This window comes from Oryctolagus cuniculus, chromosome 13 (genome assembly GCF_964237555.1).
Source record: "Oryctolagus cuniculus chromosome 13, mOryCun1.1, whole genome shotgun sequence".
In the NCBI taxonomy this organism is placed as follows: domain Eukaryota; kingdom Metazoa; phylum Chordata; class Mammalia; order Lagomorpha; family Leporidae; genus Oryctolagus; species Oryctolagus cuniculus.
This window is the reverse complement of record NC_091444.1, coordinates 61941614-62013702: the sequence shown is the minus strand read 5'-3', so window position 1 is coordinate 62013702 and position 72089 is coordinate 61941614. Positions and strand designations below refer to the sequence as shown.

Genomic DNA, 72089 nt, shown 5'->3' with positions numbered 1-72089 from the left:
GCATGGGAGACCTAGATGAAGCTCCTGGCTCCAGCCTGGCCCAGCCCTTGCTGTCACAGGTATTTGGGGAGTGAACCAGTGGATGGAAGCTCTCTCTCTCTGTGCCTTTGCCTTTCCTCTGTAGTTCTGACTTTCAAATAAACAAATCCTTTTTTAAAGAAAGAAATTTTGAAATTCATATACAGTGTTTAATAATCTGCATTTCTTTGAACTTTTATGAAGACCCCTTGTACACGTAGGATTATAGGATTGGTTTTTTTTTTTTTTCTCTACAACTCTCCAGCATACAGAGGGAAGCAAGAAAGCAAGAAATGACTCTCTCATTCCTTTATTAGTGGTTGTTTATTTCCCCTGCTCTTGGTGCTGAAGGGCCCTGGAGGGACCATCTATCTGCGTCTCTGTCATGGTCACCTGCACCTGGAGGACCCTCCCATAGATGGACACTGCTTCCTTCCTCACTCATCTCTGCTCAGCAGCACTTCCTCATTCATCCTTGTCACTCTTTTCCTCAAGAGCCAATTTTCTTGTCTTAATGATACAGTCATATGCTACATATTAGCATTTTTGGCCATTGATTGGACTGCATAAATGTGATGGGCCCATCAGATTATCATGGAGCTGAAGAATTTCCATTTCCTAAAGCCATGTTAGTCATCTGAATGCTGCACAGCAAATAACTCAGAAGGACCAGAAAAAGTACCTGGAGCTCCCCTGATAGGACACTCGGCAACATGAAGTCAATAAATGAGCCTGAAGCTCTGGACACCTTTCTTTACAACTCTTGGAGACAAGACCCCAATCTTCACGTTTGTGATGCCCCATTATTTCTCCAGAAGGTCTCGATGATAGGATCATGTAAACCAAATACTCAATGAGGCTGAGAGCAGCTAGTGACCCTAGTTCAGCTGTGAGGAAACCCTATGTTTGGTTCTCCACTGTGCTAGGACAGTTTGGAATGTGAAGGGGGGAGAAAAGGGGTGACAGATGCAAGGAGCTGATTCCCTCCATGATGCAGGCCTGAAAACAGACACCCCATGCCTCACTGAGCCCAGCCATATCCTCTTGCGGTGACTCCCACTCAAAAGCTTCACTTCACCGTCTTGTCCTGTGAGCGGCTGTGATGTGCTCAGCATGCTTCCAGGTTCCCCAAGGGTCAAGAGAGGCAAAATCTTGGCCTTTACCCTTGAAGAGTTCAGCATTGCATTAGTTCTATGACAGCTGAATACGGCAATTACAGCCAATTCACATGGTGATGAGGGGGATAAGATGAATTCTTCAATACATGGCATTGGGAACGTAGCTTTGCAAGCATTTAGAAGCTGAGTCCTTATAATACCAAAATAGATTCCAAGTATATCAAGATTTAAATGTAAAATAAACAAGATCATAACAGATTTAACAAAACACAAAGCATAGGTAAAGCATTTTATAATCATGGAGTAGAACTGTTTTCTAAGCAGGATGTGAATTCCAGAAGCCATAAAGGATAAAACTGAAATCTTGATCTCATAAAAATTTTAAAGCTTATGTAGGAAAAGGCCAAAGAACATTTTTTAAAAGGCGAATTTTTGCAATGCTCATAAAAGACAATTTTCTTTAATAAACAAACACTCTTCCAAATCAATACAAAAATGATGAATGTTTTTCTACCCCCAAAGAAGCAGAATTCACCAAACACAAAGTACAAATTGCCAATAAACATTTGACAAGATGCTGGAAGACAAAAAGCATGCAGAATAAAACAGTATTGGGCAATTTTCCACCTCATAGACTGGCAAGTATTTTTAAAGATTTCTATTTCCAGCATAGATGGTGAAGTGGGAGACTTTGATGTGAGTGTAAGCCAAACAATTTTGTAGAGAGAAAGGCAGTGATATTCATCATTCTTTAATATATGCATATTCTTTACCCAGCACTTCCACTTCTAAAAACTTCTCCCATGGCAGTATCAATATAAACACCCAAATACAGACGAACAAAGTTGGCATTCATTATAAACACTATTATTATGAGTTGGAACTTACTACATGCCAGGTTCTACGTCTAACACTTTTGAATTTTAAAATGTATTTTATTTCATAGGTGGAGAGAGGAAGAGGGAGAGGGAGGGGGAGGGGGAATAAGAAGGGGGAGAGGGAAGAAGGAGAGGAAGAGGAAAAGGGGTCCCATTTGCTGCATCACTCCCCAAATGCTAGCAACAGATAGGTCTATGCTAGGCCAAAGTCAGGAATCAGGAACTCAGTCCAGATCTCCTACATGGGTGGCAGGCACCCAAGTATTTGAACCTCCCAGGTTTTGCATTAGCAGGAAGCTGGAACCAGGAGCAGAGCTGGGACTCAAACTCCAGCATCTGATGTGGATGCAGGAGTCCCAAGTAGCATCTTTTTTTTTTTTTTTTAAAGATTTATTTATTGCCGGCGCCGTGGCTCAATAGGCTAATCCTCTGTCTGTGGTGCCGGAACCCCGGGGTTCTAGTCTCGGTTGGGGCACCAGATTCTGTCCCAGTTGCTCCTCTTCCAGTCCAGCTCTCTGCTGTGGCCCGGGAGTGCAGTGGAGGATGGCCTAAGTCTTTGGGCCCTGCACCCTCATGGGAGACCAGGATAAGTACCTGGCTCCTGCCTTCGGATCAGCGCGGTGCGCTGGCCGCAGCACACCGGCTGCAGGGGCCATTGGAAGGTGAACCAATGGCAAAGGAAGACCTTTCTCTCTGACTCTCTCTCTCTCACTGTCCACTCTGCCTGTCAAAAAAAAAAAAAAGATTTATTTATTTATTTGAAAGGCAGAGTTAGAGAGGCAGAATCAGAGGGGGTGAGAGAGAGAGAGAGAGAGAGTTAGTTTTCCATCTGCCGGTTCACTCCACAAATGGCCACAACCGCTGAAGCTGGGCAGATCCGAAGCCAAGAGCCAGGTGCTTTCTCCGGGTCTCCCATGTGGGTACAGGGTCCCAAGCACTTGGGCCACCCTCTACTGTTTTCCAAGGCCATAGCAGAGAGCTGGATTGGAAGTAGAGTAGCTGGGAATCAAACCCTCGCCCCGCTAAGCCACAGCACTGCCCCCTCAGGTGGCATCTTAATTGTTAAGCCAAACATCTGTCCCATGTCTAATACCTTATCATCATCCAATCCTCACAACTACTAAATAAATATACTATTGCTAATGTTTATTTTACAAATGACAAAGCTAAAGCTTAAGACAGAAAAACATGTTCAAGGTCATTCCACCAGGGATGAGCAAATCCCAATCAGTGTTTACTCCTTGCACATGCTTGTGGTCCTGTCCCATGGAGCACAATTTGCAACAGCAGAAACTAAGCATTTCTAAGTTCATGAGCAAGAGATAAACAAAGTAAATTATGGTTCATCCAGACCAAGCAATAGCACTCAGTTGTAGAACAGAAGGGGATCAATTTGCATAAACTGGAAATATCAACAAGATACATAAAACAACTAAGATTTCAAAATAGTTACTCTAAAATTATATTTATTTAAAATTAGTAATAATTTAAGCCAAAAATGTAATTAGCTCTGAATGCCCCATGATTTTTTAAGAATTTTTTGTGGAAATAATTTAAAATTTTTTAAGATTTTTATTTTACTTATTTTGAAAGGCAGAGTTAGACAGAGACAGAGGTCTTCCATCCACTGGTTAGCAGCCCAAATGCCTTTCAAATAAATAAATAATTCTTAACGGTTAAAAAGAAATAATTGCCAAGCCCCTTCTGGTCCTGCTCCCACGCTATAAACCAGCACCTTCTGCTACCTCCTCTAACATACCAAGGAGGAGACATCTTCCCTCCTGTTCAAGAATAACCTTCACCTTTCCTCTTAATCAGATCCCACCTCTCACAGTGCTGGTCCACACCCCCTAGTTCAGCCATCTGCACCCCCCTGCTGTTACTTAACCTTCTCCCTCCTCTACTAATGTGGGCCTCTCAGCTTTAGGTCCCTCACGTCCTCAAAACTTCACCTCTAGCTATCCTCTTCCAAAAAGACCTTTAAAACAACCCACTATCACCCTCCCTAGCTCCGCCTCCTCCCCACTCCCTCCCTAAGCTCTGGTGTTTCTGACATTTCAAAAAATGAGAATCAACAAAATGCAAAGTCATGATTTGTGGCAGCTTCCTTGACACCCAGGGTTAAGTCTAAATGGAAAGCCCTTTCCTGCTGTCCACCCTTAGCTCTCTCTCTTTCTCTCTGCCCTCTCTTTTCTACCCTAGGACACAGTCTGCATCCCACTCCAGCCAAATTCTTCCCTTTCAGGTCACACTGCTGCTTTATGCTCCTCCCCCGTCCCTGTCATGCCCTCTACCAAGAATCCATCTCCAGACCCTTCATTCTCTGCAGTTACCTCCTCTGCTTGGAAGATCCTGCTCAAGCATCATGTTCTGCATGAAAACTCACCCACGTTTCTCATCAGCCTCCTGGTTACTCTCTCCTTTGAGTCCCTAGTGTTCCCTGTCAGGACTTCTTCTGTCTCTTGCTACCTAGAGCACCATTGAAGTTTTCCATTTATGCTGTGTCTCCCTGCCACCTGGATGCAAATAACTAGCATGGATACTGGAACTGAATCTTTTGCTAGAGTAGCCCCTGGTAGGTGCTTAGAAATATATCTCTTGGCCAGTGAATGAATGGACATAGTCAGTAAATAATCCAATAACAGGGGTGGGCATTTGGTGCAGTAGTTAGAATACTAATTGGGATATCAGAATCCCATATCAGAATGCTTGGTTTGAATCTAAGCTCCTGTGCCTCTGATCCACCTTCCTACTCATGTGTACCTTGGGAGACAGTGGGGCTAGTTCAAGTAGTTGAATCCCTGCCACCCACATGGGAAACTCAGATTGTGTTTCAAGCTTCTGGTTTCTGCCTGGCCCAGTCCTGGTTGTTGCCAGAGTTTGGAGAGTGAACCAGAAGTTGGAAAGTCTCTCAGTTTTTGTCTTTCTTTCTCCATCTCTCTCTTTCAAGTTAAAAAAAAAAAACAGAAATTTAATAAAAGTGTAAAAGAAACTACTCAGTAACAGCACATTTTGTTTCTGCTCGCACATTTTCTAGCTTGTTGGTCCACTTCCTCCTGGCCTTCATCCCCCGCTTTGCCTGTTGTTCACCCCTGCCAGGTCAGTCACAAGCATCAGCAGAGGATCAGACTGGCCATAGTGGGGCGCCTATCTCCCTCCCTCCCCACTTACTGTCTACTGGATTTTCACATTCCACGTCACTCCCACTGCCAGTACATTTGTGACTCTTCCAGCAAAAATTCGGACTACCCTGTCTAGTTTTGTAAGCCCTCCCTCAGACTCTATAGGTTAAAGAGGACCCAGAGGACCAATGATGTGGAGCTTAGACTGTGGGCAGTGATGGGGAGATACGAGGTAAAGGTTCTCATGCCCATCACACACAGTTCTACAAATGTGTGTGTCCCTGGCACCTAATTGGGTTCAACCAACAATGAGAGTCCCAAACTTGGTGCCCCTTCCCACTCAGCCTGTGCCTGCACACATCTTTTCTCAGATAGCTGCACTACATTTTCCAGTCAATAGCACACATACACTTATGAAAATGAAAAACTGACTCAGCTGGATTCCTGAGTGTGATAGGGTGATTTCCTGTATGGTCCTCCCAGGATGTCAGGGAAAACCAGGTGGCACCAGCAATATCATCTTCATGGCTCCCAGTCTGTGGTTGAGAGTCTCCTGGAGTTCCCTGGATGGAGGGGAAAGAGACTTAGGGCACAGAACACCATGGGGGCTTTTTAATCAAGGAAACATAGAATTCCCTGAATCAGCAGAGAGTTGCACACAGAGGTGAAGGGGAGAAAAGTCAGAAAACTTCAGTTTCTTATTTTAAGAGGAAGAAGTTGACTATTACCCTGAGGCTGGCTTTTCTTGGGCTAATCGCTTTCTAACACTCTGCTCTCTCTAAAGCTCAGATTGCTTCTTTGGAAAATGTGCATGGAATGAGAGAGAGGATTTAAATTTAAGAAAAAGTTGAATTGTCTAATGGAACTGTAGTGCTGAAATGTGTATGGACCATCACATAATGAAGTAGAGCACAAAGCCGCTTTGCCTCTGTGGTGGGACTTGGTCATTTCTAAGCTGTTATGAAAAATAGACAAGAGTGGCTGGCACCGCGGCTCAATAGGCTAATCCTCCACCTGCAGCGCTGGCACACCACGTTCTAGTCCCGGTCAGGGCGCCAGATTCTGTCCTGGTTGCCCCTCTTCCAGGCCAGCTCTCTGCTATGGCCCGGGAGTGCAGTGGAGGATGGCCCAGGTGCTTGGGCCCTGCACCCGTATGGGAGACTGGGAGAAGCACCTGGCTTTGGATCAGCGCGATGTGCCGGCTACAGCACGCCAGCTGCGGTGGCCATTGCAGGGTGAACCAACGGAAAAAGGAAGACCTTCCTCTCTGTCTCTCTCTCTCTCTCACTGTCCACTCTGCCTGTCAAAAAAAAAAAAAAAAAAAAAAACACAAAAACAAAAACAAAAAAACAGACAAGAGTTAAAAGTTATTTACTTGTTATAATTTTTTTAAAAATCACTGAAAAATGGTTGACCAGCTGTAAGAGAAACCCACGGTTTTACCCACTGGGCTCCTCTGACTCTAAATTTATGGGCATGATCTCTGATCTCTGATCATAATAACCTAGGTGTCATCTCCCACCTAGCAACATTATCTTCTAGAATAACACTTTGCTTTGACATGTCAGAACACTACATACTTTCAATTGTCTCACTGAAATCTTTAAAATAATTTAAACAAGGTACCCCTGATGTGTGCAAGCCACATCTTTTGTGAGACATCATCTATGTGAACAATTTAATGAAAAACTGTCAGACCATGGGTGAAAATCAGTGTTCAGGTTACATGGGAACTCAAGCCAAACACTGAATTTATCCTTTTCCTTGTGTCTGACTTGAGCAGCAGTCACTCTATATCAGGTGTCAACACCATCTGATAGCCCAATGTGGTCCAGTTTCACAAAAGAAACACCATAGCAGCCAATGGCAGTGTCTGTCTAATGAGCTCCCTGAACTAGGACCCAGCTAAGAGCGAGGTCATGGAAATCTCATAGGCACAGTATGGGAGCTTCCTGGATTTGGGGTCTACCTCTTGAGGGGTTGAGTAGCCAAAGGTTGGAGAGCACCTTAAGAAATTGATCAGTGTCTATGGCACCTTGCTGTGATGGCATTGCCAACTCTGGCTTGTTCCAGCCCTCAGAAGAGGTCTTAGGAAATTTCCAGAAAGCACAGGGCTTACCTGAGGTGCCAGGCTGACCCAAGCAAGCCTCATCTGAGTGCAGGCTCCACTGCATCAGTTTTTCTTTCCACTTAAAACTTGTTTCAGATTCAAAAACAAATGCTGGTGAGGATGTGGGGGAAAAGACACCCTAATCCACTGCTGGTGGGAATGTAAACATATAACCACTGTGGAAGACAGTATGGCAATACTTCAGAAATCTGAATATAGACTCACCAAGACCCAGCCATCCCACTTCTGGGAATTTACCCAAGGGAAATGAAATCAGCATACGAATGAGCTATCTGTTCCTCCATGTTTATTGTAGCTCAATTCACAATAGCTAAGATATAGAATCAACCCAAATATCCATCAGCTGAAGATTGGATAAAGAAATTATGGGATATGTACATTATGGAACACTATACAGCAATAAAAAAAATGAAATCTTGTCATTTGCAACAAAATGGATAAAATTGGAAAACACCGTACTTAGTGAAGTAAGCCAGTTCCAAAAGGACAAACACCATACCTTCTCCCTGATCTGTGATAGTGAATAGAGCACCTAAAAGGTAATCTATATAAATGAAATTGACACTTTGAGATGTGAAGACTCTGAATAGCCCTTGTCTCAACTGTTGAGGAATATTTTTTTCATACTATTTGTTGAGCCCTTTACTTAGAATTAATTGTATGTGTATAAAGTTAATTGAAAATAGATCTTAGTGAGAAATAAGAATGGGAATAGGAGAGGGAGGAGAATGAGGGGAGAGAGTGTGGGTGGGAAGAATCACTATGTTCCTAAAGTTGTATTCCTTAAATAAAAGGTTTCTGGGAAAAAAAAAAAAAAACTTGTTTCAGATTATAAAAATCAATGCCTGCATATACAGAATATTTTAAAATTACAAAACATTTCCTGGAATCTCACCATTTACTATTTTTTAAAGTTTTTTTTTTTAATTTATTTGGAAGACAGTTACAGAGAGAGGTAGAGACAGAAAGAGAGAGAGAGAGAGAGAGAGGGAAAGAGATCTTCCATCTGCTGGTTCACTCCCCAAATGGCCACAGTGGCCAGAGCTGAGCAGATCTGAAACCAAGAGTCATGAGCTTCTTCTGGGTCTCCCACATCGCCACTCACTATTAAGCATTCAGTTACTCATTCAGTTATTTAGTTAAGAGGCTACTCTATGCCAGGCACTGTGAACAGAATTGTACAAATTACAGACACAATCTCTAACTTCCATGAAGTTCATGCTCTAACAACTTTTTTTATTATCAGTTTAAATTTTTAAGTATAAAATTCATTCACATGGTTCAAATTCAATACATACAAAAAATAAACAATAAAAAACAATTCCTTGTCCAGGCCCATTTTCTCTTCCTGAAGGAAAACATGTAAGAAAAAAGTATGAATATTTTTTCTCTGCTCCTTTATTTAAAGCAAATAGTTGCATAGAAACTATAAACTATTTATTATACATGTATTTACAATTTTTCCCTTAAAATATACCTTGAGGTTATTCCATAAATTTATAAAGAATTTCCTCTTTTTGTCTATAGTTAGCTGACAATTAGTCAAATATCATACTTGTTTAACAAGTTCCTCCTGGTGGATGTTTTAACTTACTGTCAAAGTTTTTTCACATTATATTGAATTAATAATCTTACACACACATTTTATCTTACAAGTATGTAAATATATCATAGAAATACCCTGGGAGATGAAATTACTACATCAAATGGTATGCAAATTTGTAATTTTGATATTTATTATGAAATTGTTTTCAGTGGAGTTAATACCAAATAGCACTCCAGCCAACCATACAAGAGTCCCAATGGTTGGTGAGACTTTGGTATATTCCCTTCCAGGCTTATTCCCCTTTAACAATCTTGGAATCAGATGACACATACTAATTTTTTCCCTTGTAAAATTATCTTATTCTCCAAGTAGAAAAAAAAAGCAATCTCTTTCCATAGATATTGAAAACCAAATTAAAACCAACTAAGGATATAAAAAGCTGAGCTATGTTTTTTTTTATATTGCATTTCTAGGTGTTGAAACTTAGTAAGCCCAAATATTTATAACTAGGACTTCACTGAGTAGTCAATCATCATTTCTGTGCAAAGGCTTCAGGCCATGGCCACAGCCTGGCCATTTCTCCCTGCCTTAGACAGAGGCAAACAGAAGCTGTCTGGGGCAGAGCAACAACAAGAGAGAGAGAGATCTCTGCTGGCTGTGCTGGAAACATCATCTTCTGTCATTAGAATTATCTAGGGTGTTTAAAATGCTATGATAGCCGGCGCGGCGGCTCACTAGGCTCTGCTGTGGCCAGGGAGTGCAGTGGAGGATGGCTCAAGTGCTTGGGCCCTGCACCCCATGGGAGACCAGGAGAAGCACCTGGCTCCTGCTGTCGGATCAGCGCAGTGCGCCGGCCGTAGCGCGCTGGCCGCTGCGGCCATTGGAGGGTGAACCAACGGCAAAGGAAGACCTTTCTCTCTATCTCTCTCACTGTCTACTCTGCCTGTCAAAAAATTTTAAAAAATAAAAAATAAATGCTATGGTAGGCACCTTTTACTTATTCTTGCTCAAATCTACACACACACCTGCCCAGGAAAACAATGCTGCTTTCATTTGTATTTTTATCATTTTAAGATTTATTTATTTGAAAGGCAGAGCAACAGAGATAAAGAGGAGAAAGAGACAGGGAGAGGGACTCTGCCGCTCACTGGTCTACTCCTCAAATGGCTTCACTAGCCAGGGCTGGGCCCAGCTGAAGCCAGGACGCAGAAACTCTGTGTGTGTTTCCCATATGGGTGGCTGGGGTCCAAGTGCTTAGACCATCTTCCACTGCCTTCCCAGCATTCACAGGAAGGTGGATTAGAAGCAGAGCAGTGGGACTTAGGCACTTCTACATGGGATGCAGATGGCTTAACCCACTGTGCCACAATGGTAACCCTTGTCTGTAAATATGAAATATTCAGGAATATCACTTCTCCATAAATACTTCCCTGAATTTTTAAAAATAACACATTTGCGGGGCATGTGTTGTGGTATAGTGGGTTAAGCCACAACCTGTGATGCCAACATCCCATGTGATCACCAGTTCAAGTCCTAGCTGCTCCACTTCTAATCCAGCTCCCTGCTAATTCACCTGGGAAAGGAGCAGAAGATGGCTTGAGGGCTGAGCCCTTGCCACCCATGTGGGAAACCCAAATAGAATTCCAGGCTCTTGGCTTCAGGTTGGCCCAGCCATTGAGGCCATCTGGGGAGTAAGCCAGCAGATGAAAAATTTCTCTCTCTCTCTAGTTCTTTCAAATAAATAATAAATCTTTTTAAAAATTACATACTTTTTACAGGACTTTATTGTTGAGAGTGGTTTCAGTTTCACAGCAAAAAGTGAGTGGGATGGACGGAGATTTCCCATACTATCCTTTGCCCCACACATGCACAGCCTCCCCTAGTACATCATCCCTTACCAGAGGGGCACATTTGTTACAATTAATAAACTGACACTGACTCTTCATTGTCACTCAAAATCTATGGTCTACATTGGGGTGCACCCTTGTTGTTGTACACTAAGTGTTATTCACTTTTGGTTTGGTTTGAACAAATGTAGAATGACTTGAATAGTACATAGAATGTTTGTAACTTACCTTTTTTATTAAAGGGATCAAAGTAATTTTACTATGCCATTAAATAGTCTCCTTCAGTATTGTTTTTAATGGCAATAAAGTAATTTATTTATTTATTTATTTGTCTATTTAATTATTTATTTTTAAATAACACTATGTTTGATGAGTTTCTTTTTTTTTTTTAAGATTTATTTATTTGAAAGTCTGAGCAACACAGAGAGAGGAGAGATGGGGGGAGAGAGAGAGAGAGAGAGGTCTTCCATCTGATGGAAGATGGCTCACTCCCCAGTTGGCTGCAATGGCTGGAGCTGCACCAATCCGAAGCCAGGAGCCAGGAGCTTCTTCTGGGTCTCCCATGTGGGTGCAGGGGCCCAAGGACTTGGACTATCTTCTACTGTTTTCCCAGGCCATAGCAGAGAGCTGGGTTGGAAGTGGAACAGCCATGTCTCCAACCAGTGCCCATATGGGATGCCGGTGCTTCAGGCCAGGGCGTTTACTCACTGTGCCACAGCGCTGGCCCCGGTAATAATGTAATTTCATCATGTGGTTAACATATAAATTATTGAGCCAATCCTCCATTATTTTGGAGTTTTTAAAAAATTATTATGATTTTAGTGTGACATTAGTATATTACCCCCTTAGGTAAACCAAGCATTTTCCTGCTCACGCTCACAATGACCACCACATATGAAAATATTTTTAAGCTCCTTATTATTAGCAACGGACAGCTCTATATGTGATATGAGAAGAAAAGCTAAATTACCCACAACAGAAGTTGTATTCTGTTTAGAAACACAGGATATTTACAAATTTAAAGACATAATGAAAATACAAGGCACTATAGATCTGTCCCAATGAGTGATACAATCATTAAGAGGCAGGATTCAGAAGGAAAGATAGCTATGCCTCACTTTATCACAAAATACTTAAAAAAAAAAAAAAACTATGTTTTTTAATCCTACTGTACAGGCCCCACCCTAGAGATTCTGATTACATTGGTCTGGGTGGGGTTCACATGTTTGCATTTCTGTAGCTTCATGAAGTTTACTGATCTTGTGCTTGCATGAATCTTGAAGAACAGGTTGACTTCCCATAGGAAAAAAATAGAGTGCTGAGTATCATGGATGAGCCAGGGAGGCTGTGAAAGTTCGCATTTATAATGGGAAAAGATGGAAAATAGCCATGTAGAAATAGACTCTTGAAATTTTAGAACTGGAAGGAACATAAACACAATCTGATCTTTCTACTCACATCCTTCCCACTTGTTCTCTGTGATTGGCACTCGAGTTTACAGGAAATCTTTCCTATGGAATCTTATCTGACTTTCACACTGACTGCATGGAGCTGCTAGCAATGACTCACCCTTTGTTAGAGTTGAGGAAACACAGTTTCTTGGCCTACAACTGGTATACAAGTTTGCTAACACTTGATAGAACTGTGGAGGGAAAAGCAGAAAGATGACTAGGGAAGCTTCCATTTTTAAGTAATATAGTCTGTTATTTGGACCAAAATCCTATTAAAGACAACTTAAAATGGTGGAGTATGAGAAACTTAAACTTACATCAAAAAGATAGCTTTGGGAAGGGCATTGTGGTACAGCAGGTTAAGCTGCTACTTAAGATGCTGATGTCCCATATTGGAATGTTTGGTTCCAGTCCTGGCTGGTTTGCTTCTGATCCGGCTTCCTGTTAACACATCCTGGGAGGCAGCAGATGATGGCTCAAGTGCTTGGGACTCTTTCACTCACATGGGAAAACCTGGATTTCTGGGCTCCTTGCTTTGACCTGTCACACCCCCTGGCTGTTACAGGTATTTGGGAAGTGAATTAGCAGATGTAAAAACTCCTTGCCCAACCATTGCTCTGCCTTTCAAGTAAATGAAAACAAATAAGTATTTTTAAAGATTAAAATAAAAGATGGCTCATTTGAAGAAATAAGAGGGGGCTGATACACCACAGTTCATTCTTGTCCTTGAGGGTATTTGCAGATCTGACTGGAGGCAGTTGTATAACTGAGCTGAGGCTCCGAAGGGAAGCTGAACCAGAAGTATATCTGAACCTCTTCTCCTGATCCTTCTTGAATATGAAGAGTTTGATGTTGAGTGAGGAAAGAATCTTTCTCTGAACTGGGAAAAAAAAAAATGCTAACTTCAGTGAGCACTTGCAGGCCAAATTCACAATGTCAGGTATAAGAAACATGATTAAAAAATTTAGATGGTTACAAATTCTCAGTGCCCAGGTACTTGGCAATTGCAAAAGCAAAACCTCTCTGGTTGGAAGCATCTTCTTTCAAGGCCTCTGAAAAATCTCACAGACAAATTTCTAAATGAAAAAAGTCACCTTTAAATCAAAGACATATTAATACAACAAGGAATGCGGTGTAATGAATAACATGTAATAGAAAAATCAGGATATACTAGAACCCAAAGACTAAAATACTAGAATTATTAGAAACTAATTATTGCTAATGGTTATATCTAAAAAGTATGACGAGCTTAAAAATATCTTCAGGTACTTGGAAACTATGACAAATAAAACAACAGATTTGTAAAAGAATCAAATGAAACTTCCAACCATGAAAAAAAATGAAATAATCCAAGTTAATAATTTAATGCAATAGATTTAAAGAAAATGGAACACAGAAGAGAAAATAACAGAATTGGAAAATAAATTAGAAGATATTATACAGAATAGGACTAGAGAGAGAAGGAATGAATAAATAGGGAAGAGAGGGTAAGAGACTTGGAGGGCAGAATTAGATGTCCCAGAAGAGGAGAGAATGCTGGCAGAGGCAACAATTGAAAGTTTAATGTCAGAGTTATCCAGAAAGGATGAGCAACACTAATCCACAGATTCAAGAAGCACAATGGATGATAAACAAAATCATATCTAGAAATAATAAAACTGTGGATGATCAAAGAAAAACAATATTTTTTAAATATTCGGGGTATGGAGAGAAAGAGAAGAAAAAGGAGAGGGAGGGATAGGTGTGAGGAGAGAGTTTATCTTTGAAGTATCCATGGTGAGGCTGATAGAATGGGGAATGACCCATAAATTCACTGAAAGAATAATTGCAATAATTACAAACCCAAAATTATATACTGAGTAAAAATATCTTTAAACATGAAGGTAAATGAAAATACTTTCAGATTAAGAATAAAAGAATCCATCACCAGCATCAATAAAGCAAGTCAAGCATATATGGGTAACTGAATGAACTCAAATTTCATCAGGCAGTAAAGTTAGTGTCTACTGGGGCTTAAAAATACTTAAATACTATATGACAGCAAAACATACAGTGGACAGATAAAGGTCATTTACATTTCCCCCCACCCCTTCCTGTGCCCTTTCTTCTTTGTGTGGCTAAGAACTGAGGGGCTGGGATACTATATACTGTACACTTAAATTCCCTTGCCTCCTGGTGTCAGTCTCCTGGTCCCCTTTCAGCCACAGAGGGGCAAGGGAGGGAGGGAAAAAGGGGTGGGAGGACAGAAGCACTTTTAGCTGCATATACCTCCCTGTAGAACAAATGCAGTGGCAAGTGCTGGCTTGGTACCACAGTTCTCTCTTATATTTCCACTTTTTTTCTTTCTGATCACTGGGTATCCTTTTTTTTTTTTTTTTAAGATTTATTTATTTATTTGAAAATCAGAGTTACACAGAGAGAGAGAGAAGGAGGAAGAGGTCTTCCATCCGATGGTTCACTCCCCAATTGGCCACAACGGCCGGAGCTGCGCTGATCCAAAGCCAGGAGTCAGAAGCCTCTTCTGGGCCTCCCACGTGGGTGCAGGGGCCCAAAGACTTGGGCCATCTTCTACTGCTATCCCAGACCATAGCAGAGAGCTGGATTGGAAGTGGAGCAGCCAGGTCTCAAACAGGCGCCCATATGGGATGCCGGCACTGCAGGCCAGGGTGTTAACCCACTGTGCCGGCCTCAAGGTATCCTTTTAATCTTCTCCTATGTCCATTGTCTGTTTTGCTCTTCCAGCATTTCAACATCTGATCACAATTTCCTGCACTCAATACCTCTGCTTGTAATACCTGGAAGGGTTTCTATTTCCTCTCTGCCTCATGACTTTCTGTCTCTTTCATGGTTCTCTACATCTCTATGTCCTCAACCAATCTGCTTTTTCCAGCCCTGGACCCCATACCTCCATCCAGAGCATCTACCTCCCATCCTCACCCACCTGCTCTTCATCTCCAAACAGCCTGTGTAGTTCAGACAGGTGAGCCAGCTACCCTAAAAGGCTACCAGTGTGCTCCTCACACAGAGGGAGATCCAGGTCTTTGTGTACTGGAAAGATGTAAACAATGTCTCTGGTGATCTTCAGGCTCCCTTGAAGCAAACCTCCAATGGCTTTCCTTGTAGGCACCATGATCTTTCTTAAAAAGAAACCAGACCAAAGCACTCCAGGCCTCAGAAGCATTTACCATCCCTTCTAATCTTCTCAGGGTGAGGTTCTCTCTTCTTAACCGGCCCTCAAGGCCCTTGCCCCCACTCTAGCTTCCTATCTCACTCTTATTTGTTCCACTCCCTTCTCAAAGTTCTAACCACATCAAAGTGATATTAGTTCATCAAATATCTCATCCCAATTGCTGTGCCTACAATATTTTTCATGTCCTCTTTGTCAAGCTAATTCTTTCTCAGCAAATATTGGCTTAGACACCACTTCCTCTAGAAAATACTCCCTGGGGGGAAGAGGGAAATCATTGTGGCATAGTAGGCTACACTGTGGCTTCAGACATCCACATCCCTTAACAGTACTGGTTCAGATCCTAGCTACTCTGCTTCTGATCCAGCTTCCCGTTAATGTGCCTCAAAGACAGCCAATGATGGTCCAAGTGCTTGGGCCCCTGCCACCCATGTGGGAGACTCTGATGGAGTTCTAAACTCCCAACTTTGGCCAACCCAATGCTGACTGTTGCAGGCATGTGGGAAGTGAACCAGTAGCTGGAAGGTCTCAATCTCTCTCTCTCTCTCTCTCTCTCTCTCTCTCTCTCTCACTCTCATTGTTGCTCTGCCTTTCAAATGGATGCAAATACATAAACAATCATTAAGGAAATCATTCCCTTGGAATGCAGTCCTGGAGCCACCATATCAGCAGCCTGTCAGTCACTGTAGGATGAGAACCACATGCAGGCCTCCTGCCTACACACAGTGTTAAAAGCAAACTCCTCAAAGGCCTGCAGGCACCACCATGGATGACACTTACAATCCATCTCCACCTCAACACACCTCAACACTCATCACATCACACAAGCTGACCATTTCTTACTAAGAACAGTTACTGCTTGAAACATTTCCAAGAGCAGTGCAAACTTTTCTTACAAAGAAAAGGCATAAAAAAAAAAAAAACTAAGCAAGAAATGGCCCAAATAGCTTCAAAGGTATTTGAAGGGCAGAAACGCCCACTATCCTTATTATCCTGGAGCCCTTTAAAATCCTTTACAAACTTTCCTGGCAGAGGAGTCCCATCTGCCAGTGAGGATGTAGGGCCATATAGTCTCCAAGAGCTGCTGACCCCAAGAAACCAAACCTTTCTCGGGAGGCATAGGTCATGTAGATGAAGCCATCCTTCTCCTTGTAGCCCCTGTAGGTCTCTGCCATGGTCACGTGCATGCTGACCAAGTTCTTGTGTTCTCCAGCAAATATCAGCCTTCAGTGGCCCTCAGGACCACGAGGCTCCTGAGATGGAGAACAAAGGTAGAGACAAAAGCTCCCATCACATGAAGTACCCAATTTCCCAAACTCTAAGGCTGTGGACCTCAGACTCCAGTGCATAAGAATTCCCCAGAGGAGGATTTTTGAAAATGGAGATTCTTGGGTGCTACCCCCACAGGCTTTGATTCAATAGATCTTGGAAGCCACCCAGGAATCTGCATAATTGTGAAGCAGCTCAAGAAGCACAGATCCTTCTCCTGTCACCCCATCACTGCCTGACATCTTTCAAAGTCTCATTCATATCTTTTGTCCTGCCTACACACGTAACTGCAGAAACAGTAACACAGATTTATTTATTTTACTTGAAAGTCACAGTTACACACAGAGAGAAGGAGAGGCAGAGAGAGAGAGAGAGAGAGAGAGAGAGAGAGGTCTTCCATCTACTGGATCACTCCCCAGATGGCCGCAATGGCTGGACCTTGCCGATCCGAAGCCAGGAGCCAGGAGCCAGGAGCCAGGAGCTTCTTACAGGTCTCCTATGCCAGCGCAGGGGCCCAAGGACTTGGGCCATCTTCTACTGCTTTCCCAGGCCACAGCAAGAGAGCTGGATTGGAAGTGGAGCAGCCAGATCTCAAACTGGCACTCATATGGGATGCTGGCACTGTAGATGGCAGCTTTAACCCATTACACCACAGCATTGGCCATACTACTTAACTTTTTACAAAAAAAAAAAAAAAAAAAAAAAAACCTCAGTCCTAATCCTACTGATTCCTTATTTACAGATAGAGAAATCAAGGCACAGAAGTTGAAGGATCTTGTGGAAGCAATCCAAACGTCCATCAATAAGAATAGATAAAATGTAGTGTATACAAACAGTGGAATATTAGTTAACCTTTAAAAGGAAGGAAATTCTGACACATGCACAATATGTATGAACCTTGAGGACATTATGCTAAGTGAAATAAGATAATCACAATAGGACATATACTGTATAATTCCACTCATATGAGGGACTTAATCAAAATCAGAGACAGAAAGTAGGATAATGATTTGCAGGGGCTAGGGGAAGGGTAATGAGGAGTTAGTGTTGGTTGGGTACAGAGTTTTGACTGGAAAAAATGAAAACATTCTGGAGATGGATGGTGGTGATGGTGCATAGTAATGTGAAAGTACTTGGGGCTGGTGTTGTGGTTTGGCAGGTTAAGCCACCACCTGCAGCACTGGCATCCCCTGTGGGAACCAGCTGAGTCACAGCTGCTCCATTTCTGATCCTGCATCTGTTAATGTGCCTGAGAATATAATAGAGGATGGCCCAAGTGCTTGGGCACATACACCACATGGGAGACCTGGAAGAATCTCCTGGCTCCTGGCTCTAGATTGGCCCAGCTCAGACTATTGCAAACATTTGGGGAGTGAACGAACAGATGGAAGGCCCCTCTCTCTTTCTCCTCCTCTCTCTCTGTAACTGCCTTTCAAATAAATGGAATAAATCTTAAAAAAAAAAAAAAAAGAAAAAAGTACTTCATGCCACTGAGCTGCACATTTCAAAATAGTTAAGGTGATAAATTTTTTACTAGTTTTATCTTAATTAAACAATAACTCACATTAAAGTGCCTGAGTAACCCTCTACATCTGAGGCTATAAGATAGACATCAAAAACTGGCAAAAAGACTCCATACACTTTCCAGGAGATGTAGAAGAGCCCAGGATTCTCACCTGGGCTCAGAGTGCAAGGCCTTTCTACCATTAACTAGAAAAAACACTCACAACTCAAACATGTTAAGCAAATAGCCTCTGTTTGCTATGAATTCAAAGGATTTCTCAGGTGCTGCAAAAGAACTCATAAGGTGGTGTGTTCTGGCACAGCTTTAACATGACATTTGAGCAAGAATTGCTGTGTCAAATCTAAGATCCCTCTCTTTGGGCCAAAGAAAGATGAGTAGGGGCCAGTGCTGTGGCATAGCCAATAAAGCCGCCACCTGCAGTGCCCGCATCCCATATGGGCACTGGTTCTAATCCTGGTTACTCTACTTCCAATCCAGCTCTCTGCTATGGCCTGGGAAAGTAGTAGAAGATGGCCCAAGTGCTTGGGCCCCTGCACCCATGTAGGAGACCTGAAAGAAGCATCAGGTTCTTGGCTTTGGATCAGCTCAGCTCCAGCCATTGCGGCCATTTGGGGAGTGAACCAGGAGATGGAAGACCTGTCTTTCTCTGTCTCTGCCTCTCCCATAACTCTGCCTTTCAAATAAAATAGATAAATCTTTAAAAAAAAAAAAAAGATTAGTAGCCACATTTGGCTGGACTTTGTGAGGAATTGGAATCATTCTAATATCATGGCAAGTTAAGTCCGTTTATGATGGCAAATCCTCTCTTTAACCACCCTCCACCTAGACAACCAATCATACACTATCAGTGTCCTTTCGGGCATGCCCAGGGCACTCACAGTGCCAATTATAAGGGGCTGGAGGGGCCAAGCATACAAATAGGAAATAGTTTCAGGGCGTGGTTAAATCTCAGCTGGATAATACAAAGACAGCCCTGATCCTTACTCTGTTTCCCTGTGGAGCCAAGGTGTTTCTGCATGGGAAAGCAGGGGGTTGAAGATGGGCTGCGGCAACCGTGAAACATTGCAATAGGCTCTCATGTCCAGAGATTGCACCTTCACTTCCTTTCTTCTTCCACCTGGTTCTCATGTTATTAAGGCTGGCAAGTGCCCAAGAGTAAAAATGCTGTGAGTTGGAAGATGTTTATGCACATAGCCCAGCACAGTGCCTGATTATAATGGGTGCTTCATATATAAATTTCTAAATCAATTAATTAGAAATAACTATTGCTGGGGTTGGAGAATGGGGAGTGCTTGAAATTTGGAGACAAAGCCCTATAGGAAAAAGGGGCAAACTGTGTCAAAACTCACCTTTCGGAGGAGCCAGTTGAGTTCTTGCAGAATCCTGGAGTCTGTCAGGAATTGGGATCTAAGCCTGACTTTGGATTGTCATTAGTTGCCCCAAGTTTCTTCTGGATTAACCTAGCATTGTCAGGTCTGAGGAGAATGAAGGGCGTTCTTAAAGAGCTCATTGAAAATCCTGACAAATGCTCTGAAGAAGCTGTCTGCATCAGCCAAAACATTTGAGGGGTTGCTTCTAGCTCAGGGAGCACCATGAGCCAGGTTCATTTACTGAGCCCCCTTCAGCTATTTAGTTTAGTTTTATATCACTTTATATTGAATCCAGATGGCAGGTGAAATCTAACGCCTTAAGCTTTATTTGTAAAGTCAGAAGTATTTGCTTTAATTTGCCTTTCTTTTCCTTGTCCAGAGTGGGAGAAAACTGAATATTGGGAAGGCCTGGGTTCCTCTGCTCAGTGATTCCAGCAGGTGCACTGAGTATTTCCCTATTGAAAAATCCCTCCTGTTCACTCCCACCTCCTGCCATCAGGGAGAGAAATAACTACTTAAGGTCAAAAAGCTGTTATTGGGCTTTAAAAATCCCTGAAAACAGAGGGTTCTATAGATTAGTTTCCAAAGCTTCCTTTGGAAACTTGTTGGAGAAATTTGATAATTAAAATGTGATACTGGGCCAGGCATTTGGCCCAGGGGATAAGACACATATGGAACACCTATGTTCTATATCAGAGCATCTGGGTGTGGGTCATGGCTCTGCTTCTGGTTCCAGCTTCCTGCTGATGTTCCATGCTGGGATGCAGCAGATGATGAATCAAGTACTTGGGTCCCTGGCATCTCAGCTGTCATGGGCATTTGAACAGTGACTCAGCAGGTGAAAGAACTCTCTCTCTCTCTCTCTCTCTCTGTCTCTCTCTTTCTTTAATTACCTTTCAAATAAGTTGAAAATGAATAAATATTTTTTAAAGTGTAATACCAGTAAAATGTTGAAATAAAAGAGAAAACTGCTATTGAATCAACATTGGGAGTTCTCACTTTCTTTAGGGTTGCTAGTAAGATAATCACCACCTGTTCAAAACATTATTCATCATATCATCCTTTTTAAAGGCACAGTTAGAAAACGTGAAACAAATTCCCCCCCCTTATCCCTCTGAAAGGGCCCGTCCTTCCGAAAGGCCCAGGTACACACACACGTGCACACGGGGCTACCTACTGTATGATGCTGAGGAACTGGGTCATGGTCAGCTCCTGAGGAACCAGGAACTTGGTTTTGTCCAGCAGGGGCAGGAGCTTCTCTCTGGGGTAGCGCTCCACTCTCATCTGCCAAGAGTATCAGCATGGGTCTCTCCTGAGGCAGGTGCCTAAGAATGTGACTCAGAGCCCCCAGTATCTTAGGGACTTGGGAAAGAAAGGAGGAGGCCATTGTTTGATCTTTGTTTCTTCAAGAACAGATACAGGCCCCTCTGGGGAAGGACAGTGAGTCTTACCGGGATCTTGTTTGGGAACTTTTCCCGGATTCCAGCAACTTTCTCTTGTCTGGTTGCTGTAGAGAGTTCAGGTAGAAAAGAATAAGTGGACAGTTAGAGAAGACTGTAGCCTCTCCTGTCTCTTTCTCAAATTACCCAGAGAGCTACCCCAGAACTTTATGCTTTTCCTCTGAGCCTTGGGTTTTTCTGTAGAGGTGGCATTCACTCAACAGTAGTGTCTGTGTCTGTCTTTAAAAAGAAGGAAAAAAAAACCCAAACTCATTCCCCCAGCTTCTTCCAAGTTGATTGCAGGAGCCTAGAGGAGGCCCTTATGTAGGGCTGAATGATACCAGGCCTCATTTAACCCTCCCTTCTCCCCACTTCCCCTCCTTAAAGGCAGCAGGAGGACAGTGCTGAGGATAGAAATGCAATAGTCAGTCTGGTGCCATGACGCAATAGGTTAATCCTCCACCTGTGGTGCCAGCATCCCTTATGGGTGCCGATTCTAGTCCTAGTTGTTCCTCTTCCAGTCCAGCTCTCTGCTATGGCCTGGGAAAGCAGAAGATGGCCCAAGCACTTGGGCCTCTGCACCTGCATGGGAGGCCAGGAAGAAGCACCTGGCTCCTGACTTCAGATTGGCACAGCTCTGGTCATTGCAGCCATTTAGGGAGTGAACCAACAGAAGGAAGACCTTTCTCTCTGTCTCTCCCTCTCACTGTCTGTAACTCTACCTCTCAAATAAATAAATAAATATAATCTTTAAAAAAAAAAAAAAAGAAATGCAAGTTACCTGCTTGTTCATCAGAGAAAGGCATTTTGTTCATGACCAGTTCAGAATTTGTCTTTGCAAATGAAACTAAGGTTTACACCATAGTATATCAGTCTTCACTATAACATAGTTCCACAGGCCTTAGCTAAGAAGCTCATTGAGTTAGCCTAGAATAATGACATTTTAACAATAATGAAGCAGATAGAAGATTGAGTCTCCTTACCCTGAAACGTATTTCTATTTTCATAGTAAGAAATAAGTAAGAGCAGTTTGCCTAGATTAAAAAAAAAGGAGGGGGTTAAATTTTAAGTGTGTATCAAAGCAGTAGTTCACTCTGCTGTTTTTCAACATATTTTTTCAAAATAATGTAGTTTTAGGAATGTAGGCAAGACAGTTATTATTATAAGTAAGATTTTGCATTTAGTAGGTGATGCAACTTAGGTCCATAGAAATTAATGATTTGTATAGGATCAAAATAAGGATTAACCAGACCCAGCTCTTTTAATTCACAGATCAGCATATTCCATCCTATCATGCTATTTCTATGCATTACAGTTTTAATGACTCAGCTTCCCCATCTAGGAAACAATATTGTGAAATGTGGTGAATAATAAGCTGATCCCTTCCTCACCTCAGATGCAGGAACACAGTGGTCCCTGCCTATTGTTCAGACTTTCCCTATACTGAGATTAAAGAGAACCATTAACACCTTCACCATTGTTCCTTTGGGTTCCATGATCTTAAGAGGATGTTGCTCTAGAGTCTATGGGAAAAATCCATACTAAGACTTTTGATATCTGAAAAAGCTTCAGTCAAATGGGATGGTATAAAGGAAAATGACCAAATATCTCTAGGTTTGTTGAGGGACAAAGGAAAAGTAGTGGGTCCCTGGCTTTTATCCATTAGAAAGCTCCTTCAGTGTTCATTTATTGTTAATTTTGTCTTTCCTCCTGTCTGGGAAGCTGGGACAATGGTTTCTGAGCCCACTCAGACCTAGAATCCACAGGCAAGGCAGGGAACTTGGCCTCAGAAGACTTAGTAGGGTTTTTTTTTTTTTTTTTTTTGACAGGCAGAGTGGACAGTGTGAGAGAGAGAGACAGACAGAGAGAAAGGTCTTCCTTTACCGTTGGTTCACCCTCCAATGGCTGCTGCAGCCAGCGCACTGCACTGATCCGAAGCCAGGAGCCAGGTGCTTCTCCTGGTCTCCCATGTGGGTGCAGGGCCCAAGCACTTGGGCCATCCTCCACTGCACTCCTGGGCCACAGCAGAGAGCTAGACTGGAAGAGGGGCAACAGGGACAGAATCCGGCGCCCTGACCGGGACTAGAACCTAGTGTGCCGGTGCCGCAAGACGGAGGATTGAGCCGCGGCGCCAGCCTGACTTGGTAGGGTCTTTAATACAGGCCACTCCACCATAGACAGTATCTTCCCTGAACTATGCTGTGGCCCAGGGGAGCAAGTCAGAGCAGTGACTTGAGTTGTTTTATGAAGCTCTGTACCAGGCTTAGTCTGTGTAAATTGGATGCTGAAGTTCAGGAAGTTTCTACAATGACAAAATTGCCTTGGGATTCCTTTTCTTTCTGTTCTTGACCTTTTGGCTTCTTTCTCTACCCAGAATCATTATAATGAATCTCTTGAACTCTGGGGAATACCATAATATTTTTCTTATTGTCCAAGAATAATTCTTCTTTTTTAACATCAGCTTCATGAGACTTTCCTTCTATGGCTGAGTGAATTTTTATTTGAGAAAAGTTATTACAGGAATAGCTTTTAAGGACTATTAGGATAGGGTAAGTAGGCTTCAGTATGAAATACGTGCACCCCCAAATTCAATAGCCAAACATAAAAAGCTTTTTTCTCAACCATAATACAAATCAATGCATGTCAGGAGGCTCTCCTGTTTGTCCTTACTCTAGGGAAAATTAGGGTACAAAGCATGCAAACTTGCAATTCTGTCATCTCAGAGTACTTTGTTTCTAGAAATTCAGGTAATTTATATGAGAGAGCAGATGGAAACACTTCTCTCTTAACTGCCTCCGACTTCAAGTGCTTAGAGTGATACCTACTGAGCATCTACTCATCTTTCATTGGTGAACATGAATCATATGACCCTACCTATGTTAATGAGAACTAATTTTATCCACCACAATGATTGTTGTTTTCCTAGAAATTATGGCTCTATTTTACATTTTAATGTTCTACAAAAATAGAATGTGGGCTCTAGAGTTAAACTCCTTGGATTTGAACTCTAGCTCCTATCATCTACTGGCTGTGTGACCTTCGTCCAACTGATACATTCCTTTTTCTGCCCCTTTTTCTGGGAATGGGATAATATGGAAAATAATAATAATAACTGAATATTATGGAATACTAATGATGTATGGAATAATAATAATAAATTACCTCATGAGACTGTAAGCATAAGTTAGTTAACACATATAAAGGGTTGGGGGAGGGGTATTGGCAGAAAAAAAATACATGTAAAGAATGCTCAGAACACTGTCCAGTATACGACTCAGTAAGTGCACACTAGTGTTGTTGCCATTTTGCTGATGAAGACCCTGAAAATCAGAGGGGCTCCCCAGAGTCTGTGAACAAGGTAAAGTGGGACAACAAATTGGTTTTTCAATATCATCACTGTCTCCATCATCATCATTGTGTTTTTCATAGGAACAGGGAGGAGGCACACTTATTAAGCATGCTTGACACTGTGCTTATCATGACATACATTTTTCTTAATTATTTCTTCCGGGAATGAGAACTGAAAGTCAGAGAAGCTCTAGATTGCACAGCTGGTCAGATTTAACCATGTTCATTCCACTATAAAAGACTATGTTCTATTCCTGAATTTTAAATAAAAAACTTGCTTGTGGGAAATTGCAGAGTTTTTTCCTGAGACATCCATCTAGCAATCTCCTCACCCCAGCAGTTCTTAAATGGCCAGATTCCCTAGTCCTCCCAGTGAATGACTTTTCAAAATTCAGATCAAAATCGAGAATACACCTTCTAGCCTCTAAATGTGAAGATAATATCTTCCCTATTTCCCAAATGCTGTCACCAACAGTCTCTGTAGAAATCAAACCATGGCATCTTGAGGTGAAGGTGAGCAGGCTGCTTCCAGCTCTTTTGAGTGTCAAGGGAAATGACGTAAGACCCAACTTCAAGGCCCCCCAATCCACTCTTGTAACCTCCACCTCCTCTGATGAGTCAGTTTTATAGGTGTTTGTGTCTTTCCGTGGGAATTAAAAAATATTTCTTGGACAGAATCCCTTAGATACAGGAAAGTAGGAAGAGAAAGATAAGGCTGGAAAACAATTTAGAAACTGGGTTAGAGAAAGTAGCAGTCACGAAGGGAGTTCTAACTTTATTTTTTTCTAAGATCCTGAAAAATTTTTGCTTTATGCACCTCTTACAATTATTGCAATGCATTTCTAAAGATAGGTGGCCATTGGCCTTCTAGCCTCCTAATAAACCTCTACTTTTAGTCTTTATTTCAGCACCATTCAGCTTGGCCTGAAGGACTGTGCTATGGTATGGATTTGGTTGGATTAAGGGTGTTCTTCAAGGGTTCACATGTTGGGAACTTTGTCCCTAGTGTGGCAGTGCTGAGAGGAAGTGGGACTTTTAAAAACTGGAGCCTAGTGGTTCTTGGGTCAGTAAAGTAGCTACTCTTGTAAGGAATTAAGTTAGCTCTTATACAACCCATGAGATCTTGTGACAGCAAGTTGTTCCAACAAGGGCCCTTTTTGGAGCCAGCACTATGCTATTTGGATTTGCATCCTCCAAAACTATGAAATAAATAAGCTTCTTTTCTTAATAAACCTAGCCTACTTCAAGTATTACATCACAATAATGAAAAAGAAACATATAATCTGGAATATTGACAATTTTTTTAGCACGACCTCAGCCATATTACATTATTCAAAGAAGCTTGCATCTTAGTTTGAGAACATTAGTTATCTATTGCTGCATAACAAATTACCCCAAAGTGGCTTGAGGCAACAACAAATTTATAACCTCTCACTTTTTATGTGGGTCAAGATTTCAAGAGCAGCTTAGAAGAATGGTTCTGGCTTGGGGTCTCTCACAAGATTATATTGAAGCTGTTAGCCAGGGTTGTAGTCATCTAATTGATTGGTGGAGGCTGGAGCATCTACTTCCAGGATGGCTCACTCATTTGGTCAGAATGTTTATGCTGGCTGTTGGCAGGAGCCCTTATTTCTTTGCCATTTGGAGCTCTTCGTAAAGGTTGCTTAAATGTCCTCACAACATGGCAGCTGGATTCCCCTTCTGCAAATTGTCCTAGAGGGAGAACAAGGTGGAAGACACAAAGTCTTTTATGATCTGGTCTCAGATGTCACATGCTTTAATTTCTGTAATATTCTATTGTTTTGACAACTAAGCTGTACTTTAGAAATTTATATTCATTAAATAAAAGTTAAAAAAAAGTCAAAGGATGAGACTTCATAAAAAAGTAAAATGCCAACCAATTTGATAATAGGTAGGAGATTAGGATTGGGATATTAATCAGGAGACTTGAAATTGATCTGTGATTCTGGAATTTAAAAAATTGGAATATATTTGTGTTATATTTATATAATTAAAATAAAAATGAAATATTGTGTATGAAGGTGATTTCGTAACACAGGTGCTCACAATTTCTCTGAAGACATTAAACAGTGTGGAGGAGCTGCCCTCTTGTGGAACTTTTGGGGTAGTCTTTGCATGGTTATTCATAATCAAAGAATTGACTGGTTCATAGAAATTGGGAATGGCAATTTCAGAATTAGTAGTCAACCTCTTCATGTTTGTTCTCTGAGGAAAAAAAAAAGAAAAAAACAAAGGTTCAGTAGCTTAGCCAAGGTCATCTAGAGTTTTAGGCAAATCTTAATCACAGACCAAATTTTATGATTCCTATCTGGAATTAGAATTCTTTCAACTATTGGAATGGGAGAGGGAGTGGGAGATGGGAGGGTTGCAGGTGGGAGGGAAGTTATGGGGGGGAAAAGCCATTGTAATCCATAAAGTGTACTTTGGAAATTTTATTTATTAAAGTTTTTTTAACTTTTATTTAATGAATATAAATTTCCAAAGTACAGCTTATGGATTACAATGGCTTCCCCCCCATAACGTCCCTCCCACTTGCAACCCTCCCCTTTCCCACTTTCAACTATTTTTTCTGCTTCACATAAACCATGAATTCACAAATGTTAAATAATCATGAAGTGTGTTTAGAAAGTCTTTGGATGGTATTCAATATTCAGAACCAGATAGCTGGAAGTCATTGAATAATAAAAATGTGGAATGCTGGCCTTGTCACCAGAATCTTCTGGGAGTTTAAAAAACAAAGATGCATCATGGTTTTATTATGTAGAGAATTGTAAAATTTAATTGATATATTTAATAGCAGTACCTTCAAGGTTTCACTCAGTCATTATGCAATATCTTAATATAATAAATTAGGTATTGGGGTAGAATAGGGAGTGATGAGGATTTGCCTCTGGTCACAAGTGACTCACTTATGTGTTTCGTTTCAAGTATGATACTGCTATAGCCAACTAATTTTTCTGGTCATAAAAAGGCTTCATCCATAAGCTTCTATAGCCTGAGATGGTCAGAAAATAAATAGAAGGTGGAGAAACATTCTCTACAACCAGACAGAAACCAAAACTTTGGGGCTCCATTTCTGCTTAGGATGGAGAAAGCTGGAAAGAGATGCACTCTCACATTAGTCATGAGAAAAAAAAAAAAAACCTGAGAATCTACATAATTATAACTCTTCTTCAAATCATCAGAGAGTTACAATTGTACCGCAAAATAGCTTGAGCTGTAACGATAACGGGATGAGCCACTGTTCCAGTGGCTAATGTGGGACAGAGCATGGAAGGGAGATGGGACCTCCATACAAGGAAGGAAAAACTCAGCTAAAGTCTTTAGTGAATTGCTAAAGGATAAATCTGGATTATATTAAGGTACAGAACCCCTGGCGCTGCAGACGCAAGGGGAACCTGCACTGTGGACTGAAGAGTAGATGGTGACTGCAGAGAGCTAAGCCATCCAGGATTCTCTCTGTGCAGTGAAGACACGATGCAGGCAGGTTCAGCATGACTTCAGCAAACTGACCCTGGAAACATCTGCTGATCTTAAGAAGGCGTAATCTTTATGTCGTAGGGTCATTACAGGAAAAATGCCAAATAATCCCATTGATTGCTTCTCCCTGCACATACATAACATTGGAGTGTAGGAATATCATGTACTTCTTTAATCAATAATCAATTCTGTAACTATTACCAGGTATTCTTCTTTGATATTGAATGTGATTGATAACAACATAAACCTGTCTTATTTAAACTTAATTCAATGCACATACCTATCCTGTAAGAAAATGTATAAAACAGGTCACCAAACAAAAGCTTACAAATCAGTCAATTCAGACCGTTTCTGGGTTTAAATGCTTACTTTGATGATTAAATTCTAATTTTGATCTTCCAACCATATTATGATATTTCATTGACAGCTTCCACTTAACAACTTTTCCACACCCCTTCAGAGGATGTCCAAATGAAAGACTGAGGGCAGGGCAGAAGGCCAGAAATTGTTATTAATATATAAATCTAATAACATATAGAGAAATGATATTTCAAAGGGTTTTCTTGGTTTTTTTTCTTTGTTTCCTTTTGTTCTGTTTCAGTTTAGTTTGCATATTTTCCTTTGAAAATAACATTTGGAGTGTAAAATTGTATTCTATTTTTTCCTCAATTTGTGTTATGTCATAGTTTAAATTTATTTCATATTGAATAAAGTTATTTTCTCTTAAGAAAAAAAAATCTTATTATGAGGAGCAAACACACAAAACAAAAGGCTTGAACTTCTGAGGCAAGAACAGAAAATGAATGAACCCATCCTGAGTAAGGGGCAGGAAACTGCTCCAGACCCACAGCATTAGAAGTTTTCTACCACAGAGGAAGCAGAATCACTGAGAAAGCTCCACCACGGACTCAGGGATGTCTTCAGATGGACCCATGGATTCAGGGCCGTCCAAGACTGAGGCTGGGTAGCAACAGCAGAAGTATGATGGTCACGGGAACAACAAACTACCCAGTAGTGGAAGAGGCATTCTCATCCCAGGCATAAATGTTATTTTCTTTTTTTTTTCCTGATCTTACAGATATTTTAATTGTGTCTTTTTCTAGCCTGTAAAATATTTTCTTTTGTCACCACTGTTCTACTTCAACACATGTAGAACAAAAACTGTGTGATACAAAAACTGTTAAAAACATGACAAGGAAAAAGAAAACAGTCAAGACACAAAATACAGAACCATACTCAGAAATAACTCAGATTTTGGAAATATCAGATAAGGAATTTTAAGCAAACATGGTTAATATGTTAAATATATAGTATAAAAGGTGAACAATATGCATGAAAAAATGAACAGATGTAACTAGAGATGAAAAGCATAAGAAATAGTAGAATAGAAATGTAGAAAAAGAAAACCATAATGGAGATTAAAAAAAAAAGGCCTTTGACAATCTCATCACTAGACTCAACAGAGACAAGGAATCAATAAATTTGAAAATGAATCAACAGAAATGGCCCAAACTGGAAAACAGAGAAGAGTATAAAGTAAACCTACAGCACCCAACAGCTTTGGGACAAGGTTGAACAGTTCAGTATATGAGCAATTGTAATCCCAGAAAGGAGAGAGAATGGGAGCTCAATGGCAGATGGGATGGGAATAATACTGTTTAGTGTACTTTCATTTTATTCTTTCTTTTCAGCACAGAGCTTTATCTTTCCCTCAGCTGTGCTTCATGTCTTGTTAAAGAACAGAGGTGCCTGGTGTCGATTGTTCAGAGAGTAAACTTCAGGTCTTCAGGGCATGAGGACAGTTGCCTGATTTTGTGCTCAAGGGACAGGATCTGTAGTGTGTAATTAACACATTTCACCTATTACAAGGTAAAAACATTTTAGAAAATAGCATGTGTGTTACAGTTGATAGTGTGTCAGTATAATGGATTTGTTTTTCAACCAATGGTACATATAATAATGATGTATTTTGGAATCAATTACCTCTTCAATTTGATGAAATATTAGTAGTGTTTTTAAAAAATACTGTAAAATAGAAAATACGAAAAATCCCAGAAACCAGCTACATAGCTTAATGTATAAGGCTAACATTTTGTTTTATAATATGGCTCTAATAGCTTAAAAGCTATTATGTTATTATAAGGCAAACATTCCATAAACACCACCCAGGTCATAAAATCAGATTTTTTTTTTAACCAGTGAGCTCCAGAATTAGCCTCAGAACCTCTTCTTGTGCCTTGTCCTAACGAATATTAATGCCTTCCCTTCCCCACCCCAAAGTGAACCACTACTCCGACTTTTATAGTTATAACTTCCTTACATATCTTCATTATTTTATTATCAAAGTGAATAGTTAAATAATCTGGTTTAGGTTTGCACATTTTGTAATGTAGAACTTCCCTCCCTAGCCCTTTCCCTTTTTTTTTTTTAAGATTTATTTATTTATTGAAAGTCAGAGTTACACAAAGAGAAGGAGAAGCAAAGAGAGAGAGAGAGAGAGAGAGAGAGGTCTTCCATCCACTGGTTCACTCCCCAGATGGTCGAAATGGCTGGAGCTGCACTGACCTGAAGCCAGGAGCCAGGAGCTTCTTCTGGGTCTCCCACGCGGGTACAGGGGCCCACGGACTTGGGCCATCTTCTACCACTTTCCCAGGCCATAGCATAGAGCTGGATCGGAAGTGGAGCAGCCAGGACTCGAACCGGCGCCCATATGGGATGCCGGCACTGCAGGCAGCAGCTTTACCTGCTGTGCCACAGCACTGGCTGGCCCCATAGCCCTTTACTTAAAATTCATGAGTTGAAAAATCACAGGGCATTTAATATGTAGTTTCTTTGTCTAGATTTTGCTACATTTAACCTGTAGTTTCCCACTCATGCTTCAGTTCTACATATTCCTCTGTAACTGCTGAAATTCACCAGGCAGTTGGATCCATCAGATTCATCTCTAATCCCTTTGACAAAATCATTAGTGATGTAGAGTTTTCATTAGGTGGAATAAAATGTCTGGTTGTCACTTTTTTTGTGTGATGTTAAAGCAGTTAATGCCCAAAATGTAAATCCACTGATCCACAGGAGGGTACAAAATAGTACAAAATACCTTATCTCTTTTTCATTTTTAAAATATTAAAAGAGACATCCCTCTACCCTTCATTTGCTGTTAGGTAACCCAGTGGTACAGTTCATAAGGGGAAAGACAGAAAAATGCTTGGTTTTTCCCTTTATTTTCATTTTTAAGATAATGAATTAATGTTCCATTATCCTTCATAAACAATTATTTTTAAAATGTTTATGATGAGTCTCAGGAAATTGCAATGATCTTTTTATAAGATCAAATTTTTCAATGTTTGAACAGTGGGGGCCTCTTTAATTTCACTTCTAAATCTTTCTGAAATTCTCTATTAGCTTTTCATAATGTCTACCTGTTTTGACAAGATGTCCCAGGCTTATCTTCTACATTTCCTGAAAATGAAATGTAAAAGCTTTTTTAATGAAAAATGATACTTTAAAACCACAAGCTTATCTTCTGGAAATCTTGGTGGTTGGGAATTTGAATTGGACTTACCGGCATTAACTCATGAATGCATATTTATTATGTCTGTAATGTGTTATGCCATACACATATTCATGAGTCTGTACTTGTATGTCCAATTCAAATTAATAACTCAGTGTTTTAAAAATTTTTATCTGTTCTGTATTATATTTGCATTTCCTTTTCCCATGCTTAGAACCCTAGGTTTCCAAACTGAATTAAAATATAAACATATCTCATTTTATTGAACTTCATTTTATCATAGTTTGCAGATTCTGCATGTTTTCCCAAGAAAAGGTTTGTGGCACTCCTGTATTGAGCAAGTTAATCAACATAATTTTCTCAACATGTGTTCACTTTATGGCTCTGTGTCACATTTTAATAATTCTTCTAATATTTTACTTTTTCATTTTTGTATCTGTTATAATGACCTGTGAGCTTCTTAATTTTTTTTTTAGCAGCAAAGTAGCAAGGTTTATTGCAGACAAGACAACCATCAGAACAGAAGAGACAGAGAAAATGCCCAGTCACTCAAACTGGGGGAAAGTGCGGTTAATTGGTTAAATGGAGAGAGTACACCTGGCAGGTCAGGCAAGTGGTTCAGGAGAGCTGAGCACACTGTGTTTGTTGACTGCGCGTTTTTAAGGGAGTTGGTCTAATTCTTCCCCCCATTTCTCTTTACCTCCTCCCTCTTCTCCTTCTTAAAATTTTTTAGAGGTAGAGAGACACTGAGGGGAGGAGAAGATAGAGATCTCCCATCCACTGATTTACTCCCCAAATGACCACAATGACCTGGGTCTGAAGCTGGGAGCTGAGAATTCAATCCAGGCCTGCGACCTGGGCGACAGGGACCCAAACAACTGAGCCTACAAAACCCACATTAGTGGGAAACTGGAATCAAGAGTCAGAGCTGGGTGTCTATCACTGGGTGGCCAGTTGGTTAAGTCACAGCTTGTGGCACCAACATTCCATTATTAGAATGCTGGTTTGAGCTTTGGCTGCTCTGTCTTCCTATCCAGCTCCCTACTAATGCCCCTAGGAAAGCAGTGAAGGATGCCCCAAGTACTTGGGCCCTGCCACACACATGGGAGACCCAGATGGAGTTTTATGTCTTGGCTTTGTTCTGGCCCAGTGCTGGCTCTTGTGGCCATGTGGGGAGTGAACCAGTGGATGGAGGCTCACTCTCTTTCTCTTTCTGTCTATCCCTCTCTCTTATTCTGCCTTTCAAATAAATCAATATATTTTTTAAAGAGTCAGAGCTGAAACTTGAACCCAGGCGTTCTAATATGGGACACAGGCATTTTAACCACTAGGCCAAACATCATGCCTAGATGATCACTGATTCTTGGTGTTACTATTGTTAATTGTTTTTGGGTGCCACAAACTGCACTCACATAATATGGCAAATTTAAATGTGGTGAGTATTCAGATGGCTTCACTGACCAGCTTTTCCACACCTCTCTCCCTCTTCTCAAGCCTTCCTATTCTCCAAGATAAAATAATATTAAAATTAGGCCAAATAATAACCCTACTATGGCCTCTAGGTGTTCAATCAAAAGGAAGATTCCGTCATACATCTCCCACTTTAAGTAAAAAACTAGAAATGATTCATGAGGAAGATATGTCAATAGCTGAGACACACTGAAAGCTAGATCTCTTGTTCCAGTGAGCCAAGGTAAGAATGCAAAGGAAAAGTTCATGAAGAAAATTAAAAGTGCTACTCCAGTGAATACAAGAGTGACAAGAAAGCCTTTTGTTTATACAGAGAGTTTTAGTGGTCTGGAAAGGTCAACATAAGCTACAACATTCCCTTAACCCAAAGCCTTATCCAAAGCAAGGTCCTAACTCTCAATTCCATGAAGGCTGAGAAAGAAGAAGCTGCAGAAGTAGGTTTTGAAGTTAGCACATATTGGTTCAAAGGGTTTAAGGAAAGAATCTGTCTCCATAACACAAAAGTGCAAAGTGAAACAGCAAATATTGATAGAGAAGTGGCAGTAAGTTATCTGGAAGATGTAGCTAAGTAACTGATGAAGGTGCTGACATCAAACAATAGATTTTCAATGCAGACAAAAACAGCCTCCTAAAGGATACCAACTAGGGCTTTTAGCTAGAGCTAAGTCAATGATTTGATTCAAAGCTTCAAAGCACAGGATGATGCTCTTCAGGGGCTAATGTAGCCAGCAACTTGAAATTGAAGCCACTGCTCATTTACTATTCAGAAAATCTTATAGCCATTAAGAACTACATGAAAGTTACTCTGCCTTTGCTCCACAAATGGAACAAAGCTGGGATGACAGCATATCTGTTTCCATCACTGTTTACTGGATATTTTAAGTCCACTGTTGAGACCTAGTGCTCAGAAGATTCCTTTCAAAAATTACTGTTCACTGGGGCTGTTATTGTGGCATAGAGGGTAAAGCTGCCACTATGATACCGACATCTGATATGGGTGCATTTGAGTCCTGGCTGCTCCACTTTCCATCCAGCTCCCTATTAATGGCCTGGGAAAGGCAGCAGAAGATGGCCCAAGTGCTTGGGCCCCTAAAAACCACATGGGAGACCTGAATGAAGCTCCTGGCTCCTGGCTTCAGCCTGGCTCAACACCAGCCCTTGTAGCCCTCTGGGAAGTGAATTAGAGGATGTCTCTCTCTCTTGTTTCTCATCTTTATAACTCTTTCAAATACATTTTTAAAAAAATTACTGTTAATTGATACTACACATGGCCACCTAAGAGCTCTGATGGGGATGTATAAGATTAATATTTTCATGCCTACTAACACAATATTTCATTCTACATCTATGGATCAAGGAGAAATACATTACATAAGGCCATAGTCATAGATAATGATTTCTCCAATAGATCTGGATAAATTAAAAAGCTTCTGGAAAGGAATTACCATTCTAGATGCTGTCAAGAGCACTCACGATTCATGGGAGGTAAAAATACCAACATTAATAGGAGTTTGGAAGAAATTGATTCCAATCCTCGTAGATGACTTTGAGGTGTTCAAAACTCCACAGTGAGGGAAATAACTGCAGAAGTAGTGAAAATAGCCAGGAAACTAGAATCAGAAGGAGATTCTTATTTTTGGCTGACTTGTTTCAATCTCAGGGTAAAATTTAAGGAACAAGGAACTGCTTTTTATGGATTAGCATAGAAAACTGTCTTTTGAGTTGGAATCCACTCCTGGTGAAGATGCTGTGAACATGGCTGAAATGACGCTGAAGGATTTAGAATATTACCTAAACTGTAGCTAATGCAGTGGCAGACTTTCAAATAATTGATTCCAATTTGAAAGTTCTATTGTGGGTAACAAGCTATCAAACATTGAATGCCACAGAGAAATCTTTAAAAAAGGAAGAGTCAATGGGTGCCACAAATTTCAATGCTGTCTTATGAAATTGCCACACTACCCCAACCTTCAGCAAATACCATGCTTACTCCATCACCACTGAAGCAAAATTCTCCATCAGAACAAAGATGATTTATTCAAGACTCAGATGAGCCTTAGCGTGTTTACCAATATTTAATTAAGGTATGTGAAATTTAAGACATGTTATTGCCCACTTAATAGACTACAAAACAGTCTACTGAATATGAATTAAGAAGCCAAAATTTCCTGTGATTCACACTATAACAGTAGTCTAGAAATGAATCCCCATTATCTCTAAGGTGCACCTGTATACCATACTTTCTATCCCCCATATATAGACACAATGGTCCTCTAATAACTAAACTATCATCAGCTAAATGGAATGTTTCTGCGTATGATATTCTCTTCATTTTAACTGTCACTTAGTTTTAATTGTAGATGTTATCATCCTTAAAGCTTACCATTAGTCTCTATGTCACTCTTTCTCTAGTTATTCTTGGCTATCTGGAGCTCATTTTCTGGTACAATCCTGAGGCAGAGATTAAGGAAAGACTATTTTCCAAATTTTTTATGTTAGATAGGCTTGTCTTGCTACGTTTATACCTGAATGTCAATTTTGTTGGAGATAAATCTTAAGTCTCATTTTCCCTCAAGTAGTTTGAAGATGTTACTCCATTTTCTTCAGGCATGAAATGGTGAAAAGGTCTCATCACCAAGTAATTTTTCTTTCCTCTATCACTGTTTCTGCCTAGTCAAAGGATTTTTCCCCTTGTATTATTTATGCCTTGACTAACTATTCTAGGTTCATATTAGGTATGAGTGTGTTTTATTTAAATTTTTACTTCAAAGGCAGAGACAGAGATAGATGTCTCATTTGCTAAATGCCTATTAACACCTGGAACTGGGTCAGGCTAGGACAGGAAGTCCAGTGCTGAATTCAGGTCTCCGACATGGGTAGCAGGGACCCGAGTAGTGGAGCCATTACTTGCTGCCTCAGGGTACATATTAAGAAGCTAGAATTGGAAGCAGAGCCCAACTTGATCCCATACACTCAAACATGGTATGTGCAAGCAAGCATCCCAAGTGGTATCTTAACCACTACATCAACCACAAGAATGCAGTTTATTTTTTAAAGTTTGCTTATTTATTTGAAAGGCAGAGTGACAAATAGAGGGAGAGATCTATTTGCTCCCCAAATGCTTACAACTACTAGGGCAAGGGCAGACCAGGAATTTCAGACCTCCTGCATAGGCAGCAGGGAGTCATCATCTGCTGCCTCCCAGCTGCCATCTACAACTGGTTTGGCAGCAGAGATGGGACTTGATCTCAGGCACTTGGATATAGGATGTGGGCATTCCAAATAGTGCAGCTTAATCCATCACACCACAAATACCCATCCCCAAGACTGTACTTTAAAAGGTTCTCCTTAAATAACTAGTGAAGTTTTCTGGAATTTTCGACTTCATATGCTCTTTTCCTTATCTTCAATGTCACTTTCTAGTTTTAAAAAATATTTTCCATTCCTGAGTTTTACCTAGTTTAAGGCATCATCTGTAGTGTTTGTGTCCCTTCTAGTTTAGCCTTTACTTATTAAATGTCATATAAAATGCTTTCCTGAGCATTTTCCCAATTCTAAATTTCCTTTGTAATTTATATCCTTTGCAAATGAACTTTTGGTCTGCTTTGTGGGCCTACTTTTCTGGTAAACTTGCCTGTAAAGGTATTATTTCTGCTTGATTCTTCATTAAAACAACTTTAGCGATATAGCTAAGCTTTTCTGTGGTTCCTGTTGACATTAGTTTTACTGAACTTTGAGAGCATGATTCTTAGGAGCTTCTGTTACTTTTGTGTGTGTTCAAAAACAAGACATTCTGTTAAGATTGTTGACTGTTCCCTATTCCACCTCTACTTTAATCTTCACATCACTTCTCTTGCTCAATTTGGCTTCATCCCAAGAACTTATTCTGGAATGGAGCTTGTGAACCAGTTTCACGACTTTATAGTTCAGAGACTAGCTTGCCTCAGTCCTACAGACCTCACTCCAAGTGTCTTGCACTCACTCACTGGAAGGGCAATGCCTTTCCCAAATTCAAATGTTGTTCATAGTGTGGCCCACTGTGCATTATCAAGGGGTATTCTAACATCCTATCCTCAGGCCCAAAAATGGCCCTTCATCTGTCTACTTCACCTGAATAGATGCCAGTGTTTTGTGGTGTCCCAGCTGTTGGTAGCTTGTCTTCATTTGGATGTTATAGATGGTGTTCATGGGGTTTTGATTTTGCCATCCAATAGCTGTTATGTGGGGACTTGGGAAACTGAAAACTGGCACTGCAGCCATCTCCCCCTTGCCCTGTGTTTTAAAGATTTTCAAAACCAATCCTAATTTTAGCCTAACCCTGCACTGTTGGCTTCAGAAGAAACTGTATCTTCAACTACTAAGCCTATCTAGAATTTTACCTCTTGTTGGCTCATGCCATCATTCCAATTATCTTTTGTGTGAAATCACTTATCACCCATCCACTGGTTTCCTTGTCTGATGTCTCCTCTTCTATTACGTCAACGCTTATGGATTTATTTTATTCATTTTGTTGTTTAAGTGGCATTTTAAGTGATTGAGGAGAAAAATATTTATAGATGATGTTTGAATCACAGTCATAATTTGTTTTATATTAGGAAACATTCACAGGAAATTCAAATCTGCTTTTGTTCTTTGCATTAGATCTTTCCTGATTGGATCTTTTAAAATTTTCATGCAGGAATTTTTGGTTATTTTTTGTTTCACTCTGATACCTTTTTCCAAGAGTCCTCCACTAAGTTTTATTTAAAAGTGAGGATACTCTAGGTCCTTTTCCTGTATCCTTTTGCACTTTTATAATCCCTCTACTTCCTATCCCTTCAGATCTTCACTTGGGTAGTTGGTTCCTCCCAGGCATCTGCCTATTTCCCTGTAGTGTGCACACATAACAGACCTTGCAGCCTTAGTATATCCCACAGTATTTAGTGCACTACTTTGAAATACTCATACATGTTAAGGACCTTTTAGCCCACACTTTAAAAAAGATATATTAAGAAAAAGTGATGTTATTTTAAGCTAAGAATATTAATGATCAGGGCACTGTGGAGCACTGGGTTGAGCTGTGGCTTGGAATGGCCAAACTTCATAATGGAATGCATAGTTCAAGTCCTAGTTACTCTGATTCTGAAACAGCTTCCTGCTAATGGGTGTTCTGGTAGGCAACAGATGATGGCTCAAGTAGTCGAGTCCCTGCCACCTGCATATGCAACCAGATGGATGGAGCTCCAGGGTCCCAGGTTTGGCCTATCCCAACCTTGGCTATTTCAGGAATCTGGAGGGCGAAACAGTGGATAGAAGAGATCGCTCTCTCTCCCTTGGCCTTTCAAATAAAATAAAAATAATAAGCAAAGAATATTAATGAGAAAGAGGTAATTCCTCTCACATGCAGCTGAAAATAGTTGTCCTGGACTGTCAATCTGCAATCCAATCAAACTAGTCAAGAATACCAGAGTATCCTCCCATTTGTTTACTAAGCTTTAACCCTTTCAACTACACCTGCCATCTCAGTAGCTTTATTTTTAATTCAACCCTGAGGATTGATAGGAAAAGTAGGTGGGAAAAAGGGAACCCTGGAGAAATAGATTTCCTTTAAGAAAAAAAATATAGAATTGTAGCTTTATATTTAACATCTTCGTACTAGGCATTACAGAAATCTCCAGAATTGTATACACTCCAGGGGATTTTCCTAATTAATTAAAACTTCCAAAACCTGTCAAAGATAGAATTGTTCTTCTTATTAGCTTCTTGTGAAAATATAAAAAGCTGAGCAAAAGAATTACATAGTTAATATACAAAACAAACTCTATTTTTAAAATGGCATAGATTTAAGAACAAATCTTTCAAGCTGGTAATTGCCTTATTCTCAAATAAGGACTTCAAATTGATAAGATTCTCTTGCAAGCAACAGCCTCCTAGCAGTCTGCAATTGTTAAAATATTGCTCTCTGAACATGAGCACATTCAGGCTTGTTAAATATATCCTCTTCCATTTCTGGAGTTAGTTGGATGTTATCTTTGGAGACAGGGGCTTCTTACAAGAAGGAAGCTTTTCGGAATCTCTGCAAGATAAAATGTAATAAAATTAATTGTTTCTAAAGTATTGGTCATTAGTAAAAAAATAATCCGGACATAGGAAAGGGATATGAAGAAAATAAGACCTTTACTGTACATTTGCATTACATAACACATTCAGCTTCTTTTTTGAATACTCTCAATATATTTTGACTTCTGTTTCTTTTCTTTTTTTTTTTTTTTTTTTTTTGACAGGTAGAGTGGACAGTGAGAGAGAGACAGAGAGAAAGGTCTTCCTTTACTGTTGGTTCACCCTCCAACGGCCACCACGGCCGGCGTGCTGCGGCCTGGCGCACCGCGTTGATCCGAAGCCAGGAGCCAGGTGCTTCTCCTGGTCTCCTATGCGGGTGCAGGGCCCAAGCACTTGGGCCATCCTCCACTGCCTTCCCGGGCCACAGCAGAGAGCTGGCCTGGAAGAGGGGCAACCGGGACAGAATCCAGCGCCCCGACTGGGACTAGAACTCAGTGTGCCGGCGCCACAGGCGGAGGATTAGCCTATTGAGCTGTGGCGCCGGCCCAACTTCTGCTTCTTAATCTCCATCCTATTTTCAAAATTACCTTTTAATGTAGGTGGCAGGCTATTACTAGATATATTTGCTAAGGCAGAATGATTCCAGTAAAGAGATTTTAAATGCTTTTCTTCTTAGTGCCATTCTCAAATCTGGCTAAGAACTAATCTAAGTGAAGAATGAACAGATGGTTAAGAACTATCTTGTAAACCCCATATCTTTTTTTTTTCTTTTTTCACTAGAAGAAGGCTTTATAGCCATACAAATTAATCACATTATCAAGATAGCACAAGTAATTCAATCTTCTATCAACAAAAATTAAAAACCAGTAAGTCCTATTTTCTAAAAAGCATTTAACAATACTGCTGTACTCTTAATTTCCCTCTAGCAGCAGTTCTCAAAGTATGTTCCATGAAACACTGGAGATTTCTCTTAGGGGGAGTGTTGTAACTATTTTCATAACATTTAGGCTTCATTTCCTTTTTTCTACCATACTGACATTTGTAATGATGATACTAAAGCAGAACTGCATATAACTGTTGGTAAATGAGCATGAATGAAGATAGTGACACAGAACTGTATAAGTAATATTGATAGTGTTTGTATTCTCCATCTCTGCATTTGCAGCTAAAAAACAATCGTAAGAGTCTTGGGGCTGGTGCTACAGTGCAGAGGATTAAAGCCTCAGGCCTGCAGTGCCAGCATCCCATATGGGCACCAGTTCTAGTCCTGGTTGCTCCACTTCCGATCCAGCTCCCTACTAATGTGCCTGGGAAAGCAGCAGAAGATAGCCTACGTACTTGGGCCCCTGCACCCATGTGGGAGACCTGGAAGAAGCTTCTGGCTCCTTGCTTCGGATCAGCTCAGCTCTGGCCTTTTCAGTCATCTGGGGAGTCAAACAGCAGATGGAAGACCCCCCCACCCCGTAACTCTTTGAAATAAAGTAAATCTTAAAAAAAAAAAAAAAGACAATCTCAAGAACATTCTTGACGAGCCAGTAAAAACTGTTAATTTTATTAAATCTCAACCTTTGGTACATTTCTTAATAGTCTGTGTCAAAATGGGAAATCAAGTATATATAATTGAGTACATATAATGTACTTTTGTGGCATACCAAAGTATGATGGTTACCTCAACTAAAAGTACATATGACACTACGATCATTCAAATTTAGGTTCTTGGCTTTTGTAAAATGAAGAGAGCCTATTACTTCAAATAAAATAACCAACAGTGCTTCTTGCAAATAATAAAATTTGAAAGCTAGAAAATTAGAATTTTGGAAAACCTGTATCTGCCATTTGACAACTTCCCAATACTTAAGATTTCTCTGTGAATTTTTTTCCTTCTACTGAATAATGAAATATGTCAATATTTGAGAGAGATGTGTAACTCAATGAACTGTATTTTCAAAATGACTACTGCATGAGTCTACAAAATCATGCACAAGTAAATAATATATTAAAATTGTGCTAGCAGGGTATTACAGGTTAGGTTACTGTTTGGTATACCCACATACCACATGAGAGTTTGAGTTCTGGCTACTCCATTTCTGATCCAGATTCTGACAATAAGCCCGAGAAGGAAGTGGATGGTAGCCCAAGTACCTGTGTCCCTGCTACCTATGAGGGAGATCTAGATGGAATTCCTGCCTCCTGCTTTCACCTGGCCCAGTCCTGCCTTTTGTAGACAACTGGGGAGTGAACCAGTGAATGACAGATTTCTGTCTCTTGCTCTGTCTTCATCACTCTGACTTTCAAATAAGTAAATGATTTAATCCTATACTTTACACAATGTAAAAAGAGCAGCAATTCTCTGTGGCCCAAGAGGGCAGTGGAGGATGGCCCAAGGGCTTGGGCTCCTGCACCCGCAAAGGAAACTGGAAAGAAGCATCTGGCTCCTGGCTTTGGGCCGGCATAGTGCCGGCCGTAGCAGCCATTTGGGGAGTGAATCAACGGAAGGAAGACCTTTCTCTCTGTCTCTCTCTCTCACTTTCTATAACTCTACCTGTCAAAATAAAAATAAATAAATAAATAAATAAATAAGCAGCAATTCTCCAGCACTTATTTATTTACAGTGTTTCAACTTCTATCTCATTTGAGACAATATTTCCATTATGTAAGGTTTAATCTACCACCCCTCTTTTTGATGATGAGACTTAGCGTATTTAAGGAAAAGAACAAGAAAATCAAGTATAAATTGATGCTATTCTGTGGGAAATTATGCAGCCTCACAGAAAGTTCTGGGGTTAAAAGATTATAGCTGTATGGAGAATCAAATCTTTCAAAACTGCACTTGCCATATAAATTAGAAATCTGGCAAATTCATCATATAAACTCAATGATTCACCCTATTTTAGATGTGAGAATTTAGGAAGTGTGTATAGCATTACCCCTAAGTCCCCATCTCAAACTTTACTCTCATTACAATTGTGAGATAAGAATCAAAGAAAGCTGAGATACTTGGGCTTGGATAAGTAATTTGTTTAACATCAGAGAGACTCCAAAGGCAGACTGAAAACAGGTTTCTGTTTGCCATTGTTTCAGTAAAAGAATGTGTAGAAATTAAAATGAATATGTAGAAATTAAAATGAAATATAAAGAGTCAGGTAAAGGCAACAGGGAAAATAATTTTTTCATAATGAGAGAAACAGAAATTGATTCATTTAAAATTAAAAACAGTTGAGAGGAAGGGATGGAAATTATGGAAAACAGCTTATCCTGTTTTAGAATAAATTACAAAACAACTCACTTTTTAAAGCCAAAATTTTTCCACAGCTCATTGATTTTTATCTGCAATCCTGGCGTGTTCTCAGCATTATGGTGATTTCTCCTCTGGATGCTGGCTGACTTCTTGCTCGGCCCACTGGCTCTGGCAGGCACCAGAGGTTTGATCTTGGTAGAAAGGGAGTCTGCAGAACTGGATTTATACAGCCCAGGAACCTAATGAATAAACAACCATTTTAATACTCTACCTTTAGTTAATTACAAACTATTCTTTACGTAAAAATATGCTATTTATAAATGTCTTCTTTAGAAAGTATCATAATTATTTTAACCAGTAATACATTCACCCACTTAGTACTATATCTGGAGAATTTTCCTTTTTGCATATAGAACTTAATTTTATTTGGAATAGGCTACCTGTTTTTCCACTGTATAAATGTGATATAATTTACTTAAATTTCTTTTGACATTTAGGTTGTTTCCATTGAAGTGTTGGTTTTCACCCTGTGCACAGCATGGAGCCACTGAAGTTTTGTTGTTGTTTCTTAGCATAGTAAGAGTGAAGTACATAAAACAAGATTTTAAATTAATTAATCTGACAGAGGGTGTATAAAGAATGAAATATTTATATATATTGACTTAAAAACTAGTTTATCACAGGCACAGTTTTTAGAAGGTCTTTTGGCAATGTATTTTAAAGCTGTAAACTGTAGGCCCTGGGATCAATAATTTCACTCCATAAAATTCAAACATGCCAACTGACCATGTACATGTACTTAAGTATTTACCCATAAGATGTTGGTTGTGGCGCTGTTTGCTCTAGCAAAAAATTTTTCACAGTAAATGACAAAAATGAAGGGTTAGATAAACACAAACAATGGCATATTAAATATTCATTATAAGTAATGATTATGCAAGTTCATGGAAAAAGACCTTTAATGTATATGCTACAAAGGAAAAACAGGTTTACAATTTAAACATCTATAATCAAGCATAAACATGTTATTAGAAAGTATGAAAGTAGACTTTTTTTCTGGTAATAAGCATGGACTGTTTCTGAAATTTAATTTTAAAATAAATTTTTTACCTTATTCTTCAGTAGTGTGCTTTTTGCTGAGAAATGAGATAAATGCAGCTTATAGTTCTGATTATCTTGATTATCAAGTGATTTAATACTGCAATCAGATTCCTAGATCCCCCAAATAAAAAAAAAATTGTTACTATTAAATTTTTATTACAACTAACCAATATTCAACAAAATGTAAAATAAGTAAAAGGAGAAAATCAGTGTAAATAAAATGTAATTTTCACAAAAAAAGATAAAAAACCCAGAATAGAATAAATCAAACAAAATGAATCTAATATGAAAAGGATAAAGTTTTACTTTAGAAACCATAAGATGTTTTAGTTTGAGATGTAATTTGTACAAAATATTTTTTTAAAGATTTATTTATTTTACTTGAAAGTCAGAATTACACAGAGAGAGAGAGAGAGAGACAGAGAGGTCTTCCATCTGCTGGTTCACTCCCCAAGTTGCTGCAATGGCGGGAGCTGCACCAATCCAAAGCCAGGAGCCAGGAGCTTCCTCTGGGTCTCCCATGCAGGTGCAGGGGCCCAAGGACTTGGGCCATCTTCTACTGCTTTCCCAGGCCATAGCATAGAGCGGGATTGGAAGCAAAGCAGCCGGGTCTCGAACCGGCGCCCATATGGGATGCCGGCACTGCAGGCAGCAGCTTTACCCTTTATGCCACAGCACTGACCTTGTACAAATTTTTTTTTTTTTTTTTTTTTTTTGACAGACAGAGTGGACAGCGAGAGAGAGAGTCAGAGAGAAAGGTCTTCCTTTGCCATTGGTTCACCCTCCAATGGCTGCCACGGGCGGTGCGCTGTGGCCGGTGTACCGCGCTGATCCGAAGGCAGGAGCCAGGTGCTTCTCCTGGTCTCCCATGGGGTGCAGGGCCCAAGCACTTGGGCCATCTTCCACTGCACTCCTGGGCCATAGTAGAGAGCTGGCCTGGAAGAATCCGGCTCCCCGACCGGGACTAGAACCCGGTGTGCCGGCGCCACTAAGTGGAGGATTAGCCTGTTGAGCCGTGGCGCCGGCCACAAAATATTTTTTAAAACTGAAGATTTTTACAAACCATTTCAGGAGCCTGTCAAAATGCTGAATGAAATAAAACAACTCTCCTACTAGGGCTGGCACTCTGGCATACTTTGGCATATGGGTGCTGGTCCGACTCCTGGCTGCTCCACTTCCAATGCTGTTCTCTGCTTTGGGCTGGGAAAGCAGTAGAAGATGGCACAAGTCCTTGGGTCCCTGCACCCACATGGGAGACCTGGAGGGAGTTCCTGGCTCCAGAGCAGCGCAGCTCCAGCCATTGCAGCCAGCTGGGGAGTGAACCTCCAGAAAGAAGAACCCCCCACCCCAACTCTCTCTTTCTCTCTCTTGCCTCTCTTTCTCTCCTCTCTCTGTGTAACTCTGACTTTCAAATAAATAATCTTCAAAAATAAATACATCTTTTAAAAAATCCTCTCCTACTATAATATTATTGCTTATCTCAAGCTTAGCCAATAGTTCCATAAATGAGTAGCTATAAAAATTTAAAGCAGCTGCACTTCTTCTCTAATTGAATTTGAGTATATTAATGACTTAAATAGCATCTTTATGATAAATTTTCATTTCATAGATACCATTCTTCTTGAGTTGTAATTGTGCCACTACATTGGAGACAACTGTCAATGGAAGGGACCACAAAGGGATTCAGAAAGCAGATTTAGATGAAATACACAGAAGCTGGAAATATGAGACAAGTCCTTTCCACACAATAGGATTTAAATGAAAAATTAAGATTGTCACTTATTTTCAAACTTTAAGCAAAATTTCCTCAATCACCTGATGAACACTCTTTCTCCTATGTACAAATTTGAAAATCTTCATGATTTGACTTACCTCTGAATCAGAATCTTTACTGGAAGGCTGAGACAGTTTTGATGTATTTAAACTGTGTGGTGATGATAATTCCACACTTTCCTGAGACTGTGAAGAACAGCCTTCTTCATGGAAGGGATGAAGTTCATCAACTGACGCATCGGTCTTTAACTGAGATGCATCACACGCCTTCCCATGTTCAGGCACAGAGGTGGGGGAACTGCTCCTTCTCTGGAACTGCTGCAGTGCTGTGCTTGTAGGGGGGCTCAGACTTCTTGAAAACTCTTTAAGACTCCCAGACCAACTAAAACAACTTCTTAATGTCCCCAAAGTGGATGGTGAAATGGTCCGTGTGAATTTGCTGGTCTTCAGAGTCTGAGGCTCTTCATCAATAAACACAGTGACATCTTCTGGAATCTGATCATCTGAATTACAGGCTTCCAGTTTTTTGCCTTCTAGGTTTGGACAATCGGATTGACTTGGAGTGTTCTCCTTTTCTGTGACAGCTGTCTCATTGAGACCCTGGTTGCTCTCTTCCTTTGACACGCAATCAGCAGAATCCAGAGAACTACAAAAAAACCTAATGGAAAAAGCAATAGAAATGATGGACAGTAATTTAGAGTCTACTCACAAATACATAATTTCATAAATAAAGCAATACACATCTTGAATTTTATTCAAAAATTGAATTTTGATTACAGCAAAATTCCATATTTTCTAAATGTATACATTTTCTAAATTGTATACATTTTCTAAACGTATATAATGAATTTTTAGATGGTATTTTCCTTTAAAAGCAGTCATCTACACACACACACACACACACACACATGTATTTAGAACTTCCATGTTTTTATCAATACCCAATCATTATATTGGTATTCTTTCCCCTAACCTTAAGTCCCAAACAGAAGATAAGCTCTTTAAGGGCAGGTACGGTCCATGACTTTGTATCCTTTACAGTACCTAGGACAGTGGCTAACAAACACATGGCTGGTAACCAAACATATGAACAAATAGGGAAATATGCAGCAGAAGGACATTTTCATATTTTGTAAGAAGCAAAAGGGGAGAAATTAGCCATTTATTTCTTATCTTAGCTTCATTCCTAGTATCAAATCATCAGGTAACTTGGAATAGCACACTCACCCACCGATCTATATTCCTGAACAGGTATTACTTAATCAGTGTAGCAGCTTTAAAAAGACGACCTAAATACACTCCAATAAAAATGAATAGCAGTGTCACAAAATTTTTTTTTAGTATCATTATTGAAGAGGATTTATTCAAGAAGGTTTCAGGTTTATAAGGAAAATCTCAAGATATGTGATCTGGTAAACATGAAACTTAAAGAGAATTTACCTTTTTAATAAACATTAATCTAAACCCAATGTGATAAAAAGAATATTTACTAAAGACTAGAGAGAAAAAATTCTTTGTATCCTTTCATCAAGTCCCTAGATAAGTGACATAGGTAGGTACAGGACAGGAAGGAAAGCTCTTATTAGGCTTATGTACCTGTATCTGATCACAAATTAATTTTTAGATAAAGAGTAATGCCCATGCTACTTAATTATTTTTCCATATATTGTCTCACAGGTAAAAAGAAGTTATAGCAACAGTGCCCAGAGTTACAGAATTAATCAGCTGGGGAATAAAATTAAAACTCACGAGTCCTCCTGGTTCATGGTTGCTTCTTCTCAATTAGCCTATGGTGTCACCTTTCTAATATTGTATTTCTGTATCTCAAAAATTAACATGCAGGGCTGGCCCTGTGCGTAGCAGGTTAAGCCGCTGCCTGCAGTGCCGACATCCCATATAGGGACTAGTTCAAGTCCTGGCTGTTCCACTGCTGATCTAGCTCCCTATTAATGGCCTAGGAAAACAGTGAAGGATACCCAAGTGTTTGGGTCCCTGCACCCATGTGGGAGATCCAAATGAAGCTCCTGGCTCCTGTTTTTGGCCTGGCCCAGTTCTGGCCTCTGCAGTCATTTGGGGAGTGAACCAGTGGATGGAAGATCTCTCTGTCTCTCCCTCTATCTCTCTTTAACTCTGCCTTTCAAGTAAATAAATAAATCTTTAAAAAAATTAACATGCAGGTTTCTAGGAAAAGTATCTAAATAATAAAGATAATTAAGATTCCAAAAAGCAGACAGGTTCCAGATGACTTTTTGCATACTTGAGACCTCTGTTTAGTTGCATGATATTAAAAAAAAAAAAAAAAAGATGGTCATGAATGCTTGTGTATGTATTAATCCCTAAGCACTGTGCCAGGTGCTTGATCCACAAAGCTGTTATTAACCTTCCCAACAGCATTATCTACGTGATCATCCATATTTTATAAAGAAAGAGGCTTCAGGAACTTAGATGGTGACTGAAACCTTGCTCAGTGCTGCTTTTAATCCATCACACTCTGTCTAGAAATTCCTATATAGTAGCTAGAACCAACTCTATGTCTTTTATCCTCAAACAGTTAAAACAACATCAATCCTGTAATTATCTCATAATCTCTCATGAAGAAGAAAACCTTGAAAATTGACAGGGAGATGTCCTTAAGCTTCTACAATGACCAAGTAGGGAAGTCCTGTAAAGACACATGAATTCTATTCTTCTTATTCTTCTCCAAAGAAGAGTTCAACTCCAAACGATTCTCACCCAATTGTAGAAATGAAATCAAGCTCAAAAATTTCTTTACATGTAAAAAGTCAACTTTCTGAAAATTTTTCAACATACATCAACTAAAACTCTGTTGCCCATCTTTTACAGAACGACTAGCAACAGAAGAATCAAAATGATCATTGAATTGTATTGTAGGTGACTGGAGAAGACCCCAGAGGAGAAAGGTTTGAAACAATCAGTTACAGTGAGGCTCAGGTGGGGCAGGCATTTGGTGCAGAGCAAGACATCACTTCAGATGCTTGCATCTCACACTGGACTGAGGTTCTTACAACTGTTAGCCCCGTCTTTTAGGGAAAAAAAGTGAAACACCAAGCTGTAACTTGCTAAGTCAAGACTTCCTAAATCAGAGTGACCTGATTCCAGCATTTAAATTCTTAATCTACAAATCACACTATTGAAAAACCTCACCATCATTCACAGGGACTATGACAACAGCCTCACTGATCTTTGAGCACCTCTTTTGATCCTCTACAATCTATCTTCACAGGACAGGGTGCTCACCGTAGTTTCTCTAGAACAGGGATAGACTCACCCTTCACCTGACTGAGACTTAGTCTGGCACAAAGTCTTCCATAATCAGGCCTCCTGACTATTTCCGCTCCCCCTTCGCCAACCTTTTCCCCAACTTGCATTCTAGCAGTGGCAACAGCAGCCTTCAACAGAACCTGGTGTCCCAAGCTGTTCCCCACCTTTCATCAAGATGTTTGATGCTATTGAGAAAGTACCTGCTGCAGTCTGTCTGATTCATCCCGCTAATCATTCAAACCTCAGTAGTGACACCTAACATTTACCCCTTCCTTCTCAATGCTTCCAACCATTAATCCAGCAAGAGCTCCCTTTAATGCTTTCAAAACAGCTTACACCTGTATCTTTCACTGTATTTACACACTTCATAGACAGATTTTGCTTATACACCTTTTCTCCCAACTGTGCCACTAACTTTTCTAGAACGAAAACTACTGTCTCATTTTTGTAATCACAGCATCTAGCATGACATCAGCATTTCAAGTAATACTGCAACTCTAGAGTCATCTACATTTTAACATATTTCTGAAAATACTTGGCAAAATTGTGTTAATTTCTAAAGCAAACTAAAAAAAATAGGGATAAAGAAAGTGGAGAGGGAATGGCCAAAATAATGGGAGTTTCTGTAGTGCAACACATAACTTCTGGAATCTGCATGGAAAGGTACTAAAGTAACAGAAGTTGAAGGAACAACAATGCTTTTAGGTGACAATAAGACAACACCTGATAAAATTATAATCAGATTGAAGCGGGTCCTACATCTACCCCTGCCAGATTCACAACAAAATACATATCAATTCGGCACATAATACAACAAATAATATTCTGAAGACTATACCTGCTTCTGGTTCCGGGAACCGCAACACCATTACTTTCTGCATTTTTTCTCTGCAAAAATGTTGCAAACTTATGTTGCAAAACTCCTCGGTGGGGTACTCAAGCTTTTTTCACTAGTACTTCCATCTTCCAGGTCAGGCACAAACATTTCAGAAGAGTTCTTTTTTTTTTTTTTTTTTTTTTTTTTGAGGCAGAGAGGACAGTGAGAGAGAGACAGAGAGAAAGGTCTTCCTTTTTCTGTTGGTTCTTATTATCTTCACAGCTATTTTTTGTTCTTTGTAAATGAAAGGGAATACTGACTCAATAGATCATCTTCTGACAGCTCTGCCAAATAAAAACAAAATTATTATAAATCTTTGTTTCACTTGTGGTTAGAGATTTGGCCTTAACTTCAAAGTCTATATCCTAGTGTCCTAAGGATAAAGTCCTTTATTTTTTTATTTTTTTATTTTTATTTTTTATTTTGACAGGCAGAGTGGACAGTGAGAGAGAGAGACAGAGAGAAAGGTCTTCCTTTGCCGTTGGATCACCCTCCAATGGCCGCTGCGGCCAGCGCGCTGCGGCCGGCGCACCACGCTGATCCGATGGCAGGAGCCAGGAGCCAGGTGCTTTTCCTGGTCTCCCATGGGGTGCAGGGCCCAAGCACCTGGGCCATCCTCCACTGCACTCCCGGGCCACAGCAGAGAGCTGGCCTGGAAGAGGGCCAACCGGGACAGAATCCGGCACCCCGATCGGGACTAGAACCCGGTGTGCCGGCGCCGCTAGGCGGAGGATTAGCCTAGTGAGCCACGGCGCCGGCCCAGTCCTTTTTTTTTTTAAAACAATGCCTCACAAACAGCCCTTAGCTGTTTTTACAAAATTACTTAACATTTAATGTCAATTATCTGTATAATTTCATGTTAAATAATCCTAATCAAATCAAATAGTTATGGCTAAATAATCATTATACTAAGGGCCTGGATTTGAATGTAAAAAAAATTTTAGAGCAACTTAAATGTAAATATATGATTAATGACTGATTTTTAAAATTTTCCAGTGAAACTAGAACTATTTATATATACCACCTTTGTGCTATAGTTTTTTAAGTATGTGACTGTCATGCAGTCAAAAGTAATTTGTGTTCTGGCTCTGATCATCGTTGCCTAGCAAAGAGTCCCACAGAGACTTATGTGTGAAATGTATTCTGTGGTATTAAAATAAATCATTAAGACTAAGTAATACAAAAGGTTAAAGTCTGAGCTAGGCAAGGACATAGAAACAGAACTAAGATGTTTTACATTAGTTCAAGTGATACTCAGGATCAAAATAGCTTTCATTCCATATAGGTATAAGAGCACAAGATTAGGGATATCAAAATACCAGAGACAAAATGATGGCTCAAATTCTTAAAAGGCATAGCTTTTTAGCAAAGCTACAGATCATTAAACTTGATCTTCATCCTTGGCAAAACAAAAATCTGTTTATTACAGAGGAAACAGTTCTTACAGAACAAAAAAATAAGTAATTTGAGATCCTCAGCAAGGCTTATCCATGAAAAAGCTACATCAGACTAATTTTCTTTCTGTGATAAGGTCACTAGCCCAGCTCTGTGTGTGTGGGAGTGGAGGGACTGGTTCTGTAGACGCAGCAAATCTTGAATTTACCAAGACAATTCAGTGTCTCTCAAATTATCCTAATGAAAATATAAAGCTATATCTATTATATGTTATTTATGTGGATTTGCAGCAATTTGTACAGCCCTAAGACAAGTGGTAGGGAAGGCATTTGGCCTAGCAGTTAAGATGCAGCTCATTAAGCCCATATTCTATATTAGAGTGCCTAGGTTTGGTTTGCGGCTCTACTCTGTATCCCAGCTTCTTGCTAATGCATACCCTGAGAGGCATTAAGTACATGAACTGATGCCCAGATGGGGGCAGCACCGCAGGCAGAGGCCTGCTACACTACAGCACCGGCCCCAAAGGACAACTTTTTAACAGATGGTTCTAGAACAACTGGACTGCCAGAGGAGATAAGAAACTTTGATCCTTACCTCATAGTTTATAAAAAAGTTAACTCAAGATACATCATAGGCCAAATGTAAGAGATAAAACTATAAAGCTTCTAGAAGAAAACAGGAGAAAAATCATAGTGACTTTTGGTTTGGTAAAGAATTCTTAAATGTAACAAACACTCACTAGTATTTCATAAACCTGAAACACTTCTTTGTCTTTTCAAAATGGATAACTTCCTTGGAAGATTCAATCCTTTGGTACTAATAGTTTATTCAATGCCAACAGTACTTGGATTCTCCTTCAATCATGTAACATCTGAAACAATTTCTGACTCAATTCTAGGGCAATAATTCCTACGCCAAATGCTATTAACATTAAATGTCTTTTGACAGGCTTTGTCATTCCAACTATGACTTCTCGTTTGGGCAGGCGAAAAAATAAAAGGAAAAAGTTTACTTGAAGAGAATTAATCAATTAATGTCCCTGTGCAGCAACATAAATTATAATAAGGGGGCTGGTGTTGTAGCACAGTGTGTTAAATCTCTGCTGCTGATGTTGGCATCCCATATTAGAGTGCAGGTTCAAATCCTGGCAACTCCACTTCTGACCGTTTCCTGTAAATGTGCACGGAAAAGCAGCAGGAGATGGGCTAAGTACTAGAGTCCCTGCCATCCAAGTGGGAGACGTGGTGGAATTCCTGGCTCCTGGATTTACTGTGACCCTCACCTAACTGTTGGGGCCATTTGGGGAATAAACAAGCAGATAAAAGATTAATGAGAGTCAAGTGATCTTGTTAGTCCCTTTCTAAGAAACAAAAAATAAACTTTCTTAAGATCAGCAGTGCAAGAAATGAGATTGCCACTGAAGAAAAGTGGCCAGAACAAAAGATCTTTAAAATTTAAGTACTGGGGCCAGTGATGTGGCACAGCAGGTAAATCCGCTGCCTAACTGTTGAAATCTTTACTTAGTATATACTAAGTTGATCTTCCTTATATAAAGATAATTGAAAATGAATCTTGATGAAGAATGGGATGGGAGAGGGAGTCGAAGATGGGATGGTTGCGGGTGGGAGGGAGGTTATGGGGGAAAAGCCGCTATAATCCAAAAATTGTACTTTGGAAATTTATATCTATTAAATAAAAGAAAAAAAAATCCGCTGCCTGGAGCACTGGCATCTCAATCCTACATGGTCACTGGTTCAAGTCCCAACTGCTCCACTTCCTATCCAGCTCTCTGCTAATATGCCTGGGAAAGCAGTGAAAGATGGCCCAAGTGCTTGGGCCCCTGCCACCTACGTGGGAGACCTGGAAGAAGCTCCTGGCTCCTGGCTCCAGTTTGGCTCCGCTACAGCTGTTACAACCATATGGCAAGTGAACCAGTGGATGAATTATCTCTGTCTCTCTCTCTCTGTAACTCTGCCTTTCAAGTAAAATAAATCTTTTAAAAATTTCAAGAATTATTTCAATACTTGAAATTATTGAAGGCTGGTGCTGTGGCATAGTGGTAAGGCTGCTGCCTGTAGCTCCAGCATCCTATATGGGTGCCAGTTTGAGTCCAGGCTGACGTGCCTGTGAAGGCAGCAGAAGATGGCCCAAGTATCTGGGCACCTGCACCCACGTGGGAGATATGAAAGAAACTCCTGGCTCCTGTCTGGCTCAGCCCTGGCTGTTGGGGTCATTTGGAGAGTGAATCATCAGATGGAAGATCTCTCTCTCTTTCTCTCCCTCACTGTCTTTGTAACTCTATCTTTCAAATAAATATGCCTCTAAATGATCATTTATGTATCCTTTAAAATGAACCTTAGATTTAAAACCATATAATTCTATTCTTAAGGTAACCAATTACCCCATCTCTAGAAATTAGTTGAGTTCAAACCAAAACAAAGTGATCTATGTCACAAATACTGGCTTTTATAAAATAGACTCACACCTGTTATCTTTATTGGACATCACAGAGAACCAGAAAGCTGCTTTGGTCTATACTGATTCTTGCATAAGACTCTGGGAGAAAGGGCTTAATGCCAGTGAGTAGCCCTAAGCAATCTTTTTTATGCTAATGTAAGTTATTCACAATTACAGCACATTTGAGAACTCAGTGAGCTGCTGAGGAGATTTCAATATAAGAGAGGTCAAAGGAGAAAAAGTTAAATTACAAAAAGTGTAATTAGAATCCCACCTGACAAAAACCCCACAGAAACTTGGAATCTAAGTCCTTCATTAAAAGAAAGGGTAAAAATAAAATAAATAAAGCAAGGATATTCTTTGAGAATTAACAAGGAAAATAATGCAATTGAGAAAGAGTATAAAAGACAATTTTCACAGTATGGTTCATAGCATTAGAGTCCACTGATGGTTTTACTGAAAAAAAAAAAAAAAACAGAAAAAAGCAAGTTGAAAAATCACACTGGGAAGAGCACATCACAAACAAAAATCATTACTTAATGGTTCTTTCAGAAATACCTCTATGAATAAAGGAAAGACCTTGACAAGGATTTGGGTTTGTGAATGTTAGTGATCCATAACATTCACATTCATAATTTAATACATTCAATACAACCAACTATTTCTGAGTTCCTGAGACAAAAAACAAGATCAAGGATCACTCCTGATGAAATTATAATAACAGGAATTCAAATGAGTAGATAGCAAACACTTTTCAGTCACTCTCTTTCAGCAGTAACCCCTCGAAACAATAAAAACAAGAATTCCATTAGAAATAAAATTATGACTTCCAAACCACAATGAAGACTGTATGTAGACATAACAATTTTAAGGTTTATTTATTTATTTGAAAGTCAGAGTTACACAGAGAGAGGAGAGGCAGAGGAAGAGGCAGAGAGAGGTCTTCTATCCACTGGTTCACTCCCCAGTTGGCTGCAATGGCCAGAGCTATGCCCATTTGAAGCCAGGAACCAGGAGCTTCTTCCGGTTCTCCCACAGAAGTGCAGAAGCCCAAAGACTTGGGTCATCTTCTACTGCTTTCCCATGCCATAGCAGAGAGCTGGATTGGAAGTGGAGCAGCTGGGTCTCGAACCAGTGCCCCCATATGGGATGCTGGCACTCCACGCAGCGGCTTTACCCGCTATGCCACAGCACAGGCCTGACCTAACAATTTAAAAGCTCAGTAGAACAGAGAACAAACCTGTCTGAAGAGGCCAGTGAGAAGCCAACTTCACCCATAAAAACTGGAAAGGGGAAGTGCCATGGTGTACCAGGTAAAGCTGCCGCCTGCAGTGCCAGCGCCCTATATGGACGCCGGTTCAAGTCCCAGCTGCTCCACTTTCGAACCAGCTCTTTGCTAAGGCCTGGGAAAGTAGTAGATGGCTCAAGTGCTGGGCCCCTGCACTCACTCACATGGAAGACCTGGAAGCTCCTGACTTCAGATCTGCATTTTGAGTCAGTTAGGGAAAATGAGTTGGGTAATGTGAATCCATTTATGTTTAGCTTTTCATTTAATCTTTGTTTTCAGACAAATGGGTCTCTCCATCTTTTGAAACACCTCTTTCTATGCTGTTTGTAGGTTCCAGATGGTTCTGAAAGTGAGTGGATGTTAGCTGACGGTATGTTCAGGTTAGATCTAGGAACTCAGGGACCAAGTTAAGTCCCTTCTTTTCACCTTTTTTCAGCTGTTCCCGCCATAGTACCTGGTACCTTAAATTCCTGAGCCTTTCTCCAGGTTTGTTTGTTTGTTTTTTTTTAATCTACTTTTTTATCTTATTTGAAAGGTGGCGTTACAGAGGCAGAGAGAGAAGAGGAGAGGGAGAAAGGTGGAGTTACAGAGATAGAGAGAAGAAGTCTTCCATTCACTGGTTCACTCCCCAAATGGCTGCAGCAGCGACAAGCTTCTTCCAGGTCTCCCACGTGGGTGCAGGGAACCAAGGACTCGGGCCATCCTGTGCTGCTTTCCCAGAAAAATTAGCAGGGAGCTGGATAAGAAGTGGAGTGCCAGCACCCATAGAGGATGCTGGCACTCCAGGATGGGGCTTTAACCCACTGGAAGATCTCCTTTTAGAGAAAACATCCCGACATTGGAGAATTCACAAAAAACAAAGCCAGCCTGTTACCAAACAGACCACCTAAGATGAAGCCCAAGATAAACCTCACTTGTCACACAAAGCTTCCAATGAGCTTTTCAGTGCCTCTTGTATATGAACGAATGGAAAAAAAGGCCCCAACATGAAAAAGGAAGCACCAAAACAAACAGAAAGCAATAATAAAAAATTCAGAGAAGAGATAATGTCAAAAGCAGAAGAAAAGATTATAGTAAGAGATTACAACCATGAAACAGGATCTTCCAAAAAGGGACAATTAAAGGACTGTTGTGGGTGATCCTGTGAGACTTCCTGCCTAGCCCATGCAGGTTAGCCTGACTGCTGGTAGGCAGCAGGACCCCAGGCACATTCCCCCACCCCCACCCCACCTTCTGTTTAAGGCTATTCAGGTAAACTGCTCCCAGGTGTGGCCCAAGCCCACCTGGGAAGCTACTAGGCTACTTAACCTTCAAGCTGATTGGAGAAGCATAGTGGTGCCAATATCAAATTCATCCTATAGAATTAGTATTGCCCTGAATTAGCTACGCCCCTTCTGCCTGCCCTTTAAAGGGTGTGCTTGACTGTTAATAAAATGGACATGTTCACTGAAACTTGTTTCCAGTGCTTCTTGTCAAGAACACCCTCGCGTCGCCCCACCATCTCACACCGCATGGGCCTTGAAGGTATGAGCCCACAGAGTATGTGTATGTGGGGGAGGGGGAGGGGGAGGGGGAGGGGAGGGGGAGGGGGAGGGGGAGGGGGAGGGGGAAGGGGAGTCTCATGGCAGATTTGTGCTCTTGGTAGACTAAACTTATTTCAGCTGACAGTAATGATTAACTTTCAATGCTCAGTGGTACCTTTCCCAGGCTCACTTCTTTTTCTTTCTCAAGGAGCTCTGGGTTCCTTGCCATGGTAAACACTTAGGACTAAATTCTTAGTCCAACCATAATGAACTTAAGTGTTTTTTTTTTTTTTTTTTTTTTTTTTTTGGACAGGCAGAGTGGACAGTGAGAGAGAGATACAGAGAGAAAGGTCCTCCTTTTCTGTTGGTTCACCCCCCACAGTGGCCACTGCTGCTGGCGTGCTGTGGCTGGTGCACTGCGCCGGATCCGAAGCCAGGAGCCAGGTGCTTCTCCTGGTCTCCCATGCAGGCGCAGGGCCCAAGCACCTGGGCCATCCTCCACTGCACTCCCAGGCCACAGCAGAGAGCTGGACAGGAAGAGGAGACCAGGACAGAATCCAGCACCCCTACCAGGACTAGAACCAGGGGTACCGGTGCCGCAGGCAGAGGATCAGCCTATTGAGCTGCAGCGCCAGCCCTTAAGTGTTCTTTTAACATGTTACCACATGTGATTTTCTTCAGCCCAGCATACCCATCCATCATGAAAACTACTAATCCCTGCAAACTGAGAAGACAATGCACATTCCACTTTGAGAAGAGAGCAGAGAGCTTGGCTTGGCATCATAGATCCCACGTTTATTAAATATGTAATATGGGAAAGTTACCAAACCTTGTAATTGTTTCCTCATCCATTAACAGATTAATAGTATTGACCTCAGAGGCTTGCTAGAGAGTAAATGAGTTACTATGTGTAAATTTCTTAGAATACTTACAACACAGTAAATGTGCAAAAAAGTTTGCTATTATTATTATGAACCATTCTTAGGTGGAACTAAATGCACGTACTTGATTCCATAGAGCCCAGGATATATATTACAGTATTTGCCACATTTCTCTCTATATGAGGACATCTCCTTCCTCAAGACAAGAAACACCTTACAGACAAGGATACTATTTTATTTTCCTTTACATTCTAGAACCCTAGTTAACCCAACCATATTAGTTACAGTACTTAAAAATGCTTAATGAAGTACTGAATTAGTAAGCAAGAATTTAAAAAAAAAATTGGATTAGACTGAAAGCTACCAGAAGGAAATATCAACCAGAAAGACAACAAAGACAGTAGTCAAAAAGGAAGCCATGGTTTATTTCCCAGTGTTTTAGTCCGAGAGGATGAAAGAGGTATGTAAAGAGGTAAATATGCTAAATAAAACACAGCACTGAGGATCACAAAGTCCTGCCTTTATGAAAACTACATTCTACTAGGAAGAATCAGAAGATAAGCAAAATAGATACAATGTTATATAGCAGCAAGTAATAAAAACAAGAATATTAAGGAAAGGTGAGAAACAATTAAGAATTTGTTTTGACTTATGGATAATGAGATCACGTTCATACAGATGTCTAAAAGATATGGAAAACTATGTGGTTGATGCACGGATGAGAAATTGTGCAGATGCGGGAGGATAAAGATCTAGACATGTGAGTTCTCTGTATAAAGTCCCAAGAGCTTAGGAAGGGAATAAACAGGAACTGAAAAAAGCAGAGTATGAACAGAAATATGAAGAGAAAGAAGAGAACAGTAGGGGACAATCATATGGTATATACACAATCAACAAACAGTAGAAGGAAGCAGAAAAGGGCTCAAAGATACTTAGCAGGAGTGCTCACTAAATATTTGCTAAATTATCATTGAATAAAAAAAAAAGCTTTTACTTCCAAGGGGAGTGTTAAGTTTGAGTCATCAACAATATCAAATGCCAGATGAATAAAAAAGCACCAAATAATTTTCTTTTAAATGCAATTTTAATACTAGTATATAATGTAGCTACTTATTAATTGGAAAAAAATTAATAATCATACGTTCTAAGAAGGATAATTTCTTTAGGATCAAGTTGTTTTCAATGTACTTCTGTATAGTACCTGGATATATAAATGTTTCAAGTATGTTTAGTAAATGAAGATTTGCACTCCTGAAACATGACTAAGGTGTAATTTCATGTAGTCCTTAAAGTGTTACCATGGCAGTTCTGGATTGCAGTCATCAATCTGCTCCAAAGTATTGATATCCTTATTGCCAAGTGCTATCTGAAGAGCTATAGCATCATCAACATACCTAGGTGAAGAAGGTTAAGGAAAAATGCCTTTATTAGCAATCAATAATCCAGAAAATGTTTTCTATTGTTACAGAAAACCTTCATGTTTAGGACTCAAATGGGTCCTACTTATTTCTGTACCAATTACTGCAACCATAAACAGTTTGCTAGTCTTTTTGCCCCTACACTACCTGGCCATCGTCTGAAGTCACACCTCAAGTTCTCCTTTCCTCCTTCTTTCAAAGGAGATACAGGGAATGTCCCAGACACAATCTAAGCGATTCAGGGCTCCAGATCAGCCTGAGGGTCTATGGCCAGTAGATACGGGAAGGGCATTCTCTCCTGGTAAACTCATGTGCCCAGTGGTCCTGTTGATAAATCAAGCTGGTTGGTCAGGAGTTCTCTCAAGTGCAACCTTTGGAATGTAGATCATAAGTGACTGACCCTGTGCATGTTCCTGTGAAGTCAAAGTAAATAGCATGGCATGGTGTATGAGTTTCAGGGTTATAAATTCCATGAGCAAGGTAATCAGAACTAACAAAGTACAGATCTTACTATAAAAAGCAAAAAACATTTTGTAAACTATTTACTGAATGTCAAAAATATCATGATAAAAATGACCAAAGAAGGCCCAAATTCAAACATTCTGGTTCAAAAAGGATACAGTCCAGCGTAGCTTAGTGTTTCTGGATCAATGTCATCTTCATAGGCATTCAGAGGGATGAGTTTCCTTCTGATGGGATCAAAAACTAGCTGATAAAGGAAGGTGTTGTTGGCTCGAATAAATCCTTCAGTGTAATCCTCAGGTACTGTTATATTCATCTTGAGATAATGTCCAATTTTCTTGATAACCTAGCAATGGATACAAAAATATTTTTATCTGCAACCAAAGAACAGGGAGCACAGTAACCTAAGACTAATCAGATTACATTAGAGGAACATGAGAAGGGACTGAGAAATCAATTATTTTCACCCACATAAAAAATGTTCTCCACAAACACAACCATGTCATATCACTTAAAATTCTAAGTCTCATAATTTATATTTTCTTTGGTTTTTCCACTGCTACTCCAAAGGACCAATAATTTAGTTATATATCAAGATTATATTCCTAGATGTAACTATAAGGCACATTATTCAGTCTCTTTCACCCCAAAAATAAACAACATACAAAACCTGAGGACTAAAAAACCTAAATACTCTTAGATTTTTACATTTAAGCTGATATGCTATTCTGTTAGAGTCACAAATGCTAAAAGCAGGCAAGATCTTAAATACTTCATACCAAACCCATAGACAAAGGGAAGACTCAGAGAATTGAAGTGATTTCTGGAGTCACAGGCTGATCAGAGCACATGACTCTACTCCTAGGTGGGCCACAATCTTCCAACCTACAGATCTTCCCATTATACTAGACTTCTCTTAGCCCTGAGGACTCATACTTTATATTTCTGAGAATAGAAAATGGGATTTCTGCTCTGCTAAATCTGAGGGCTTAAAGAACTACCCAGGAGGAAAATGAGCTTCTCTAATATACATATATTAAGGTAATAACATCAGAAAAATATATATTAAGGTGATATACAATGTCTCAGTTTATCAGAGGATACATGACACCTGATAGTGAATGCAATTAAATGAAGAAGTAGATCTGAGAATCAAGCAGTCTTTTATCAAGCCATGTTAAAGAAATTTGCTGAAGAATGGGATGGGAGAGGGAGTAGGAGGTGAGATGGGAGTGGGAGTGGGAGGGCGGGAATAGAGGGTAAGAACCACTGTACTCCTAAAAGCTGTACATATGAAATTTGTATTCATTAAATAAAAGCCTTCTAAAAAAAGATATACATGAAGATAAACTAAAAAAAATAAAGAGATATGTATAAATGGATAATACTTGTCATAACATTTGCTTTGGAAAATTGGTTATTTCATAAAGTACACTATTTTGTTAGTTTATAATTGATTTATTAAGTTTAAGTGAATTTAAACAAGCTTTGTTTTAATCACTAATTTGGTAAATATCAAGAGCTATAACCCACACATACAAAAATTATTAACACAAAGAACTTTTAAGAGTATAAAGGGTTGGGGCCGGTGCTGTAGCTCAGCAGGTAAAGCCACCGCCTGCAGTGCCAGCATCCCATGTGGGCACCGGTTTGAGTCTCAGCTGCTCCACTTCCGATCTGGCTCTCTGCTATGGCTGGGAAAGCGGTGGAAGACTGCCCATGTCCTTGGGCCCTTGCACCCACATGGGAGATCTGGAAGAAGCTCCTAGCTCCTGGCTCCCAGCTTCGGATTGGTGCAGCTCCAGCAGTTGCAGCCATCTGGGGAGTGAACCAGCGGATGGAAGACCTCTCTCTCTCTCTCTCTCTCTCTCTGCCTCTCCTCTCTCTGTGTAACTTTGACTTTCAAGTAAATAAATAAATCTTTAAAAAAAAAAAAAAAGAGTATAAAGGGATCTTTAGACCTAAAGGTTTGAGAACGATTACTATAAGTAATCTTGAAAATCAACAGTATGAGTTTAACATAATTCAACCCAATACTTTTTTACCTTTTTTATAGTAAACATTTTTAAAAAAAGATTTATATATGTATGTATTTGAGAGGTATAGTTACAGACAGAGAGAGGAAGAGACAGAGAGAAAGGTCTTCCATCTGCTGGTCCATTCCCCAAATGGCAACAATGGCCAGAGCTGAACCCATCCCATGTGGGTCCAGGGGCCCAAGTACTTGGTCCATCCTCTGCTGCTTTCCCAGGCACATTAGCAAGGAGCTGGATCGGAAGTGGAGCAATCAGGACTCGAGACAGCACCCATATGAGATGTTAGCGCCCCAAGTGGAGGCTTAGCCTACTATGCCACAGCACCGTCCCCCACCCCCGAGTAAGCATTTTAAAAATTACTATTCTTGCTGAAAACATGGCTCTTCTAATATTTGCTACTTTCTAGAAGAAAAAGATCCAATGTTTTAGTCATTTGCTCCTTTCAGTAACATAACATAGACAACTGGCATAATAGAGTATTTAAAATCCATACACATTTATCATTAAAGAAATGCTGCAAAAAATGAGTAGGATACCTGGTAATTCACTCTTACCTTTATAATCTCAGGATTATTGGCCAGTCTTAGCACTTATGCCTTTGCTAATCTAATCCCACGCAGTGATGAGTGATAGTCTCAGCCAGAAAGAATACACATGTAACGGAATTTCTCTTCTGTGAATATATCCCCAAGTTGTCTACACATTCCCAGCTGAGCTTGATCAATTTCCAGTCCATTTCCATATTGGTCCATTTTTAAAATCACCTTGAAAAGGGAAACAGTTAATACCTAGAAGGATAACTGCTATTTGTCATTTACCTAGTTCACTACAATACTTTTTTTTTTTCTTTTTTTTTTTTGGACAGGCAGAGTGGACAGTGAGAGAGAGAGAAAGAAAGGTCTTCCTTTGCCGTTGGTTCACCCTCCAATGGCCACCGCGCTGATCCGATGGCAGGAGCCAGGTACTTATCCTGGTCTCCCATGGGGTGCAGGGCCCAAGCACTTGGGCCATCCTCCACTGCCTTCCCGGGCCACAGCAGAGAGCTGGCCTGGAAGAGGGGCAACCGGGATAGAATCCAGCGCCCCGACCGGGACTAGAACCGGGTGTGCTGGCGCCGCAAGGCAGAGGTTTAGCCTAGTGAGCTGCGGCGCCGGCCAGCCACTACAATACTTTTAAGAAATCTGTCTTCACTGTAACAAAGAGTCAAGAAGGCAGGTTAAGAATTACTAAATCTGCAAATAAATTAAACTGAAGCATAGGATTTGACTAGATAAGATTACACAGCCACAATGTGGTTGTCCTGACTCTAGTATAAAGAAATCCCTTTCTGTATTTCTTTTTCCTACCTACATTATAGGGTTGGCATGACAATCAACTGGTGAGACACACAAAAGGCATTTTCTCTTTACCTTCTACTTTGGCATTCTAAAGTAAACCTTTTTCTTAGTATTAAAGTAATATTTATTTATTACTATTATACCCTTAATACTACCATAATAAAGTTCTCCATTAAAAAGTTTTATGATGGGGCCGGCACTATGGCATAGTGGGCTAAGCCTCCGCTTGTAGCACCCAGTAGTTCCTCTTCTGATCCAGCTCTGCTATAGCCTGGGAAAGCAGTAGAAGATGGCCCAAATACTTGGGCCCCTGCACCTGTGTGGGAGAGAGACCTGGAAGAAGCTCCTAGTTCCTGGCTTCGGATCGGCCCAATTCCAGCCACTGGGGCCATCTGGGGAGTGAACTAGTGGATAGAAGACCTTTTTCTCTGTCTCCCTCTCTGTGTAACTCTACCTGTCAAATAATAAATAAAATCTTAAAACTAAACATTTTATGCAATTCTATTTTTTATTATTTTTTATTTTTGACAGGCAGAGTGGACAGTGAGAGAGAGACAGAAAGGTCTTCCTTTTGCCGTTGGTTCACCCTCCAATGGCCGCCACGGCCCGCGCGCTGCAGCCCGTGCACCGCGCTGATCCGATGGCAGGAGCCAGGTACTTCTCCTGGTCTCCCATGGGGTGCAGGGCCCAAGCACTTGGGCCATCCTCCACTGCCTTCCCTGGCCACAGCAGAGAGCTGGCCTGGAAGAGGGGCAACCGGGACAGAATCCAGCGCCCCAACCGGGACTAGAACCCAGTGTGCTGGCGCCGCAAGGCAGAGGATTAGCCTAGTGAGCTGCGACGCCGGCCAAAATCTTAAAACTAAACATTTTATGCAATTCTAAATAACTGCATTGTGTGCCATTAGTAGAGAAGTTGTTTACCTAACCTAAAGAATATGTTATCATTATTAAAAGCTGGCAAATCTACATTTTTTTAAAAGATTTTTATTTATTTGACAGGTAGAGTTACAGACAGTGAGAGACAGAGAAAGGTCTTCCTTCTGTTGGTTCACTCCCCAAATGGCCGCAATGGCTGGAGCTGCACCGATCCAAAGCCAGGAGCCAGGAGCCAGGTGCTTCTTCCCAGTCTCCCACACAGGTGCAGGGGTCCAAGCACTTGGGCCATCTTCTACTGCTATTCCAGCCCATAGCTGAGAGCTGGATTGGAAGAGGAGCAACCGGGACTAGAACTGGTGCCTGTATGGGATGCCAGCGCTGCAGGCAGAGGATTAACCTAGTGTGCCATGGTGCCGCCCCTAGCAAATCTACATTTTACTAAAGAATTCAGATAGAACACTCCAATTTTAAAGGCCTACTGTGATAGTGTCCAGAATATACAAATGCCATGCATTTTTAATTTTTTTTTTATTTTGACAGGCAGAGCGGACAGTGTGAGAGAGAGAGGGACAGAGAAAGATCTTCCTTTTTCTGTTGGTTCACCCCCAAATGGTCGCTACGGCCGGCGGGCTGCACCGATCTGAAGCCAGGAGCCAGGTGTAGGGCGAATCTCGCCAGCCCTGCTCTTCCTCTTCCTGGAAAACCCTGAACCCCAGGAGAGAGACGGGGGAGAACGCGCTGATCGACCCACGCGGGGTCCGTAGGAACCCACCCGTTAGCCTCCGCACAGGTCACTCCCTTCACTTTTCGGAAAGGGCTCTCCTCGCGGCTCCAGGGCAGCGGGACTGGGGCCCGGAAGCCCGCCACAAACGCCCCGCACCCGAGCCACAGCAACCGAAACCGGCACGCAGAACTTGGGCAAACCAGCTGCGGCGCAGCGCCCAAACTCGGCCCCTTTCAATTTGCGCGGGATCCCCCGAGACCCCGCCCAGCGGACGTGACGTTAGCGCGCACGCCGTGGAGCCGGCTCCGCTTCCGGCCGCCCGCGCCCATCTGGTGGTGAAGCCCCAGCCTTGAGAGACGCCATCGGGTGCCGCAGGCGGGAGTCTGTGACTGCTGCGGCCTTCGGAAGGTGCGGGATGAGGTGGCCACTGCGGAAGCACGGAGGGTCGGCGCCCTGGAAGTTGGACATTTTTGCGCTCGCGCTCACGCTGCTGGGAGTTGTAGTTCTCTCCAGACTGCAGCCTCAGTTCTGGGCCGCTGAGGTTTAAAGAGCGCCTCCTCGTGTTTGTGTTAAAGTTAAAAAACCTGGAAAAAGAGCCTCTTCGGAATTAGTCCCTTAGTCTCTTTCACCATCGCCACCTCCCAAGTCCCTCATTTTCTTTGAGTCCAGTCACTTCAGTACAAGTTGTTGCTGGACTCTTCCCTGGTGCAATAGTGTTACTGGTTGAAATCCGCCCTTGCCACTTTAACGCCTGGCATTCTCTTTGACGTAAGTCAGCGAAAATTTTACCTTTAAAACCAAACAATATTTATTGAATTTGGTAGGCAGAGTGACAGAGAGGGCTCCCGTCCTCCGGTTCACCCTCCAGATGCCCACAATGGCTGGAGTAATGGCCAGGTACCAGATCGCTGGAGCCATCGCAGAGCCTTCTGGAGTGAGCATTACTAGGAAATTGGAATCAGGTATGGAACCCAGGCGGCAATATGACACTCCATTTCTTAGCTCCTAGACCAAAAATCTTTAAAAATGCTCCCCCTAAGAATATTTAGAAATGGACCTATAGTCACAGACTTTAAAGACATTTTGAACTTTGGTGGCCATTTAGAGTTACATTTCCAGTTCTCGTAATGCCCCCAGATCTGGTTGCTGTTTTCTAAGGAATGTCGTGATGAAAAAAATTGAGAAGAACTTTAGGTCAGGCCACAAAGTATGTTCTGGACCCAGAGATCAGCAGGAAGAAGTGAGCACATTGTTAAAAATATTCCCTTGTGACTGCCTTTTCTATGTCTCTCTCATTCTGCTTCTATTAAAGTCCTTTCAAGAGCAGATTAGTATTTGTCATGCCAACATAGTAAATTAAAAATTGTTGAAACGGTGCCACTTTGGGTCTTGTGTTTGAAGGGCTGCCTGGTTTCCAATTCTGGACTTTAGGTGGAGACCAGAAGAGAGAAAAGTTACTGTGTTCATCAGCTTTTTGTTACTCTATAATGAAATACTTGAGGCAGGACAACTTTATAAAGGAAATAGGTTTATATTGGGCCATGTTTCTGAAGGTTCACAGTCTCAGATGGTTCAGCTTCTGGTAGTGGTATTCTTGTCATGAGGTGCGCCAGAGCATCCCATGGCAAGAAACAGGAAGCGTGTGTATCAGTCGGTGTAGGGGAGTTGCATTGTAATGATGGATCTAATAACTTTTGAAAGATCCAAGCTTTAAATAACATAATTTGATTAAGTTTCCACCTTCTTAGTTCCATTAACATAAGATTTTGGGGACTAAATTCCTGAGTTTAGGGGTGCAAATATTCAAACCACGTCAGTTATTGCCCCTTCCTCTTCCAGTGACTGTGGTGGTCCTCACTCTGAGCAGCTTAAAGCAGATTCTAAGGACAAGGGTGAGCAGATAGCAACTATGAAAACTTGAAGAGGAATTTAAATGTGGTTGGCATGTGTTTGTAGAAAAGCAGTTCTTATAGTCATTGGATGACAGGGCTGTAGTAATTGCTTTAATAACTTGTATCCAAGAATATGCCACATATAGGCATATTAAAAAGGAACCTCAAAATCAGAAATGTGCCTATCCTAACCCACACTAAAAATTGTGTTTGTGAGATTTATCTACATTATTAAAAGAATGTAGTCTTTTTTTCTTTTTCATTTCCATGTGGAATTTCATTATATAAATATAATTTCATTTAACTGTTGATAGATACTTGAATTGTGTTTAGTTTTTGGCTAATGTTAATTATGCTTCTATAAATCATCTTGGCACTTTATGTGCATGTAACTTCAACTTCTGCTCTTACTCTTGCCTACTCTATCTTAATCACACTAACCTCTTCGTTATTCCTGAAAAGTCCAGGTACATTACCATCTCTAGGCCTTTGCACATGTTGTTCCTTATTCCTGGGATGCTCTTCCACAAGATATCCATCCACTCTGTTCTTTACTCTCTCAAATCTCTGCTCATAATTCCTTCTCAGCGAATTATTCTCTAACTATGCTATCTTTTTTTTTTTTTTCCTGACAGGCAGAGTGGATAGAGAGAGAGACAGAGAGAAAGTTCTTCCTTTTGCCGTTGGTTCACCCTCCAATGGCTGCCATGGCTGGCGCACCGCGCTGATCTGAAGGCAAGAGCCAGGTGCTTCTCCTGGTCTCCCATGTGGGTGCATGGCCCAAGCACTTGGGCCATCCTCCACTGCCTTCCCGGGCCACAGCAGAGAGCTGGCCTGGAAGAGGGGCAACCAGGAAAGAATCTGGCACCCCGACCGGGACTAGAACCCGGTGTGCCGGCGCCGCTAGGTGGAGGATTATCCTAGTGAGCCGCAGCACCGGCCTAACTATGCTATCTTATTTTGATTATTTTCATTTTATTTAAAAGATAGACACACACAGAGAGATTTTCCATTTGCTGATTCATTCTCCCATTGCATGCAACAGCCAGGGTTGGAACAGGCTAGCATCGAGAGCCTGGAACTCTATCTTGGTCTCTTGACATGGGGGACAAGGACTCAAGTATTTGAGATATCATCTGTAGTCTCTCTAATGCACGTTAGGAAGCTGGATGAGAAGTAGAATAGCCAGGACTTGAACCAGGCACTCCAAAATGGCGTGCAGGCAACTTTTTTTGGATAAAGGTTTCTCTGTTTATTTTAAAGGCAGAGTTTGGCAGAAAGAGAGAGAGAGAGAGAGATATCCTTCATCTGCTGGTTCACTCCCTAAATGGCCACAATGGCTGGAGGTGGGCTAGGCCGAAGCAGGAGACTTGTCCCATAACCATGCTATTTTTTTTTTTTACAGGCAGAATGGACAGTGAGAGAGAGAGAGAGAGAGAGAGAAAGAAAGAGAGAGAAAGGTCTTCCTTTTGCCGTTGGTTCACCCTCCAATGGCTGCCGGCCGGCGCGCTGCGGCCGGTGCACCGTGCCTATCCGAAAGCAGGAGCCAGGAGCCAGGTGCTTCTCCTGGTCTCCCATGGGGTGCAGGGTCCAAGTACTTGGGCCATCCTCCACTGCCTTCCTGGGCCACAGCAGAGAGCTGACCTGGAAGAGGGGCAACTGGGACAGAATCCGGTGCCCCAACAGGGACTAGAACCCGGTGTGCCGGCACCACAAGGCGGAGGATTAGCCTATTGAGCCACGGCCTAACCATGCTATTTTAAATTACAATTCCTATCTCTACCTGAGGACACAGTTTTCATTTTGCTGATTTGTTGTTCATTATGGTACTCACCATGATTTGACATATTATGTATCTTAGTTACCTATTTGTTGGTGACCATCTCTCCCCACTACAATGGAAGCTATATATAAGGGCAGAGATCTTTGTCTGTCATATGCAGTGCTGCCTGGCACATAGGCTGCCGGTAAGCACCGGGTGAATAAATGAATGAATATTGAATTTAGCTAACAGCATGGATCTGAAATAGTCACTGACACATTTAGAGCTTAGACGTTTGGGTAATGTAACTATTTGCAAAGCTGTTTTTACTGTAAAATTAAGCAATTCAAAAGTTATCAACATGAGTATCATTTGAACAACATAGGACATAGGATACAGAACGAATGCTAAGTGGAGGTTCTCATTCTGTACTGTGGATAAAAAATTATTTTAAATGACATCTTTTGTTTTCCTTTGCTAAAAACCTTTCCTGAATTTACACAAAGTGATACTTCTAAAAATATAACTGGCTTTAAAATATACTTTTAGAGAAACTGGCAAAGATATTTGATGAAAATTTTAGAGGATTGAAATATTAGCATCATCTTTACCTATTTATCTGCCTAAACAATAATTAAACTATGAGAGTCCTGAGCTGTAATAATGCGGAACACTTTGCATGTTTCAGGTTTGTTACATATGTTGTATATACTTAAATTATTTTATACCCATAAAAATACTATGAAGTGGGTACATTTGCTATCCCCATTGTACAAAAGAGACAGTTGAAGTACAGTGGGATCTGAACCCAGAGTAATTTAGGTCTAGATTGTGTGCTTTTAACCATTACACTTGAATAGAAGGGGCCTTCAAAAAGTATGGGGAAAGTTCATATTATGAAAAAACTATGCATGGATTTTAGTTTTTTTGCAACCCAAATTAACTGTTAATTCTATTTTCTACAAACTTTTTGTAGTATTCATGTACGTACTTTTCCATCAAGAAGTAGAAATGCTGACATTTTCAAAGTTATCAATTTTTTTTAACTGATCCCTTCTGTCTTGTTTTTAATTTAACTTGGGAAGAGAAAAGAAAGGAGTTATTTTTGTTTATAATGTACTGTGTTTTTGCCTGTGTCACCCCATATAATCCTTTCAGTGAGGATAATTATTACTCCATTTACAGAAGAAAAACTGTAGCCCAGAGAAACAGATCAATTTTTGTAGTCCTAAAGCTACTATATGAATTGATTTAAATGTGATTCAAAGTAGGATGCATCTGACTCCAAGAGCCTATCTTTTCCTCTGTGACCTACAGAGGGAAGAGCTGTTGTTGCCTGGTGAACAGTGAAGATGCAGAGAGGAGGAAGATTCAGTTCTAACTGGCAGCAGGTGTAGTCGGGCTTTGGAATGAAGAAGGCTGTAAATGCAGTCCTACAGATACCTTTTTTGACCTTCAAATTTACTCTTAGGTGAGCTCAAGGTCAATAAATAGAGCAGAGCCTCTGCAACCACAGCCAGCCTCTTTTTTTTTTTTTTTTTTTTTTTTTTTTTTAGATTTTATTTATTTATTTGAGAATGAGAGCTACAGACAGAGAGAAAGGTCTTCCATCTTCTACTGCCTTCCCAGGCCATAGCAGAGAGCTGGATTGGAAGAGGAGCAGCCAGGACTTGAACCAGCACCCATATGGGATGCTGGCGCTGCAGGTGGAGGATTAACGTACTGAGCCACAGTGCCGGCTCCTTTGTTCTTGTGTAAGAACTTTAATAAACCATACATCCTGGGCCCAGAGGTTCAGACTGAGTAAGCTTCTTTGCCCACTAATGGAGTAGCAATTTAATCTCTAACCATGCTCAGTATTTCAAACATAATATTTTAATGTTTTGGTTTGGTTTGATTTTGAAAAACAAATTAAAAAGGGGGAAAATTCAGAGAATGCTGCCCGTTTACCTGGTGAGCTTGGGATTTGGTCATAGGCCTAAAATGGATATTGTCCTTTTGACCTTTATGGGGAAGTGTGAGGTGTAGCAAGAGGTCAGCATAATAGTTCCCAGATGGAAAGCTGATGGAGGACTTTCATTCAGCAGATAGCTAGCAGGCAGGATTCTGTTGAAGACTCAGTGAAATCGAACCTGAACAATGAAACAGGCATCAATAAATCCATGAAATGAGGAAAACAACCAGGAAGAGAATGCTTAGGGTGGGAAATGTGAAGTGGAGAGGTCCCCTCCACAGAGTCCCATACATTAGAAGGCAGAGAGTGAGTGGTCCTGTGTGGTAAAAACCGGATTTGAAATGCAGCAGTTTCTGTTAGAATGAAAGTCATGAATTTACATGTAATTATTGGTCTTTCAGCTTCCAGGGAACTTACTCAGCCAGCAGTTCTCTTTTCAGAAATTGAATAAACACATGCTTTAATCTCATAGCTTAAAATCTAATATATATTTTTACCAAATATCTGTGGTCAGTTTTTCTACTGTTGTTTTATGTATCTATAAGTGTACTTCAAAAAGCTTGTGGAAAATGGAAAGTTTATTTTGGTACAAAAATTTATTGCCAAAATTTTTCATAAAACATGGAGAATATAAATTATGAAAAAAATCATGCATCTATCTTAAAAATTTTTTGCACCAAAACAAACTTACACTTTTAATTTTATTTATTCATGAGCCTTTTGAGCTTCCCTTGTATATCTCTATAGATATCTTCTATTATCCTTTATATACTGCCTCACTTGATTAAGATACAGGCTCTGGACAGACATTACTTGGTTCAAATCTGGGCTGTATCATTTATTAGCTTTTCATTTGCTGACTATATTATTTTTATTTTAAAATTACATCTATGATTTTTTTTATTTTTGTTTATTTGACTCTCAATTTATTTGAGGGGGAAGTGTCCACCCACTGGTTCACTCCCCAAATGCTTGCAACAGCCACAGCCTTGGTAACCCCAAAGCTAGGAGTCAGAACTCAAATACTTGAGCCATTAACTACTGCCTCCCAGGATGTGTGTAAGTAGGAAGCTGAAGCAGAGGAACCAGATCTTAAACTAGGCACTACAATCTGGAATGCTAGCATCCCAAGTGGGAACTTAACTGCTGCTCCAAACAGCCTTCTCCATTTGCTGACTTCAGAATACATTCTTTATCTCCTTATTTTTCAGTTTTCTTATATGAAAACTGAAATGAAATAATAGACTGAACTTCTTTATAAGGCTATGAAAATTATGTGAGATAATGTGTATAAGCTATGTGCTATATGCTACAGTGTGTGGGTTAAGTGAAAAAAAAAATCCATCATATTTAGTTGTTTGCAATGCCTTGTAGTTTGCCAAGAGCTTTCACACACATTCTTCATTTGTTCTTTATGAAGACCCAGTAAGAACAGGTTTACCCTTTGTTATAAGGGAGAACGTTAAGGTCTCTGGTACAATACAATGGCTTAGTCAATATCATAGAGCACGTGTTCAGGTTCCTTTATCTTAAAAGGTTTTTTCAGGGACTGGTGCTATGGCATAGAAGGTTAAGCCTACCCCTGCAGTGTTGGCATCCCATATGGGCACCAGTTCAAGTCCTGGCTACTCCACTTCCGATCCAGCTCCCTGCTAATGTGCCTGGGAAGGCAATGGAAGGTGGCCCAAGTCCTTGGGCCCCTGCACCCATGTGGGAGATCGCGAAGAAGCTCCTGGCTCCAGGCTTCAGCCTGGCCCAGCCTGAGGCATTAACAGCCATTGGGAATGAACCAGCAGATAGAAGATAATCCCTCTCTATCTCTCCATCTCTCTCTGTAACTCTGCCTTCAAATAAATACTTAAAAAAAAAGGTTTTTTCATCTTTACATTAATGTCCTTTTCACAGTCTCATGCCATTTCCCTTTAAAATGAAATTACTATTCCTTTTGTAAGTGATTTGACCAACTTCCTTCATAATGTCAAAAGCAGAACCAGAGCTCAAGACTCTTCCTGAACTTCTGGTTTCCCTCAAGAATGACCCAGAAGGAACTAAACTGATTAAATTCAAATCACATTCACTCATGTTATCATCCATTTCTGAAAACTAACTTGAGTTTAAGAAAACTTTTAGATAAGGGAAGGAAATTGAGTTCACTGAGGAGAAGTCTTCTTGGCTGTAAATAACAGAAGCTCAACTGCAATTGGCTTCTGTAAAGAGAGTGTTCATTCTTTCTCTTTTGCGTCGAATGTGTCTCCTACCCCCAAATTATGTGAGAATCCCACATCCAAGTACCTCTGAATGTGATCATATTTGGAGATAGAGTCTTTAAAGGTTAGTAGGTTAAAATAAGGCAATGCATAAATGAGCCTGATCCAATAGGACTATTGTCCTTAAAAAGAAGGAGAAATTTGGACATAACCACAGTAGAGAGGAGATGAGAAACAGAGACACAGGGAGAAGGTGGCTGTCTCTGAGCTAAGGAGAGGGACCTGGAACAAATCCTTCCCACAGCCATGGGAAGGAGGCAACCCTGACAACATCTTTAGCACAAGCTTCTAACCTCAGGCACTGTAAGATGACAGATTTCTGTTGTTTAGGCCAATCAGTCTGTAGTACTTTGTTAAAGCAGCTATAACAAACAACACCCACATGTACCTGGAAAGTTCAGGGGTAGCTCACAGATTTAGGCATAAGCAAATCTGAGGGATTAAGTGGTATCATTAAGACTTGATCTGTCTCTTAATCTCTTTTTCTGCTGTGCTAGTTTTACCATAGTTCATCAATTCTAAAATGTCCATTTTGCCTCTTTTTTTTCCATATGTTTCAAATCAAGATAGAACTTAAAATGTCTTCTTAAATTTACTTATTCTTCATGGTACATAAAAAATGGTGTCATAATTATTGGCATTTTAGGAAATTATCAAAACGGAGTATTTGCTGGTGGCCTATTCATGTGAACATCCTAGCCGCTTAAAGCTTAATATTTAAGTCATGGGGGATGGCATTGTGGTTCAGAGGGTTAAACTACCATCTGCAATGCC

The 72089-nt window shown here is 40.6% G+C and overlaps 1 protein-coding gene across 1 annotated transcript; it reads right to left on the bottom strand.

Moving 5' to 3' along the window:
* Positions 1-35774: 35774 nt before the first annotated feature.
* On the bottom strand, positions 35775-63732 carry LOC100342312 (exonuclease 1). The gene is made up of 8 exons (XM_051820767.2): positions 63489-63732; positions 61056-61265; positions 58624-58811; positions 57884-57979; positions 44982-45540; positions 43119-43220; positions 42057-42247; positions 35775-38786 (listed from the first exon to the last, which is right to left on the bottom strand). Exons 3-8 carry the CDS (start codon positions 58779-58781, stop codon positions 38726-38728), a joined length of 1167 nt encoding a protein of 388 aa, XP_051676727.1. The 5' UTR covers positions 58782-58811; positions 61056-61265; positions 63489-63732; the 3' UTR covers positions 35775-38725.
* Positions 63733-72089: the final 8357 nt, after the last annotated feature.

Excerpts from the sequence above, each read along its gene's own strand:
- LOC100342312 (XM_051820767.2), bottom strand. The coding sequence starts at position 58,781 with ATGAATATAACAGTACCTGAGGATTACACTGAAGGATTTATTCGAGCC. Across the intron at positions 45,541-57,883 it reads TGCAATCCAGAACTGCCATG|GTTTTTTTGTAGTTCTCTGG; the intron begins GTAACACTTTAA and ends TTTTTCCATTAG. Across the intron at positions 43,221-44,981 it reads GTAAAGATTCTGATTCAGAG|GAATCTGATTGCAGTATTAA; the intron begins GTAAGTCAAATC and ends TGGGGGATCTAG.